This window comes from Ranitomeya variabilis, chromosome 2 (assembly GCF_051348905.1).
Source record: "Ranitomeya variabilis isolate aRanVar5 chromosome 2, aRanVar5.hap1, whole genome shotgun sequence".
NCBI lineage: Eukaryota > Metazoa > Chordata > Amphibia > Anura > Dendrobatidae > Ranitomeya > Ranitomeya variabilis.
This window is the reverse complement of record NC_135233.1, coordinates 491,764,356-491,836,444: the sequence shown is the minus strand read 5'-3', so window position 1 is coordinate 491,836,444 and position 72,089 is coordinate 491,764,356. Positions and strand designations below refer to the sequence as shown.

The 72,089-nt window shown below is 45.2% G+C and overlaps 1 protein-coding gene across 1 annotated transcript; it reads left to right on the top strand.

Moving 5' to 3' along the window:
• Positions 1-27,515: 27,515 nt before the first annotated feature.
• IFITM5 (interferon induced transmembrane protein 5) lies at positions 27,516-36,105 on the top strand. Its single transcript, XM_077287931.1, has 2 exons — positions 27,516-27,838; positions 35,768-36,105. The coding sequence occupies exons 1-2, from the start codon at positions 27,653-27,655 to the stop codon at positions 35,984-35,986; spliced, it is 405 nt and encodes a 134-aa protein (XP_077144046.1). The 5' UTR covers positions 27,516-27,652; the 3' UTR covers positions 35,987-36,105.
• The last annotated feature ends 35,984 nt before the right edge of the window (positions 36,106-72,089 follow it).

Below are 72,089 nucleotides of genomic sequence, written 5' to 3'. Positions count from 1 at the left end.
AAACAACACACCAACAAACTAGCCAATACAAACCATCACTCCAAGAACACTTTCCCACAATGAAACATGGTGGTGGCAGCATCATGCTGTGGGGATGTTTTTTGGCGACAGGGAAAATGGACTGGTTGAGAGGAATATGGATGATGCAAAATATAGGGATACGCTTGAGCAATACTTGTTTCAGTCTGTCAGTGATTTGAGAATGGGATGGAGGTTCACATTCCAGCAAGAAAATGACCCAAAGCATACTGCTAAAGCAACACTCGAGTGGCTTGAGAGGAAATGTGTAAATATTTTGGAGTGGCCTGATCAAAGCCCAGACCTTAATCCAATGGAGAATCTGGGGTCAGATTGGAAGATTGCTGTTCACCAGAGGAAACCATCTAACCTGAAGGAGCTGGAGCAGTTTCGCCTTCAGGAATGGACAAAAATCCCAGTGGCAAGATGTGGAAAGCTCATAGAGACTTATCCAAAGTGACTTGCAGCTGTAATTGATGCAAAAGGACGGTCTATAAAATACTGACTTTTGGGGGGTGAAGAGTTATGTACAATGAAGTTTTCAGTTATTTTGTCCTATTTGTTGTTTGCTTCACAAGAAAAAGAAAACCAAATGTTCTCAGTTGTAGGCATGTTTTTTTTACATGGAGTGATGCAAACCCTCAAAAAAACACTGAAATTCTAGGTTGTGAGGAAGCAAAACACGAAAAATGCCAAGGGGGTGAATACTTTTGCAAACCGTTGTATGTCCAGTGGTTCACATAGTTTACAGTGATAAGGAAAAAGTTTCTGTACATAGTAATCATTGTTTAGTATTCCTTATACCATGACCAATCACCTTTACATCTTCTATGGCATTTTTGGTGAAATCTCCATTTCTAATTGTCTTTCAATTTGATCTTGCCCTTTAATAAAGATAATTATTATTTTCATGTGCAGAATGTGGTCATTACTATAGGTTTATATATGGCATTTATGACTACAATTTAATAACTTGGCCTGCCTGTGTGGCCCAGCGGCTTGATGACTTTTTTGAAGGTTTATAAACAAACAAATGTGACCAACACTTCACAAGTCCTCATTCAGACGTCCGTTTTTCACGTACGTTCTATCCCTGGTTTTCACAGATCTTGGCCTTTTTTGTTATTTTATGAATATGATTATTAAAATTAGACAAATATTTATCAAATAGCATTGGCCACATTGATGAATCTGGCACAATGTAATACTGTCTAGTTAACTTTGCACTAAGAATTAAGCCCCCGTACACATGAGACTAATGTTGGCCGAACCCACCAATATCGATGAGCTAATTTGCACGAGAGCGCCAGCTGCCTGATTATCGGAGAAATTGTTGATGGGACAGGTATCTTTTGGTGTTTGTAGCCTCTGCCTGCATTCTTTCAATATTTTGTGATTGATTAACTTGTTGGATGGGATTTTAGTTACCGTTTGACCATTCCACGTAATTTAACAGTTTATACTATGGGTAAGCCTGGACTCCAAAATGTATAGGACAACTGCGTATTTCTCTTGTATGAGCTGTATGCACATGATGGAGTTCCTAAATGTTTGAGAAAAAGTTTTAAAGAAGAGAAATATATATTTTTTTCTGTTCCACACCTCTGTATCCGTACCTGGATTGCCACGCTTTAATGTGCAGTAGAGTTATGCTGCCCTCTGCTGGTGGTACCCAGTAAAGCTTCAGGACAAAATTGGGAAGTAAGAGGCATAACTGGGGCTGTGGCACTAAGAACTGTATTTTATTTTGAATTATAATATGAACATTCTGGATAAAAAAAAAACCTTTAATACATTTTTTTGCATAATGCAGTAAAGATAGAGCCATTTTCATAAATAATAAACAGTTTTCAGAACAAAACAAAGTTTTATTATTCATTTTTAAAATATGAATCTGTTTTTGTCATAGATGGCAAAACTTAATGAAGAATAATTATTTTTAAATAGCTTTCACCGCGCCTCAACATTACCTTTACATGTACTGTGACTTCCTTTGTAATTGTTACACTCCTTTCAGTAATTGTTCTGTGAAGAACGCCATGGGAAAACAAGCTATAGTAAATGTAGGGAACAAAGGAAATGATCTAACAGCCAGAAGACAATGTAAATAGCTGAAATTAACGGGGAAGTATAGTTTTTTCAACCTGTGTGTTTTTCAATGCTACAATTTATCTGAAAATGTATAAATAAATTAAGCAATGTGGCAACATTTTTCTTCTGGGCATTCATCTCCTCTGCTGACCTATGTATCACTAGACCAGGGGTCCCCAACGTGTGGTTCTGTTAAATATTAATTATTGATTATTGACTTATTCTCAATTCTGTACTGAGCACATTGCCTTTCGCTGACACTACATGTGTTATTTCTGACTCATAGTAAATGTCAACCCCATATATAGAGACCACATGGTCTGTGGGACGTATAGATAACAAGGCCACAGGCCTTCACTCTCTGCGGACTTCACACATTGCACACAGACTTCAGACGAGATGGACAGCTGGCATGTAAGTTAGCCATGTGCTTCTTGATGGCTTCTACCATGCTTATGACAGAGACAGAAGCCATTTACCATTCAGAATCTCAGGAAAGATGGGGAACAAACTTTGATATGGACAAATGGACAATCTCTTTGTAACTATTTCACCTATTTTATGTTTTGCTGCAATGATGCTTTTTGATGGAAAATCCAATAAACCACTACATTTTTAATGAGAAATATCATGACATTTTCTTTAGAGTATCGCATCTGGTAAAGAGTCCTGAATAATTAAATATATACGAAATAAGTATTTTTAGCAGGGTCACAGATCCATGATGTGTGGCTCGCAGCCGTGTGCTGGTTTGGTGTATTAGCACCAGGTCTAACACACAGTTCTGAATAGCAGGTAACTAGATGGTGACTTTTGTGAGTAGCCTCACACAGAAGAGCAGATCTGGATGCACATGTACAATGTACTTGCCATGGGAGTGAAGAGGCATGGTAAGGCTGGGGACACACTTAACGTATAAAAAAATGGTCCGTTTTTCACGGCCGAGAATCGCACAAATGTTTCAAAAACAGTGATCCGTGTGCAGTGTGAGGATGCGATTTCCTCGCATCAAATGATCCGTGTGACATCCGTGTGACATCCGTATGGCATCCGTATGCCGAGATTTTCTCGCAAGCTTGCAAAACCGACATCTAATGGATTTATGTGCTCAAATGTTCGGGAAAACATATATACAGTATATATATATATATATATGTCATTGAGACACATATATATACACTCACCGGCCATTTTATTAGGTACACCATGCTAGTAACGGGTTGGACCCCCTTTTGCCTTCAGAACTGCCTCAATTCTTCGTGGCATAGATTCAACAAGGTGCTGGAAGCATTCCTCAGAGATTTTGGTCCATATTGACATGATGGCATCACACAGTTGCCGCAGATTTGTCGGCTGCACATCCCAAAGATGCTCCATACAAGGCAGGATGGATCCATGCTTTCATGTTGTTTACGCCAAATTCTGACCCTACCATCCGAATGTCGCAGCAGAAATCGAGACTCATCAGACCAAGCAACGTTTTTCCAATCTTCTACTGTCCAATTTCGATGAGCTTGTACAAATTGTAGCCTCAGTTTCCTGTTCTTAGCTGAAAGGAGTGGTACCCGGTGTGGTCTTCTGCTGCTGTAGCCCATCTGCCTCAAAGTTCGACGCACTGTGCATTCAGAGATGCTCTTAGGCCTACCTTGGTTGTAACGGGTGGCGATTTGAGTCACTGTTGCCTTTCTATCAGCTCGAACCAGTCTGCCCATTCTCCTCTGACCTCTGGCATCAACAAGGCATTTCCGCCCACAGAACTGCCGCTCACTGGATTTTTTTTCTTTTTCGGACCATTCTCTTTAAACCCTAGAGATGGTTGTGCGTGAAAATCCCAGTAGATCAGCAGTTTCTGAAATACTCAGACCAGCCCTTCTGGCACCAACAACCATGCCACGTTCAAAGGCACTCAAATCACCTTTCTTCCCCATACTGATGCTCGGTTTGAACTGCAGGAGATTGTCTTGACCATGTCTACATGCCTAAATGCACTGAGTTGCCGCCATGTGATTGGCTGATTAGAAATTAAGTGTTAACAAGAAGTTGGACAGGTGTACCTAATAAAGTGGCCGGTGAGTGTATATTCTGTATTTAGATTTCATTCAGCGCGATATCTGTGAAAAGCCGGTAATTCAATTGCCGGCTTTGCATTTCTCCTTCACAAACCCGACAGGATATGAGACATGGTTTACATACAGTAAACCATCTCATATCCCCCTTTTTTTTGCATATTCCACACTACTAATGTTAGTAGTGTGTATGTGCAAAATTTGGCCATTGTAGCTGCTAAAATAAAGGGTTAAATGGCGGAAAAAATTGGCGTGGGCTCCCGCGCAATTTTCTCCGCCAGAATGGTAAAGCCAGTGACTGAGGGCAGATATTAATAGCCAGGAGAGGGTCCATGGTTATTAGCCCCCCCCCGTGGCTAAAAACATCTGCCCCCAGCCACCCCAGAAAAGGCACATCTGGAAGATGCGCCTATTCTGGCACTTGGCCTCTCTCTTCCCACTCCCTGTAGCGGTGGGCTATGGGGTAATGAAGGGTTAATGCCACCTTGCTATTGGAAGGTGACATTAAGCCAGATTAATAATGGAGAGGCGTCAATTATGACACCTATCCATTATTAATCCAATTTTTTGAAAGGGTTAAAAAACATACACACACACATGATTTAAAAGTATTTTAATGAAATAAACACAGCGGTTGTTTTAATAATTTATTGCTCTCTCAATCCATTTTCAGACCCTCGCTTGGCAAAACAATAAACGCACAATATACATACCTTCTGATGTCAGATCACTTCCCACGATGTAATCCATCTGAAGGGGTTAACTAATATTACAGGCACGAGCTGCGATAAACCACTCGCTCGTACCTGTAATCCCCGGGTGCTGAAAGGAAAGCAGTGATCTATACTTACATTCAGTCGCGGTGATGCGCCCCTGCTGGATGTTCTCATGAACTGCAGCCTGGGAACTTTTTCCCACGCTCCAGGTCATATGAGGACATCCACCAGGGGGCGCATCACCGCGACTGAAGGTAACTATAGGTCATTGACCTATAGTTACCTTCAGTCGCGGTGATGCGCCCCCTGGTGGATGTCCTCATATGACCTGGAGCGTGGGAAAAAGTTCCCAGGCTGCAGTTCATGAGAACATCCAGCAGGGGCGCATCACCGCGACTGAATGTAAGTATAGATCACTGCTTTCCTTTCAGCACCCGGGGATTACAGGTACGAGCGAGTGGTTTATCGCAGCTCGTGCCTGTAATATTAGTTAACCCCTTCAGATGGATTACATCGTGGGAAGTGATCTGACATCAGAAGGTATGTATATTGTGCGTTTATTGTTTTGCCAAGCGAGGGTCTGAAAATGGATTGAGAGAGCAATAAATTATTAAAACAACCGCTGTGTTTATTTCATTAAAATACTTTTAAATCATGTGTGTGTGTGTTTTTTAACCCTTTCAAAAAATTGGATTAATAATGGATAGGTGTCATAATTGACGCCTCTCCATTATTAATCTGGCTTAATGTCACCTTCCAATAGCAAGGTGGCATTAACCCTTCATTACCCCATAGCCCACCGCTACAGGGAGTGGGAAGAGAGTGGCCAAGTGCCAGAATAGGCGCATCTTCCAGATGTGCCTTTTCTGGGGTGGCTGGGGGCAGATGTTTTTAGCCACGGGGGGCCCAATAACCATGGACCCTCTCCTGGCTATTAATATCTGCCCTCAGTCACTGGCTTTACCACTCTGGCGGAGAAAATTGCGCGGGAGCCCACGCCAATTTTTTCCGCCATTTAACCCTTTATTTTAGCAGCTACAGCGGCCAAATTTTGCACATACACACTACTAACATTAGTAGTGTGGAATATGCAAAAAAAAAGGGGGATATGAGATGGTTTACTGTATGTAAACCATGTCTCATATCCTGTCGGGTTTGTGAAGGAGAAATGCAAAGCCGGCAATTGAATTACCGGCTTTTCTATAGAACACCGCTGCGTATTTCTCGCAATGCACACGCATGGTCCGTGTGTAATCCGATTTTTTCTCGCACCCATAGACTTGCATTGGCGAGTCTCGGCCGAGATACGCTGACAATCGCAGCCTGCTGCGAGTTCCCTCGGATCCGAAATACGGTGGAGAAAATATCGGATGATGGGAGCTGAACCATAGATTAACATTGGGCCGAGTGCTATGCGATTTTTTATCGCATAGCACTCGTCCGTATTACGGTCTAGTGTGACCCCGGCCTTAGCTGGAGAAAGGATGATATTACCAGGTAGAGGGTTGCTTGAAGCTGGATGCTGGATGCAATAGTGTGATAGGAGTGCCTGATGCAAGAATACAAAATGGGGGTCACGTGGGAGGGAACCCCTAGATGTAAGTATACTGCCTCAATGAGATTTCTATGGTGAAGCTTTGGCAGTCATTATACCAGTGTTAGTAAAATATAGACTTGGCACTCAACTTAATGAAGTGAAGAAGAACTTTTAATTCAGTCCAGAATTGTAGTACAGCAAAACGTTTCAGTCGTTCTGACCTTCATCAGTTACTAAATTAAATCAAAATATATACAAAAAATATATCAAAATAGCAAAATAAAACAAAACAACAAAAGTATATACAAACATATAGGAACTGGTCAATTGAACACTGGCAAAAAGGAATATTGAAACTCAAGTAAAGAGGTGCAGTCTAATGGTTCAATAGAAACACTGGAAGCAGTGGAGTACGTTTATGTAGATCAAGAGCAAGAATGTATGTACTAAAAGAATAGAGTGTTAAAAGGTGAGACGTGACATACCAGACTATGGTAAGAAGAATTTCATTCTTTGTGGACGTTTTTGGTAAGTAGCTTGGTAATGACAGCATCTGTGGGTAATAAATTATTAAATAACGCTATGTTGATAAATGGGATACTAAGCTTTATAAGGATCCAAGAAGTATCGTTTCTCCTAAGTCATGTGACAAGGCTCGTTAAAGGGTCGACATTGACTGTTAGGATTGCTATTTCCAATAGGTGGCACTAGGGTTCTAGTCCTCTTCCTCTCTGAAGAGACAATTTGCATAAGCTTTATAAGGCATATACCCGCTAAAATAATGGTATAATCCAGCCTATTGGCATGTATGGACCATCTACTGAAAAAACAAAACAATGTCAGTCCCGGCGTGCAGACCGCCTAAGGAGATGCAGATGGAACAATATTACATTAAGTTCGGGGATGGCGCGCGTGTGTGTCTACGTCGGACGCGGCATCCACCGCTTGTTGCAACAATTATACCGGTTATACCAGTGTTGGCAGCTCTGGGTGTGACTACTGTGGATGAGGCAGGAGCTGGATCTCACTGCTCTGGGGTCAGTAATTGTGGTTCGTGACCATCACTCAGAGCTGAATGTGTGTTACGCCAGTAACTCGCATGCCTTCTCAGCGCCGTTCTACTCACCACGTTCACTGCTCTGCTCCAGACCATCATGCTGAACTTGTCTCTTGCAGTATTCTCAACACTGATGCATCCTAATGTGGCTGGAGAATCTCCACCTACCTATATGCAAATTGCCTCTTCTGAGAAAAAGAGGACTTAACTCTATAGCGCCACCTGTTGGAAGTAGCGATCCTACAAGTCACAATCAACCCTCTAACGAGTCGTGCAATATGACTTAGGATAAAAGCCAAATCAGTATCTCAATTCGCAGACACGGTGTTTCGGGCTGTTGGCCCTCGTCAGTGCGAAGCATGAGAACTGATTTGGCTAGGTGAGAGGCTCTGGACTGGGGTCTAAGGGGTATCGTTTCTCCTTATGGAGAGTGACATACCATCTCTGGCTTGTCAAGGTAAGGAGGCTTATTCTCATGCTTCGCACTGACGAGGGCCAACAGCCCGAAACACCGTGTCTGCGAATTGAGATACTGATTTGGCTTTTATCCTAAGTCATATTGCACGACTCGTTAGAGGGTTGATTGTGACTTGTAGGATCGCTACTTCCAACAGGTGGCGCTATAGAGTTAAGTCCTCTTTTTCTCAGAAGAGGCAATTTGCATATTTAAATTCCCAGAGGAGCATTGTACGGCAAATAAGCCTCCTTACCTTGACAAGCCAGAGATAGTATGTCACTCTCCATAAGGAGAAACGATACCCCTTACACCTACCTATAGGATGACGTTTCCAGACTCTGCTGGACTTTAACCTACTTTGTCCAGAAGAGTTTTGTTGCCCTGGGCTAACCCCGGCCAGCAAGGGATATTCTGTATTAGGCAGCTCCTCCCTCCACCCCTTGCCTGAACTTAGGTTCTAGTTTGCAGTCAGTCTCTAGTTACTTGTCTTGGTGCATTATTGTTTAGACTTTCTTATTACCAACCTGTCTTGATTTCTTGTCTAGTCTAATTTCTCCTCTCCTCATCCCGGCTTTGTATTCTGAACCAGTGATGCCTGCCCCAACCTAGGACTGTCTGACCATGTCTCTGTCTTCACCCTCTGTGCTTCTCATTTGTGCCTCTGACCTGTTGGTCAGCTGCTGCGAATCCAGGCACTGCCCTGTAGTTGCAACTGGTGACTGCCCTGATGGCCCAAGCCCATCCTCACCATCAGAGGCACTAGTGAAGACCAGGTAGTCACTTAGTCGCGCCTCTCCAGATTAAGCCTGGCCAGTGGTGCAGAGGGTCCACGCTCACCTCCATCACAGTGAGTTCAGGCTATGGACTGCACTGACAATTCGGGACCCAGCAGAGACCCCAAGCCTAATGTACAAGTCCTGTATAAAGAGGTCCGTTCTCAACATGAGCGCCAAGACCACCTGATGCAGGAAATCAATGTGATGGCAACTCAGCCGCAGGATTTGTCTACCTCAGTTTCCCCCCTGTCCTGTGCCTCAGCTGTGACAGGCCATCCTTCCTCAGAATTGACATCCTCTCCAGGAGGACCACCTATAACTCCAGTTTATGGTGGAGCAGCTAAGCTCCAGGTTCCGCTCCCATTCCGCTACAATTGAGACCCCAAGGAGAGCTGCAGCTTTATAAACCAGTGTAAAATCCACTTCACTCTTTATGCTCATCTCTTCGGACCAAACCAAGATAGAGTTTATGTTTTCGTTCCTGTCCGGTCAAGTCTTGGCTTGAGCAAATCCTATTTGGGAGTATGGTGGTCCAGAGACCCGTGTTTTAGAAAGGTTTTTGAAGTTGTTTGAGCAGTGTTCGAGGTACCTGGATGCACCTCCTCAGCCACCTTTTCCCTTTTGACCATAAGACAAGGCGCTGACACTGTGGCTCAGTATGCATTATGCTTCCGTCCACTGGCTTGGAATGAAAAAGCCTTGGTGGAGACCATGTGGCAAGATCTGTCTGGTCATATTAAGGATGAATTGGCAGGCAAAAATGTACCATCTCTGGATACCCTTATACACCTGGCTACTAGGATTGATCTCAGCTTCCATGAACGGGCTCTGGAACAAACTCAAGTATCTTCTTGTGTCAGAAGAAGCCCCAGGCTGATCCCAACCTTCCAGTACCCCTTGCTGACACAAGCCACACCTAAATTTAGAAGAATTGGAGGGCACCACGAAATAAAAGGGATACACCTGAGGCATGTCAAAAACTATAAGTCAAACAGTCAAGAAAAAGAAACAAGCCATATAAACAGATATCACCTAAAATACACTAATATTTTATTTGGTACTGCAAAAAAACAAAACCACATAAAAACATTTAAAAGTCATAAAATGACACAAATATTGCACAACTAGCTCACAATAGAGCTATACAGCCCTCAAGCAAGTGACATACAATATAGGTGTATGAATTCAAATATAGACAGGCATATGGTCAGCACACCAAAGAATATAATCAGATATTAGATATAATGGTGATTAATGTAAAGTTTATTTGTGAGATACACTATTTATGAACAATAAAAACTAAAAGTTGTTTCAAAAAATAAGTGTCAAGCTAATGTGTGGACAGTACATTCCCCTCACGGTCTATATAAGGTATTGTGCAGCGCCCCAGAGCCCTGGTTGCTGCAGTAATGTCATTCTTCCACCAGGGGGAGTGATATTACGTCTGAAGGTAATAAAGGAGTTCATCTTTCCAGGTATCACAAACCAAACACCACACTTCACACTCCAATCCACCAGGGGGAGCTACGCTCCTATCTAGTAGGGCACTCCTCACAGAAGGGTAAAACTGGTGGTTTGGATAGAAAGTTAGTGAGACGCTGCCTGGGTTTGACCCAGAGAGTACCTGTCAGGCAGACAGGGGGAAAAGGAGGAACATCGGAGCTGCAGACAGAGGGTCCCTGTCAGGGGTGGGATCCTGACAGAGGCCTAGCAGGATAGAAGGCTACGGAGCTGCGCCTGCCCCATGTGCGGTAGAATCCTAAGAAAGGACACGAAGAGAACTGTGTTGTAGAGAGTGAGAAACGAAGTCACAGCACAAGGAGAAAACACAGGGAGGAGTTCTGCCCTGAAATAGGCTGCCTCCTTCTGAGGCGCGTAGCCGGTGGCCGGAACACCGAGGGAGTAATTGACTCTACGCATTACTTCAGAGACCGGCAGGACAGTCAATTCCAAGTTGGATGCCCGACCTTAATACCTAAGAAGACACGGTGGCAAATTGTGGGGGTCGGGGCGTCTCTAGGGTCCCTATAAACAAGCCTCAGGCCATCAGTCATACGGGTTTGTCCTATCCATACCATCTGGGGGACAGAGAGGAAGACATCTAGAACATCCACGAAAGTTGTGAGGACCTTACCGAGTTGCTCAGCAGGGAGGTACTACAACACACAGGCGCTAGTAGGAAGGCTACTGATTTCCACCTGGATAAGGGGACTCTGGATTTGCCTTCGGACCGGCTGGACTCTGCCTACCCTGTGGTCTGTACCCTGGACTGTGGATGCTGAAGCTTCCAGTAAAAGGTAAAGAGACTGCAACCTTGTGTCCTCGTTATTTCCTGTGCCTTGCAACTTCCACCATCATCATCTACACTTCTGGGAAGCCCTGGGGATACACTTCACCTGTGGGAAGGTATACCATCTGGCTGCCATAACATCACCCCAGCGGACCCCTAAGCAGCGTCGATCACCCTGACCGAATACCACAGGCGGCGTCACGAACTTTCCCCTTTAAAGACCTTTCCCAAAACCATGAAAACTACTTCCATTATTTGGACGCCCCTCAAAGGGCCAAGGACCGAGTCGTGCCACCGTGACATCCCCCGCAGAGCACTGAAGGACCCGTTGCCGAGTACCCCATTGCCCTTATACGTGGGGGCGATCCAATTGCAAGTGAGTGTAGCGCCCCCACTGCCGCAGGGCCGAGGGGTACCCGGTACCGGGCCTCTGCTCTGGGGTTGTCACGATGGCTAGGCCCCGGTCCGTGACCCTGACGTGGGGCGCACAGTAAACGATATGACGGATGAAGGTGGTGGTGAGGTTGTAGTGGTGCGATGCAGTAAATAACGAGGACACCAGGTTGCAGTCTCTTTACCTCTTTACTGAAGATTTCTGGGTCCTCAGTCCGGAATCCGGATAACCAGGCTACGCAAGTCCGGCCGGTCCAATGGCACCTCCAGAGTTCTCTTAGCAGGTGGAAATCTGTGCCTTCCTTCTAGCGCTATGTGTTGCGGTCCTTCCCTGCTGTGCTTACAGAAAGTCCCCACAACTGTTGTGTCTGTTTCTTAAGTTCTCTCACAACTCGATTAGATGATGTTCTGCTAATCCTCCGTCCCTCCCTGGTGTTCTGGTTGGGACGGCACCCGTTTGATGGGTAGGCTCGGAGCTCTTCCGGGACCCTAGAGTCGCCCCTCTCCACAAGTTGCCCCCCAAGACTGCATAGGTGATATAAGTTAGACAGCCCGCCTTAGACTGACTGCCCTGCCGCTGTTTAGAGTATTGCTTGAAGCTGGATGTTGAAATACCCTCTCGGCGTTCCGGCCACCGGTAGTGCGCCTCAGTAGGGTGTTGCTTCGGTCTTACAGCACGACCCCTACTGGTATTCTCCTATTGCTTGATCTCGTTTCTCACTCAGCACAATCTATCTCGCTTCTGATCCTTCCTTGGGCACCGCCGCTATGCTGAGCAGGCACGGTCCCGTTACGTTCGCTCAAGTTGCCAAGTCTCTGTCAGGATCCCACCCCTGACAGAGACCCTACTGTATCTTCCCCCACAACACCCTCTGCCACAAGGTGTTGCTTGGTTCCAACCCAGTCAGCTTTCTGATCTAACTTCCTGCCTGACCCCCAGTTTACCCACTATGGTGGGGAGTGGCCTAGTGAATAGAACCCTTAGCTCCCCCCGGAGGCCCGACTGTGAAATGTATTGGTGTCTGTGATACCTGATCAGATGAACTCTTTCAGGGCCATCAGACGCACCATAGCTCCCCTTAGTGGCGGAGCCACAGTACTGCAACGACCAGAACTCTGGGGCGCTGCACTCCCCCCTGGTTAAACACAGTACTCCGGGACTGAGAAGAAAACAACAAGTTAGCAAAAAGACATACAGTTTTGTTGAGTGCAATAACAATAAGTATACTTAAACAGAGCTTCCCTTTATGGGAGGTGAGGACACTTGAACGTTACAAACATGGTTAAATGTCATAGCAACATGCTACAAATAACTTTCCTTTTACCCAACCGGGTATTCTACTAAGTGCAAAATTGTTGAACAATAATTTAACATTGCCTTTAAGGACATACACTCTGAATCCACTAAAGACCTTCTTATAATCACATTATAAGGCAAGTTAACTTTTTCATTCTCCTTCTTTAAATCTGCAGGACCGCCTGTCCTAACGGCACCAGACCTACTGCCTCTCCTTTCTATGCAGGACCGCCCCGTTCAGCCCGGGCCTACTGCCTTTTCAACTACTATACACAGTATAGAGCATAACATTACTTTCAATTTAAGAGCACTGAGCCATCTCTGCATGACTCCTATGAGGACTCAGGGTTTACCTTCTATCCTCATTGTCTATCAACATTATCAACCATTTTCTTTACATAACATTAAACCTTCTTACTAACACGTATGCAGGACACTACGTCTACCCCTACGGGCCCACTGCATCCTTCTTCTAGCTTTCACTTTATTTCAGGGAACATCATCAGCATTTCTTTACAATTAACTAGTTGGATACATATAACTTTCTCATATAAACATTATCATCACTTTCTTTCATCAAACATTATTGCTATCTCTTAGCCTTTAAAGCAATATCACCATTTAAGTGCGACAAATGAACATCCCCTTTAAGAGGGGACCAAGTCTCTATGGGGTAGCATATCTTCTCAGGCTACCAGTCCGTACTCAGCAAAGGTTCCGGTGTGGTATCTTCACAAAGAGTCCTTTTTGAAGTAAAACCAGTAGGGAGCACCTTTAATAAGGTGCAAACTATGTACAAAAAGTTTGTATCATGCACTGTTCATGATTGCGGCAGTTCTGGAAACTTTGTGCAAAACTTTAGAAAAATCAAACAAAACAATAGGGATCCCGGGTCAACAAAAGGATCCCCTTAAGAGTTAACCCTGGACGGGTTTTAGCAGCAACATAAGAGAACAATAACTATTTACATATATAAGGCATTCATGCTCACTCATTTTTCGGGGAAGAAGGTGGTTTCCTTCCGGGCCTCACCAGACCAACGGGTCGTGCTGCCGATCCAGGAAGCGGTTCTGGTCCCAGCAATGACAGGATCCCTCGCCGCGATGCTCTTTTCACTGATGATCCGGCATGCCCCCAAGGTACATGGTGGATCCGGGTTCCCCGCTGCTCCGCAGGGACAGGTTCCATTGCCTTCTCAACAGGAGGTTCATCTTCGGATGTTTCAGCGGCGGCCTGGAGCGCGACGCACCGCTGGACGCCCCGCGCCATCCAGCCAGCTTCGCCTGTTGCCCTCCTCCACCTGGTGTAGGTTACAGCATCACCTGGCTCCAGGTCGCGAGCGAACCTTCCTCCGCAGGGCTCTACCTCCTCCCGGTCCACGTGGACTTGTAGCGGCTCCCCGATCTCCTGTATAACCCCTCTTCCATGTCGGGGGTTGAAGGAGACCACTACACCCCAGTGGGACGATGGGACCTCTGCGACGTTGGTCAGATCAACCTGGGTTGCCGGTTGTGGCCGGTCTCGCCATGCAGCCACCAAACGCCGCAGGTGTTCGGCCTCTGGCATGATCTTCAGGCCCTGCGTCTGCAGCGCACTTTCAGCCGCGGCCGGGTTGGGAGGAGCAGGGGACACCGGAGACAAACGGACCTCCGTGGGCTGGCCCAGCCGAGCGAGCACGCGGGCATCCGCCTCCCAGCGGCGTGCTATCCGGCGGGCCTCGGCTGCAGCTACACACTCCTCAGACGGTGGCAAGGGGGGTCGGTCCATCGGTGGCTCCGTGAGGGTCAGTCCCCGCAACGTTGGCGCATCTGGGGCTGTGTCGAGTGGCGCAGCCTCAGGCTGGATCGGGTCAGTCCCACGCGGTGTTCCCGGTGTCGCCATCTTTTCTCCTTCTCCAGTGTCCTCTTCCCGCGGTCTCTTTCGTGGGCGGCCCCGTCTCCATGGTCTCCACCCTCCAAACAGGATCAGGAGGCGGACCTCAGCCGTTGACGGACACGTCCTCAGGACACAGAAATATTTAGACTGGGCGGCCATTGTTGTTCGCGCTCTCCAGCTTGCCTACGCCCACTCCACGCCCCTCTTCTTCTCCTGCGCTCTCCTCAGCGCTACAATGGCGGCGGATTTTGGCGGTAAATGGCACAGCACAATCTTTGTAATAAAGTACAGTCCAAGCACAACAAATCACAGTCCCAAGGCACACATGACCTGATTCTTCAGGCTTAAGTAGATCCTGTTCGTGACGCCAAGTTGTAGCGCCCCCACTGCCGCAGGGCCGAGGGGTACCCGGTACCGGGCCTCTGAGTCTCTGCTCTGGGGTTGTCACGGTGGCTAGGCCCCGGTCCGTGACCCTGCCGTGGGGCGCACAGTAAACGATATGACGGATGAAGGTGGTGGTGAGGTTGTAGTGGTGCGATGCAGTAAATAACGAGGACACCAGGTTGCAGTCTCTTTACCTCTTTACTGAAGATTTCTGGGTCCTCAGTCCGGAATCCGGATAACCAGGCTACGCAAGTCCGGCCGGTCCAATGGCACCTCCAGAGTTCTCTTAGCAGGTGGAAATCTGTGCCTTCCTTCTAGCGCTATGTGTTGCGGTCCTTCCCTGCTGTGCTTACAGAAAGTCCCCACAACTGTTGTGTCTGTTTCTTAAGTTCTCTCACAACTCGATTAGATGATGTTCTGCTAATCCTCCGTCCCTCCCTGGTGTTCTGGTTGGGACGGCACCCGTTTGACGGGTAGGCTCGGAGCTCTTCCGGGACCCTAGAGTCGCCCCTCTCCACAAGTTGCCCCCCAAGACTGCATAGGTGATATAAGTTAGACAGCCCGCCTTAGACTGACTGCCCTGCCGCTGTTTAGAGTATTGCTTGAAGCTGGATGTTGAAATACCCTCTCGGCGTTCCGGCCACCGGTAGTGCGCCTCAGTAGGGTGTTGCTTCGGTCTTACAGCACGACCCCTACTGGTATTCTCCTATTGCTTGATCTCGTTTCTCACTCAGCACAATCTATCTCGCTTCTGATCCTTCCTTGGGCACCGCCGCTATGCTGAGCAGGCACGGTCCCGTTACGTTCGTTCAAGTTGCCAAGTCTCTGTCAGGATCCCACCCCTGACAGAGACCCTACTGTATCTTCCCCCACAACACCCTCTGCCACAAGGTGTTGCTTGGTTCCAACCCAGTCAGCTTTCTGATCTAACTTCCTGCCTGACCCCCAGTTTACCCACTATGGTGGGGAGTGGCCTAGTGAATAGAACCCTTAGCTCCCCCCGGAGGCCCGACTGTGAAATGTATTGGTGTCTGTGATACCTGATCAGATGAACTCTTTCAGGGCCATCAGACGCACCATAGCTCCCCTTAGTGGCGGAGCCACAGTACTGCAACGACCAGAACTCTGGGGCGCTGCACTCCCCCCTGGTTAAACACAGTACTCCGGGACTGAGAAGAAAACAACAAGTTAGCAAAAAGACATACAGTTTTGTTGAGTGCAATAACAATAAGTATACTTAAACAGAGCTTCCCTTTATGGGAGGTGAGGACACTTGAACGTTACAAACATGGTTAAATGTCATAGCACCATGCTACAAATAACTTTCCTTTTACCCAACCGGGTATTCTACTAAGTGCAAAATTGTTGAACAATAATTTAACATTGCCTTTAAGGACATACACTCTGAATCCACTAAAGACCTTCTTATAATCACATTATAAGGCAAGTTAACTTTTTCATTCTCCTTCTTTAAATCTGCAGGACCGCCTGTCCTAACGGCACCAGACCTACTGCCTCTCCTTTCTATGCAGGACTGCCCCGTTCAGCCCGGGCCTACTGCCTTTTCAACTACTATACACAGTATAGAGCATAACATTACTTTCAATTTAAGAGCACTGAGCCATCTCTGCATGACTCCTATGAGGACTCAGGGTTTACCTTCTATCCTCATTGTCTATCAACATTATCAACCATTTTCTTTACATAACATTAAACCTTCTTACTAACACGTATGCAGGACACTACGTCTACCCCTACGGGCCCACTGCATCCTTCTTCTAGCTTTCACTTTATTTCAGGGAACATCATCAGCATTTCTTTACAATTAACTAGTTGGATACATATAACTTTCTCATATAAACATTATCATCACTTTCTTTCATCAAACATTATTGCTATCTCTTAGCCTTTAAAGCAATATCACCATTTAAGTGCGACAAATGAACATCCCCTTTAAGAGGGGACCAAGTCTCTATGGGGTAGCATATCTTCTCAGGCTACCAGTCCGTACTCAGCAAAGGTTCCGGTGTGGTATCTTCACAAAGAGTCCTTTTTGAAGTAAAACCAGTAGGGAGCACCTTTAATAAGGTGCAAACTATGTACAAAAAGTTTGTATCATGCACTGTTCATGATTGCGGCAGTTCTGGAAACTTTGTGCAAAACTTTAGAAAAATCAAACAAAACAATAGGGATCCCGGGTCAACAAAAGGATCCCCTTAAGAGTTAACCCTGGACGGGTTTTAGCAGCAACATAAGAGAACAATAACTATTTACATATATAAGGCATTCATGCTCACTCATTTTTCGGGGAAGAAGGTGGTTTCCTTCCGGGCCTCACCAGACCAACGGGTCGTGCTGCCGATCCAGGAAGCGGTTCTGGTCCCAGCAATGACAGGATGCCTCGCCGCGATGCTCTTTTCACTGATGATCCGGCATGCCCCCAAGGTACATGGTGGATCCGGGTTCCCCGCTGCTCCGCAGGGACAGGTTCCATTGCCTTCTCAACAGGAGGTTCATCTTCGGATGTTTCAGCGGCGGCCTGGAGCGCGACGCACCGCTGGACGCCCCGCGCCATCCAGCCAGCTTCGCCTGTTGCCCTCCTCCACCTGGTGTAGGTTACAGCATCACCTGGCTCCAGGTCGCGAGCGAACCTTCCTCCGCAGGGCTCTACCTCCTCCCGGTCCACGTGGACTTGTAGCGGCTCCCCGATCTCCTGTATAACCCCTCTTCCATGTCGGGGGTTGAAGGAGACCACTACACCCCAGTGGGACGATGGGACCTCTGCGACGTTGGTCAGATCAACCTGGGTTGCCGGTTGTGGCCGGTCTCGCCATGCAGCCACCAAACGCCGCAGGTGTTCGGCCTCTGGCATGATCTTCAGGCCCTGCGTCTGCAGCGCACTTTCAGCCGCGGCCGGGTTGGGAGGAGCAGGGGACACCGGAGACAAACGGACCTCCGTGGGCTGGCCCAGCCGAGCGAGCACGCGGGCATCCGCCTCCCAGCGGCGTGCTATCCGGCGGGCCTCGGCTGCAGCTACACACTCCTCAGACGGTGGCAAGGGGGGTCGGTCCATCGGTGGCTCCGTGAGGGTCAGTCCCCGCAACGTTGGCGCATCTGGGGCTGTGTCGAGTGGCGCAGCCTCAGGCTGGATCGGGTCAGTCCCACGCGGTGTTCCCGGTGTCGCCATCTTTTCTCCTTCTCCAGTGTCCTCTTCCCGCGGTCTCTTTCGTGGGCGGCCCCGTCTCCATGGTCTCCACCCTCCAAACAGGATCAGGAGGCGGACCTCAGCCGTTGACGGACACGTCCTCAGGACACAGAAATATTTAGACTGGGCGGCCATTGTTGTTCGCGCTCTCCAGCTTGCCTACGCCCACTCCACGCCCCTTTCTTCTCCTGCGCTCTCCTCAGCGCTACAATGGCGGCGGATTTTGGCGGTAAATGGCACAGCACAATCTTTGTAATAAAGTACAGTCCAAGCACAACAAATCACAGTCCCAAGGCACACATGACCTGATTCTTCAGGCTTAAGTAGATCCTGTTCGTGACGCCAAGTTGTAGCGCCCCCACTGCCGCAGGGCCGAGGGGTACCCGGTACCGGGCCTCTGAGTCTCTGCTCTGGGGTTGTCACGGTGGCTAGGCCCCGGTCCGTGACCCTGCCGTGGGGCGCACAGTAAACGATATGACGGATGAAGGTGGTGGTGAGGTTGTAGTGGTGCGATGCAGTAAATAACGAGGACACCAGGTTGCAGTCTCTTTACCTCTTTACTGAAGATTTCTGGGTCCTCAGTCCGGAATCCGGATAACCAGGCTACGCAAGTCCGGCCGGTCCAATGGCACCTCCAGAGTTCTCTTAGCAGGTGGAAATCTGTGCCTTCCTTCTAGCGCTATGTGTTGCGGTCCTTCCCTGCTGTGCTTACAGAAAGTCCCCACAACTGTTGTGTCTGTTTCTTAAGTTCTCTCACAACTCGATTAGATGATGTTCTGCTAATCCTCCGTCCCTCCCTGGTGTTCTGGTTGGGACGGCACCCGTTTGACGGGTAGGCTCGGAGCTCTTCCGGGACCCTAGAGTCGCCCCTCTCCACAAGTTGCCCCCCAAGACTGCATAGGTGATATAAGTTAGACAGCCCGCCTTAGACTGACTGCCCTGCCGCTGTTTAGAGTATTGCTTGAAGCTGGATGTTGAAATACCCTCTCGGCGTTCCGGCCACCGGTAGTGCGCCTCAGTAGGGTGTTGCTTCGGTCTTACAGCACGACCCCTACTGGTATTCTCCTATTGCTTGATCTCGTTTCTCACTCAGCACAATCTATCTCGCTTCTGATCCTTCCTTGGGCACCGCCGCTATGCTGAGCAGGCACGGTCCCGTTACGTTCGTTCAAGTTGCCAAGTCTCTGTCAGGATCCCACCCCTGACAGAGACCCTACTGTATCTTCCCCCACAACACCCTCTGCCACAAGGTGTTGCTTGGTTCCAACCCAGTCAGCTTTCTGATCTAACTTCCTGCCTGACCCCCAGTTTACCCACTATGGTGGGGAGTGGCCTAGTGAATAGAACCCTTAGCTCCCCCCGGAGGCCCGACTGTGAAATGTATTGGTGTCTGTGATACCTGATCAGATGAACTCTTTCAGGGCCATCAGACGCACCATAGCTCCCCTTAGTGGCGGAGCCACAGTACTGCAACGACCAGGACTCTGGGGCGCTGCACGAGCACCTTTAAAGATGAAACAATCTACAAATCACATGCAATGCTGCACAATAATTGCAAACACCTAAATGCCATGTGAACACAAAAATGCACAAATATCAAAATGTGAAACAGTGAAGGCACCTGTTCAGTAGCATAGTGTAAGCAGAAAACAAAAGATGCGGGGGTAAAGAACAAGAAGCATTAAAGGTAAATACCCCAAAGCCTGGAAGCAACAAACAGGTGATTCGGGAGAGAGCATCCACGTTACCATGTAATTTCCCTGGCCTGTGCTCTATGTGGAAATTCTAATCTTGAAGGGCTAAGAACCACCTAGTCACCCGGGCATTCTTACCCTTCTTCTCTCTCAACCATCTCATAGGGGCATGGTCTAACACTAGCTTAAACCTACGGTCTAGCAGGTAATACTGCAGTGTATCCACTACCCACTTTATGGCTAAGCACTCCTCAACAATTGCGTAGTTTTTCTCGCAGGGAGAGAGTTTCCGGCTCAGATAGAGCATGGGATGCTCTTCTCCATTTATTTCTTGACACAGCACCGCTCCCAACCCGACTTCTGAAGCATCTATCTGGACCATGAATTCTTTGCTAAAGTCTGTGGCGACCTGGAACAGATTCTTGCACTGAGCCTGCTTCAGCTCCTGAAATGTCCCCTCTGTGTCAGTAGTCCATTTCACCACTATCAATTTGGTGCCCTTGAGGAGATCTGTCAATGGTGCCGCAATCATGGCGAAACTTGGGATAAACTGCCGGTAATACCCCACAATTCCAAGAAATAAATCTTGGAAAGCGGTTGTGGCCAACTCTGAATTGCCTTGATCTTATTTAGGCTAGGTTCACATTGCGTTAGTGCAGTCCGTTCAACGCATGCATTAAACGGACAGCATTAACGCAAGTGCCGAAAAAGATCACGTTATGCGATCGCGCTAGCGCAGATGCTTCATCTGTGCTAGCGGTGACGGACCCGAAAACGCTGCAGACCGCGTCTGAGGGTCCATAACAGAATGACGACACATCGCTAACGCATGCCGATTATGACATGCGTTAGCGATGCGCTACATAATGGCAGCTAATGGGTGCGCTAACGCATCCGTTACATAGCGTTAGTGCCGCTATGTAACGGATGCCGTCAGCGCATTGCCATTAACACAATGTGAACCCAGCCTTAACTGTGGCTTGATTTTGCCTCTCCCGACGATGTAGCTGAATTACTTGGCCTCTTCTTTCCCAATGGCACACTTTTTTAGATTTACAGTGAACCCAGCTTTTCTTAAGGCATCCAGTTTCACCTGTACCTTTGAGAAATGATTACTCCAGTCAGGACTGAAGACGACAATGTCATCAAGGTAGGCTGCGGCATATTTCTTATGTGGAGCCAGATCCAATCCATCTCCCTCTGGAAGGTAGCTGGGGCCTCCTGCAGACCGAAGGGCATTCTGGTGTACTGGAATCACCCATCAGGAGTCGAGAAGGCCATGTTCTCCTTTGCACTCTGGGACATGGGAATCTGCCAGTACACCTTTGTCAGGTCGAGGGTTGTGATGTACCTGGTGGGCCCAGGTCACTTAATGAGTTCGTCCACGCAGGGCATCGGATATGAATCAACACTGAACACCTCGTTCAGCCTGCGGTAGTTCTTACAAAATTGCCACTCGCCGTCAGGCTTCGGTATGAGGACGTTGGGACTCACCCATCCACTCTTTGACTCCTCTATAACCCCGAGATCTAGCATTCTCTTCACGGCCTCTGATATTATCTCTTGGCGTGTTTCTATAGGGTTTGGGGTTCACTCTTACATGCGGCTCTGTTAACACATCATGTTCCACCACCGGTGTACTCCCTGGCAACTTCGAGACTAGGTCACGGTTCCACTGCAGCAGTTCTTGACACTGTTGCTTCTGGGCCGGTGTTAGAGTCTCCGTAATTATGACCTCCTCCACTTTGGCTTCAGGACGGACCCCCAGGCAAGGGATTCCAGTGATTCCAGATCTCACCATGGTTTGAGCATGTTCACATGATACACCTAGTGCGGCTTCCTGCCACCGGGCTGATGTACCTTGCAATTCACATCACCCAATTTTTCCACCACCTCGTATGGGCCTTGCCACTTGTCTAGGAACTTGCTCTCCACCGTGGGAATAAGCACTAGGGCGTGGTCCCCGGGCTGAAACTGCGCCTGTGCTTTCTGTGCTTCCTGTTCCTGCAACTGGGCGACATGCTCAATGACACTACGGTGTGTCGTGACCTCAACTTCCCAGGTTTCCTTGGCAATGTCCAGGAGCTCTCTTCCATGTTGACCGTACAGGAGCTCGATCGGCAAGAAGCCAGTGGAGGCGTGTGAGACCTCTCTGATGGGAAAGAGCATAAATGGAAGCAGATAGTCCTAGTCTCGACCGTCCTTCTCAATGACCTTCTTGAGCATGGCTTTCAAGGTCTTATTGAAGCGCTCCACCAGGCCTGGTGTCCGACCCCGCCTCTTGAGCAACCCCATTACATATGGTAACATTACCAAATGCCCCTTCAATGTAAGATCTCTAACTGGTGGGGCAGTGTAGCACGGATTAGGGCTACTAGACTGGAAATAAATAACACGGCACTCTGGAATAATACTGCTAGTGGTGCTCAAGTCGGGTGTCCAACCCATACAATTATGCAAAAAAATTACTTGGCACTCAATATTTGAAAAAAATTGATTCCTTCTTCATTGTACATCCAGACCAAATGAATTAAAATAAACGTTTTCGGTCCGTCATAGGACCTTCATCAAAATATCCTTATTGGAGAAAACTGGATTGGAGCACCCCCAGTAGGGCTATGGGGTACTCGGTACCGGGCCCTTCGGTTCTCAGTGGGGATGTCACGGTGGCTGACTCGGTCCGTGGCCCTAGGGATGTCCGTTGTAAATGGGGGAAAGGTCTTTAAAGGGATATGTTCGCGACGCCACCTGTGGTATTCGGTCAGGGTGACCGACGCTGCTTAGGGGTCCGCTGGGGTGATGTTATGGCAGCTAGATGGTATACCTTCCCACAGGTGAAGTGTATCCCCAGGGCTTCCCAGAGTGTAGATGGGGAATGGTGTGAGGCGCAGTGAAGAACGAGGACACAAGGTTGCAGTCTCTTTACCTTTACTGAAGGCTTCAGCATCCACAGTCCAGGGTACAGACCACAGGGTAGGCAGAGTCCGGCCGGTCTGAAGGCAAATCCAGAGTCCCCTTATCCAGGTGGAAATCAGTAGCCTTCCTCTAGCGCCTGGGTGTTGTAGTACCTCCCTGCTGAGCATCTAGGTAAGGTCCTCACAACTGATATTGGTGTTCTAGATGTCATTTCTCTTTCTCTCTGTCCCTCTGATGGAATGGATAGGACAAACCCGTATGACTGGTGGCCTGAGGCTTTTTACAGGGACTCTAGCACGCCCCGGCCCCCACAAGTTGCCACCGTGTTTCCTGGGTATGGGTCGGGCAGCTAATATGGAATTAGCTGTGCTGCTGGTCTCTGGAGCAAGGCTTGGAGACGATTACTCCCTCGGTGTCCCGGCTACCGGATCCTGCGCCTCAGAAAGGAGGCAGCCTTTTGCAGGGCAGAACTCCTTCTGGTTTCCTCTCCTTTTGCTATGACTTCGTTTCTCACCCTCCGCAATACAATTCTCTTCTAATGTCCCTTTCTTAGGATGCTGCCGCACGTCGGGCAGGCGCAGCTGCGTGGCCTTCTGTCTAGGCCTCTGACAGGATCCCACCCCTGTCAGGGACCCACTCTGTCCGCAGCTATTAGGTGGTCTTCCTCCCTCTCTGTCTGCCTGACAGGTGCTGCATGGGTGAAGCCCAGTCAGCTTCTGCCTGACTTCCTATCCAGACCACCAGTTTTACCTAATTGTGAAGAGTGCCCTAATAAATAGGAGCATAGCTCCCCCTGGTGGACTGGAGTGTGAAGTGTGTTGTGTGGTTTGTGATACCTGGTAAAGAGATCTCCTTTATTGCCTTCAGACGTAACATCACTCCCCCTGGTGGAAGAATGACGTTACTGCAACGACCAGGACCCTGGGGCGCTACAGGATGTCATATGAAATTATGGGAATAAAGGCGGCTGTATGCGGTCTGGTGACGGTAATGCCAACCGGACCTGGTGGGGCTATTCACATAACAGGAGAGGAACAGCGCTACATGAATATGCAAAGAACTTGCGACAGGAATGGCGCTGAGTGCCTCGGTAAGTCATATGGCATGCCCGCCCTTCAGTAGGGACGCCCAGGAGGGGGAAAGCTAATGTGATCCTGTGGGGCTGTGACATGGTAAGAGATAAACAGCACTCCAGTACTTGGCAGGAAACTTGCAAGGGGGATGATGCTTATTGCCCAGGTCCGTCATGTGGCGATACCACCGGTGAGTGAGAAGGCTCTGGAGGAAGACTGCTTGCAAACTAGGCATTAAATTAGGAACCCTACTACCCCAGGGACCCCCTTTCCCAGTAGTATGCTGCTAATAGCAGCAGACCACGAGGCCGCTATGGGGCCCGTGAGTCAGGGGGGGCCATGAGTCAGGGGTGCCCAATGCCAGGGCTTTGGCCCTTCCTCCCCTGCGCCCAGCATCGCACATTCAACTGTATCAGCATCCTAGCACTTCATTGCCCCACGCTGTGGCTGGTAGTGGAGCTGGTAAGGATGCGTTGCAGAAACCAGAGTAGCGGGGGTACAGGGAGAGGTAAGTATTGTATTTTTATTTATTTTTTTATATGGTGGCTGCATTATTCTATTTGGGTGCTTCAATATATTATATGTACTATATGAGGGCTGCATTCTACTCTATCAATAACTATGTACTCTGCATTCTAATATATGCACTATATGAGCACTGCATTATACTCTGTCAAGGACTATGTGCTGTGCATTATACTATATGAGAGCTGCATTATATAGTACATGGGGGCTGAATTGTGCTCTATCAAGAACTATGTATTGTGCATTCTAACATATGTACTATATGACTGCTGCATTATACTCTGTCAAGGACTAATGTATATGCGGTGCATTATACTAAATGGGGGCTGCATCATACTCTATCGAGGACTATGAACAGTGCATTATAATATATATTCTATATGAGCACTGCATTATACTCTGTCAAGGACTATGTGCTGTACATGATACTATATGGGGGCTGCATCATACTCTGTCAAGGACTGTGCTTTGCATTATAATATATGGAGGCTGCATTACGCTACATGATGGCTGCATGAGACTCTAACAAAGACTATGGGCTGTGCATTATATATGCACTATATAGGAGCTGCATTAAACACTAAGAAGGACTACGGGGAGTGCATTATACTATATGTGGGCTGCGTTATACTCTATCAAGGACTATATGTTGTGTATTATTCTATATGTACTATACAGGGGCTGTATGGGGGCTGCATTCTTTATCTTTATTTTTTTATATAGTGCTAACATATTATGCAGTGCTTTACAGACATTATCATCACTGTCCCCAATGGGGCTCACAATCTAAATTTCCTATCAGAATGTCTTTGGAATGTGGGAGGAAACCGGAGTGCCCGGAGGAAACCCATGCAAACACGGAGAGAACATGCAAACTCTTTGCAGATGTTGTCCTTGGTGGGATTTGAACCCAGGACCCCAGTGCTGCAAGGCTGCCCCTGCATTATACTTTATCAAGGATGATGGGCTGTGCGTTATGGAATATGTACTATATGCAAGCTGCATTATACTCAATCAAGGACTACTGGGAGTGCATTATACAATATATGGGCTGCATTATACTCTATCATCCTTGATAAAGTATAATGCAGGGGCAGCACGGTGGCTTAGTGGTTAGTAGGGTTGAGCGACTTTTGCTTTTTTAGGATCGAGTTGGGTTTTGTGAAACCCGACCTTCTCGAAAGTCAGATCGCGTGAAATCGGCCGATTCTACTGTAAAGTCGGGTTCCGGACCGGAACACGAAACCCAATGCAAGTCAATGTGGATTATTTTTAACATTTACTTAATATCTCTCTCTCTCTCTCTCTTCCCTCCGTGCAAAGCATATGTTGTGTTTGACTGCGGAAATCACTGCAGCCCAAACGGTAATATGGCTCTATGACGCCGCAGAAACCAGGCTGGAACCTATGTCATCACGCTGCCCACACTCCTTAATTGGCTGAAAAAATGGCAGGGAAGGCGTCATACAAAACGCGACTTTGGCGCCAAGATCGCCGACCACGTGGCCGATCCCACGCTGGAGTCGGGTCGGGTTTCATGAAACCCGACTTTGCCAAAAGTCGGCGACTTTTGAAAATGAACGATCCGTTTCGCTCAACCCTAGTGGTTAGCACTGCAGCCTTGCAGCGCTAGAGTCCTGTATGCTTAATCTTTTGTTGCCTGACCTTGGACTTCATTCTGACCATCCGTCTGTGTAACCCCTTCATCTCTGATCCATTATCCTCCCGGTACTCTGACCTCGGAACGTTACCTGACTATGCTTTTGTCTCTTCCTTCTGTTTTTGAGAGTTAAACATTTTTAATTTTGTTTATGAGAGTTAAACATTTTTAATTTTCTGTTTACAGGGCTATATTGAGGATTTTTTACCTTTTTGTGATTCACTTGTATTGCAACTGCAAGGCAGTTTCATGCAACCTCCACCAGGGGGCGCAGGTAAGGGGAAAAAGGTAGCACTCACCGTGTAGCACCACAGTGCAAAGCGAGGAGCTCCACGAGGAGGCAACAGAGTAGTCAGACAGGCAGGTCAGCAACAAACAGGAAGATGAAGTACCAGAGGTCACAGCAATGCACAAGCCAGAAATCGGAACCAGATGGGAGCGCGGGATCCAAAACGTGAGACAAAAGACGTACTCAGGGTACGAGCCAGAAAGTCAAAGCCGGATGGGAAAGGTAGTAACAGAGACAGAAAGTAGGAGGAAGGGTTCAGAATACAAGCCGAGTCAAACACTATAAGAAACCACCAAACACACACACTAAGTCAGGCATAGGGAACGGGTCAGGCACAAATACGGGTAGTCAGAGGCAGAAGGATCACTAGGGTATACGGGTCAGCTGCTCAAGCCAGGGACTGGCACCAATAAATAGCCACCCACGAACCAAAGAGAGGCAGAAAAGGTTAACCCCATTGTAACCAGGACGGGGAAGGAAAAGAAAGAAGCAAACCCTGTCCCGGATCATGACATCACGTATAATATTGATCATTTTTATACACATATACTGTATGTGCAGTTGTTTTTATATCTGCCATTTTTTTTTCTTAGGGTTTTTTTTGTATTTAAAAATGGATACTTGAAAATGCAAGCCTTTCATCCCTTACTCATCGGGCATAGTGACTATTCCTGTTGTGAAGGCTAAGGTCGAACAACCATATGTTCTCTCAGCCCAGAAAATCGTCTTGAGTTTGATCCAATTTTCTGCCGTCGGAATGTGAGCTAGTTGTATACTAGGCAAATTTTAGCAGCTGCTCCTCCTAGTGTTTAAATATGGAAATACCAAACCTTGTAAAATATTTTTTCATATAAAAAATACATGATATTAAAACAAAATCAAACTTTAATACTTTACTTTTTTTTTTAATTGTTGAAAATTGTATTTTTTATGGTGAAAATTGTATTTTTTATGGCACCATCCCTTTAAAATAAGTTGCATCAGAATGAGAAAAACAAATCTAAGCTTGGGCGGGCTCAGCAAACAGAAAAGGCAAAAAACAGCTACAGGGTGACCAAAATGAGTATGTAGTGAAAGGGACCCTATAATAGAGGCAGGGAGGGGACAGGCATTGCCTGTGTAGTGATGTTTATAAAGGGGACATGTCTGACATTCATTCTCTTCCCAGACGGCAGCTCTTCCTACATCATCTTCTGTCTCTGCACCATTTCTACTTCTGCCTTACCTACATCTCTCAGGCATCTAATACCTGCACAGTCCTGTCTCTTCCTTCTAATCCATCCTTTCACACAATCTTTTTCTTGGCCCCTAATAACTCATCTCTTTGCCAGATATGGACACCTCCTATCCCCGTGAAGATATTTTTATGACCCACCCCAACAAGCCAGATAATGCCCATACTGTTGTGGATGTTGGAGCCCCTCCAACTACGAGAGATCATCTGCTCTGGTCTTTGTGTAATACGGTCTACCTGAACCTCTTCTGTCTGGGATTCATGGCATTGGTCTACTCTGTCAAGGTGAGAGAAAATGGAGCAAAGGGGTTATTAGAGGGGTTACTGTTATAACCCAGAAATGGTAACTCGGCCTGGTATAAATGTGGTTTACTATGGTTACTCATTCTGTAACCCTACATTTTTAATGGAGTTATACTAAGCAAAGGTGGCAGTCTTGTGTCCAAGTAAGTGGACTCGTTTGGCATTTTTAAACCTACCTTGACAATTATAAAAGTCATATATAGTTATGACCATTTGTGCCTAATTTTTAGCCAAACTTTCTAGCACACATATGCACCACTGATAAGAAGATATAAAAACCACATTTATCAAGAAATATACATATGTGTATATATATATATATATATATATATATATATATATATATATATATACACACATATATATATATATGTATCACCGATATAGATATATATATATATACAGTGGGGCAAAAAAGTATTTAGTCAGTCAGCAATAGTGCAAGTTCCTCCACTTAAAAAGATGAGAGGCGTCTGTAATTTACATCATAGGTAGACCTCAACTATGGGAGACAAACTGAGAAAAAACAATCCAGAAAATCACATTGTCTGTTTTTTTATCATTTTATTTGCATTATTGTGGTGGAAAATAAGTATTTGGTCAGAAACAAAATTTCATCTCAATACTTTGTAATATATCCTTTGTTGGCAATGACAGAGGTCAAACGTTTTCTGTAAGTCTTCACAAGGTTGCCACACACTGTTGTTGGTATGTTGGCCCATTCCTCCATGCAGATCTCCTCTAGAGCAGTGATGTTTTTGGCTTTTCGCTTGGCAACACGGACTTTCAACTCCCTCCAAAGGTTTTCTATAGGGTTGAGATCTGGAGACTGGCTAGGCCACTCCAGGACCTTGAAATGCTTCTTACGAAGCCACTCCTTCGTTGCCCTGGCGGTGTGCTTTGGATCATTGTCATGTTGAAAGACCCAGCCGTTTCATCTTCAATGCCCTTGCTGATGGAAGGAGGTTTGCACTCAAAATCTCACGATACATGGCCCCATTCATTCTTTCATGTACCCGGATCAGTCGTCCTGGCCCCTTTGCAGAGAAACAGCCCCAAAGCATGATGTTTCCACCACCATGCTTTACAGTAGGTATGGTGTTTGATGGATGCAACTCAGTATTCTTTTTCCTCCAAACACGACAAGTTGTGTTTCTACCAAACAGTTCCAGTTTGGTTTCATCAGACCATAGGACATTCTCCCAAAACTCCTCTGGATCATCCAAATGCTCTCTAGCAAACTTCAGACGGGCCCGGACATGTACTGGCTTAAGCAGTGGGACACGTCTGGCACTGCAGGATCTGAGTCCATGGTGGCGTAGTGTGTTACTTATGGTAGGCCTTGTTACATTGGTCCCAGCTCTCTGCAGTTCATTCACTAGGTCCCCCCGCGTGGTTCTGGGATTTTTGCTCACCGTTCTTGTGATCATTCTGACCCCACGGGGTGGGATTTTGCGTGGGGCCCCAGATCGAGGGAGATTATCAGTGGTCTTGAATGTCTTCCATTTTCTAATTATTGCTCCCACTGTTGATTTCTTCACTCCAAGCTGGTTGGCTATTGCAGATTCAGTCTTCCCAGCCTGGTGCAGGGCTACAATTTTGTTTCTGGTGTCCTTTGACAGCTCTTTGGTCTTCACCATAGTGGAGTTTGGAGTCAGACTGTTTGAGGGTGTGCACAGGTGTCTTTTTATACTGATAACAAGTTTAAACAGGTGCCATTACTACAGGTAATGAGTGGAGGAAAGAGGAGACTCTTAAAGAAGAAGTTAGGCTACGTTCACATTTGCGTTGTGCGCCGCAGCGTCGGCGCCGCAACGCACAACGCAAACAAAAACGCAGTTGCGTTTTGAACAAAAAACGCTGCGTTTTGCGCCGCATGCGCCCCCCCAAAATCTATACAATGTTTTGCATATTTATTGGAAAACGCATGCGTCGTACAACGCACCACGACGCAAGTACTTGCGTCGTCTGCGTTGTCAATACAAATCAATGGGAAAAAAGGCGCATCGACGACGCAAAAGCGACGCAAACATGACGCATGCGTTTTTTAAAAAGTCAGCGCCGCAAAAAAAATGCAACATGTTGCGTTTGCCGCGCCCTGACAGGTGCGCCCTAACGCCGCATGCGGCGTACGACGCACCAAAACGCATGACAACGCATGTACATGCGGCGCCATGCGGCCCCAATGTTAAAGATAGGGCCGCACGACGCATGCGTTTTGTTGCGGCGACGACGCTGCGGCGCACAACGCAAATGTGAACGTAGCCTTACAGGTCTGTGAGAGCCAGAAATCTTGATTGTTTGTTTCTGACCAAATACTTATTTTCCACCATAATATGCAAATAAAATGATAAAAAAACAGACAATGTGATTTTCTGGATTTTTTTTTCTCAGTTTGTCTCCCATAGTTGAGGTCTACCTATGATGTAAATTACAGACGCCTCTCATCTTTTTAAGTGGTGGAACCTGCACTATTGCTGACTGACTAAATACTTTTTTGCCCCACTGTATATACATATATATATATATATATATATATATATATATATATATAAATCATGATAAATGTGGGGTTTTTTTTGTCTTCTTATCAATGGTGCATATATGTGCTAAAAAGTTTGGCCAAAAAAATTTACTCAATGGTCTTAAATATGACTTTATAATTGTCAATGTAAATTTAAAAAATGACTAAAATGTCTAATAAGTGAAATTATTTGGGCACCATCAAATAAGCAAATGGACAGTTTTGCCGAATTTTACCCAAAGTGTCTGGAGGACAGCCTTTTTGGACATGGCTGTTGGAAAACAAAACACTATTGAGGCCCCAGTGTCATCTGTCAGGGGTTAAATGCTTATGAACCCAAGGACGAGCTGCAGATACAATATTATAATCTGATAGGGAAATTACTACAGTTGGGAGATTATTACTTATGTTCATAATTTCGATTTTGCTTCTCATCATCTAACAGATTAGGGAGCAGATTGCTTCTAAGGAAAAAAATTGTGCTGTACTCAATATCATCCAACATGACCCGAAACTCTACAAATTATTGGTGTAGGATGGGGATTTTGTGTAATTAGTAATCAGCATTGAGGAGGCCAGTTCTATAGACAGGATAATTTTTTTTCTATAGTCTGCTTATGATTTGTTGGTCATGTATGGGCACCTATGGTAAAGTTGGGCGGTAATACTGGGGGCAGGAAAGGGGACAGGGTCGTTATTTAGGAGCTTTTTCATATGTTGTACATGTAATTGTATATCTGTGTTTTTTAAACTTTTTGCTTACAGAGACATGTTAGTGGGTTTCGGGGCTGAGACCTCCATCAATCGGTAAAACAACGGTGCAGAAGTGATCGGCTGAGTGCTGTGCCCCTTTGTTTTGGATTGTCACTGATTAGTATCCAAAGCTTTATAAACTACCAGTTACACTTTTATTTTTCTTATGGTAGCGCTGCAGGGATTGCAGGGGGTAGGCCAATGTCTTACCCAGTCGTATAAGTGATTTGGCCCCAATTTTTGTCTGATATGAATAGCCAACAGGACTGCGGGGGAAAAAATGACATACGCAGAGTGCTCTTTGTGTAGCACTTAAATCTATTAATGGTAAAATTGACAAAGATCAGGAGCTGAGATGTATAGAAATATACTGTATTATCTTTATTATATAAATAAATAATAATAAAAATAATAATAATCTTTTGTAAATATACATAATTCATATACACAGAAGTTCATAGATGAAAGATGAGTGTAAAGCTAGGGTCACTCGACAGTATAAAAAATAGTTCAGAGTTGCATCCAGAAAAGTGGGTTGATATTTTTTCTCACTTGTCATCCGTATACAATCTATTTTTTACTCCGCAGTATTAATCGTGTGCTGTTTCCTGTGTTACAGAATTGCAATTTATCCGTAAATATCAGATGTTATACTATGTCTATGTTTGGCATCCGTTTTTTTTCTCCCATTCATAGACTTGTATGAATGGGTGAGTCTCATCCGATTTTCGTAGGAAAATCATGCATGCTTTGTTTTTTCACGAGCAGATTAAATCAGTGATAAAATGCTTCATTGAATAACATTGGTCCCAGTGCTGTCCATTTTTTTTAACAGTATGACTAGAAAAAGTGTCTGAGAAATAGAGAGGCAAATAGACCCCTACAATGCTCCAATCCAAGTATTAGCAAAAAAAAATTGGCATTTTTTTTGCAGCAAAGAGCACTGCGTACAGATGTTGTCTGTAAATCAACTGAGAAATAGGACACGTAGTACAAAAAATGCACTTTTTGTGTTTTGTTTTGAACACTTTTGGTGCGTTGTTGGATCCCTGGCAATGTTTTCCAAATTTTATGAAAAACGTGTGTGTTTTTAATAAATCACCCAAATTATACCCCATAACACATCATTCCAAAATTCCAAAATCTGTGTTGCATGCATGTGTTCTATGCATATTTATCACAGATTTTTCACCCTTACACATTATAGGTTATGGAACTGTTCACATGTATGCGTTTTTTTTGCAAACCAAGTTTCTGATCTAAGTTTTAGATCAAACTACCAATGCAAGTCTATGGGTCCTTGAAAAACTCAGATAGCCCCGAATGGCATCTGTGTGCTGGCCGCTTTTCACTGTCTGGCTGCTGGGAAAACATGCAAAATCTCTACCAGTTTTTTTTCTTTTGCATACGGGAAAAACTGATGAAATTCTGATGATAAAAATTGACACACTGACCAAACATGGATATATTTTTTTTCACTTACAACAAAAAAAAGACCCCTAATTTTTGCCTAAAAAATGGGACAGCACACACATGGCATCAGAGAACAATCCTTGTGCTGTCGTTGATTAATATTACAAAGGATCAGAGGAGAAGCATTGTCATTTATTTATCCATATGAGAAAATCAATGATGAAACACTGATGGTCCAAACTGACAATGATCAAATACTCATGAAAATTGGACCCAAAACACTCATGAAATCTGTTCCATTTTTGTGTATCTGAAAAATGACTGATATTCGAACAAGGTCTAAAGAAAAGAGAAAATCTAATTGCTAAACCTCCACCTGGACACAATGGCGCAGGAGCACTTGATGCAGTTCTTGCACCTAAATCCAGAAGTGGGGTCAAAGGAAGGAAAATGATTAATAACATTTTTTTTCTAAGTGCAGTATACAGACAGATCACTTTTCATCAAAATAAGCTAGAGTGAACCCCATTTTATGACCGACATTTACCAAATAGGTACACTTTATTTTTTGGACATCATTTCTACACTGTGATGGGCTTATACGATATGACGTGTTTTCTCCTTCATTACTCCGGCATCTCGAGTTGTCCATGGTCTTTACTCCACACCAGAGGAGGAATTTCCTTTACTCACCATTTCCTTCATCCACATTTTCTGCTCATTTACTTAAGTTATACTATTCAAAAAAACATTTTTAGAACTTGAGACAGGTATTCTAGCCTCATTTCCAATTGCTGTTGTCATTTCATTTCTTGCCTACAAACCATAGAAAACACTTCTGCTCGTTAATTTCGTCACTATTTCTGAGATTTCAGTTTTGCCTTTCTCATGTTCACTTATCATTTGTGCATTTTTCTATATTATTATTATTATTACTTGTAAATTGATGTAAAAAGAAACCCAAGGAACAATAAAAAAGATCATATTTAGCAACTTCAGTGGCATGTGAATAACATGCATGGCCCAATGGATCAGAACAACTTTTCTTACATCAGTGGGTTGTCCTCTGGTTTTGCTTCTCTTTCATTTTGTGGCTACATACTTTATCAACCTAGCAATCTTCTAGAATTCTGGGGGAGAACGCTCTGTATTTTTCAGTGTGACCCACGTAGAAGGCACAAGGTGCATCCCGTCTCTTGTAATTGCCATGGAGGGCAGAAGACTCACATCGCTGGTTCACCAGAAACCAATGGTGCCAATAAGAAAACCTATTTCGAGCATGAGTTGCAAATTTTAGGACACATAACTGCAGACACAAAAGAACCTAGTAATCATTGACTTCAAATCAAGCTTCAAATAAAACCACTGAGGCCCCTAATTTGTCAGGATCCAGATGTGCTCGAGGATCCACTGGCACTAATAAAAAACAGCTTTCACCTAGCTTGCCCACGTAGGTGGCCATTCATTTGTCTGGTCGGCATGTAACACTATACTACAATCACTGCTACCTGAGAGAAGTTTGCCTGGCCACAATGTTCCCAATGATATCAGTCGTTTGTCGAGGGGTTCCAGAAACCAAACTTGCAAAAAAACAGCTAATCATTGGGCCAAATAAATATATAAAAGGGCTCATGTTAATGGGACAACCTTTCTAACGACATCCAATGTACATGAACAGGGCATGCAGAGCTCTTTTTTTTCTCTTGGAAGAAAAACACAAAGTGTCTGCAGTGGAAAGGGATTGGCGTGACTCCTTTGATGTATTTTAGTGATATTCTGCAATATTAGCTTTTGAGTAAATCATAAAAAACTTAAAAGGTTATTATCAGAGTGGCAAGTTATCCCCTATCCATAGTATAGGGGTAACTTATAGATTCCTGGGGTTCCAACTGCTAGAATCCCTAGTGATTCGGAGAGTAGGGTTCCTGAACCATGCTTTCCAGAGCCCAGTGTTGAATGAAGCAGATGTACTGAATTCTTCTTTAAACATTCACTGGAGCGGAGGTCGAGCATGCGCACTTCCACTCAATTCAAGATGGCTTTACCAAGCGCCCTTATGGCTGTGGAGCCCCATGTTGTCCAATGACAGGGGATAATATGGATAACTTAGAATCCTGTGAATAACATTTTAAGCAAGGCAAATATATATTTTTTTTATATTTCCCTACAATGGAAAACTATCCATAATCTGAGCATTTATTATTTTTGTTGTGTCTTACATATTTTCCACCATATTTTACCCACCATTTACTGCATATCACTGGATATTGCACTAAACACTAGTAGTAATTCTCACTGTACAATGAGCTAGTCATCATGTGCTGATGTTTTCAGTGTGGAACCTTTGAATTATTGTTGGCACCTTGAACTGAGTGTTCATTCTTGGTTGGCTTACTCGCAGAAGAAACTAGTGATTTTTGGAGTAAAAATAGACTACACAAGATGTTCAAAATACAATTTAATACCAGGTTAATTCATGGCTATCGGAATTTTAGTGATCTTTATAAGTACTGGCAATTATTAATAAAATATACCTTATGAAGGGATTATTCAGGACTGTCTTATTTTTTTTACTATGGGCCTAAGAACTAACAGTCAGGTAGTTGCTAGTTACCTGCACGTCCTGCCTGTCTCTGGTATCTGCCAGCTCAGAGCAGTCACAGACCGCTGCTGACGGTGATTCTGCGGCTTTCATTGATGTCACATCGACAGAGCAGCTGCTTGTCTCTCGCTCTGCTCTATTGATGAAGTGTGAATGCCAATGTCATCCTGATTGACAGTCGGCTCCCCGCTACCTAACTGCAGGAAACCATCTGTCAATCAGTAATCAGTACAACGTTGGCAGCCACGTCTTGTCGACAGAGCAGCCCAACATAAGTAAAAGTTATGATTTATTAGTAATGGTCCGTACATACCTGTAGCATTCAGAGCTTTGTACTGTGAAGTTTTTGATAATTTTCTTTGAAAGTATGTGTGGGTATTCATGTTCAATTTAGTCTATTACCTTTTCCAATAGTTTGGATAAAAATATACTACCGTGTTATGTATGCACCTCCTATGCAGGCCTTTGTGTGTCTCCTTTCCATTAGTTTCTTCTTTCCAAACTTAAGTCAGCAGAAGAAAGCACACATGGAAGTGATGACTACAAGGTCTGCAGTGAGGTACAGAGTGATCCTTGCATCTTATTGTTTCATGATGATGATCTATGTCCTCTTTTCTAGGCACGAGACCAGAGGGTGCAAGGGAATGAACTGGCCGCTCGGCGCTATGGTCGGAAGGCACGTTGTTACAATATCCTGGCTACTGTCTGGAACATTGCTCTGCCCGCTTTTATACTGGCTCTGGTGATTACAGGCATTGTGCACTTGTCACAGGTGGTAAATGCATCCCTTGACTTCTTCAGCCTTCGAAGTTACTTGGGCAATACAGATGATGACTGAAAAAGGTGAAAAGCGACAATTACACGCTGATCAAATAACATATTGGAAGGTCAAGCGATTATTGATATTCATGGCATTGACTGTTGGAACAACCCTAAAAAAACCTCACTTGTTCTTTGCAAGAACAATTAAACATAATAAGACTGCACTTTGATTTGGTAGTTCCTTCATAAATGAAGTCCAAGGCTGAACTCCTTATTTTATATTGGGTTTTTCTTCCTCTTCTTGCCTTTTCAGTACAGGATAAGGCTCCTACTAACTGTGGTCAGATTAAAAGGTAATGTCTCAGCCAAGTTCACAAGATAATAAGATATTTAGTATATGACAATGGACAATGAGAAGAACATGGACAGAAGGTAATGTCTCAGCCAACATGGTCAAGGGAATCCCTAAATAGTACTGATTAAGTCAAGTTCACAAGATATTAACATATTTAGTATATGACAAAGCAAGACAATGGGCAATGAGAAGAACATGAACTATTTTTTTCAACTAAGAAGATGGTTATTACATAAGAAGATATGATGTCACATTACCGATAAGTTCAACAAATCATCGATGGTGTTATCAAGACTATTGCTTTCATATATCATACTTATCTTCTATTAAAATGTATAATTTGGAGCTTTTGGAGTTATTGCTGTTAGTTATAATCTAGTTGTAACATGGGGTCCTCTTTGGACTGTACCTTTTTTGTTTGAAGGATCTCCACCAATAAACTTATGATAGGATGTCCTACTGTTAGAACCTCAAGAAATGAGCTGCAATTTGTGGGTAGTGTTAGAATATCTCTACAGTTCCACAACATAAAAAATATAGATCGTGGGCTGTCCTTGTAATATAAATGTATTGGGTTCTCCAGGGCAAGAGATATCCTTTTTACTTACTCTTCACTCTTTTAAACAGATGAAAGCCCTAAACATGGAACTCCCATCTAATATGTTAGAATTCCACATTTTTCTAAACCAAATGACCCCTTTGACATTTTCAACAGTGTTGCATAAATATTTTGGAACCATGTTTTTAGAGGTCAGTATATCACAAACAGACATTACAATATGCTAAAGTTTAGCTTACACTTTAAGTAAACTTTTAAAGACAAATAGACCTTTCAGGCCAAAATTCTCAGTGAAAAATTAGTAATCTACTACAGAATGAGTAAAAATATCAATGTCCCAGTGTAGAAACCAGCAGTACAAATAACGGAGCTTAATCTGGCCACCAGGCTGACCCATAGGGAAGGCGCAATAGTTAGTATTTCATATTTCTAGTACTTGTAGAATAAGAACGCCTGAACATCTGATGAGCTCCATTTTGCAGTTATTAAAGGAGTTTGTGGTTTCTGAAAATCCCTCTTCTTTGGCTGCAGAATTCTTTGCTGCTGCTCCCTGTGTCTGTTATAGTATGCAGTGATGACATCAGGTCAACAAAGCTACAGCAAGGTCCAGCACTGAGTCTCCACCGCTGGTCCTGGTGTCTGTTATTGTCAGCAGTGATGACATCAGATCAACAAAGCTACAGCCAGGTCCAGCACTGAGTCTCCACCGCTGGTCCTGGTGTCTGTTATTGTCTGCAGTGATGACATCAGATCAACAAAGCTACAGCCAGGTCCAGCACCGAGTTTCTACCGCTGGTCCTGGTGTCTGTTATTGTCTGCAGTGATGACATCAGATCAACAAAGCTACAGCCAAGTCCAGCACTGAGTCTCCACCGCTGGTCCTGGTGTCTGTTATTGTCAGCAGTGATGACATCAGATCAACAAAGCTACAGCCAAGTCCAGCACTGAGTCTCCACCGCTGGTCCTGGTGTCTGTTATTGTCAGCAGTGATGACATCAGGTCAACAAAGCTACAGCCAGGTCCAGCACCGAGTCTCTACCGCTGGTCCTGGTGTCTGTTATTGTCAGCAGTGATGACATCAGATCAACAAAGCTACAGCCAGGTCCAGCACCGAGTCTCCACCGCTGGTCCTGGTGTCTGTTATTGTCAGCAGTTATGACATCAGGTCAACAAAGCTACAGCCAGGTCCAGCACCGAGTTTCTACCGCTGGTCCTGGTGTCTGTTATTGTCAGCAGTGATGACATCAGATCAACAAAGCTACAGCCAGGTCCAGCACCGAGTCTCTACCGCTGGTCATGGTGTCTGTTATTGTCAGCAGTGATGACATCAGATCAACAAAGCTACAGCCAGGTCCAGCACCGAGTCTCCACCGCTGGTCCTGGTGTCTGTTATTGTCAGCAGTGATGACATCAGGTCAACAAAGCTACAGCCAGGTCCAGCACCGAGTTTCTACCGCTGGTCCTGGTGTCTGTTATTGTCAGCAGTGATGACATCAGATCAACAAAGCTACAGCCAGGTCCAGTACCGAGTCTCCACTGCTGGTCCTGGTGTCTGTTATTGTCAGCAGTGATGACATCAGATCAACAAAGCTACAGCCAGGTCCAGTACCGAGTCTCCACTGCTGGTCCTGGTGTCTGTTATTGTCAGCAGTGATGACATCAGATCAACAAAGCTACAGCCAGGTCCAGCACTGAGTCTCCACCGCTGGTCCTGGTGTCTGTTTTTGTCTGAAGGCGCTGCTGGCAATAACTGAGTTCAGCAAATATGCATGAGTTGACTGCACGAGCTGCTCAAGGCTGCTGAGCTCTCTGTTTGACTGCAGCGCTGTCAACGTGATGCCAGTGCCTTCAGACAATAACAGACACAAGGAGCAGTGGTGGAGACTCAGTGCTGGCCCAGAGGAGGATGAGTAAGGTCAGTCTTCTTTTTTTAAAACAAACTACAGCCGGGAAACTTTTTTATTTTTCGAAACCAGAAAACCCCTCTAAAATTATAATAAACATGTATTATACAATTGAAAAGAAAAAAAAAAAATATATATATATATATATATATATATATATATATATACCGGTACATATATTTTTTGTAACAAAACTCTGCCTACATCACAAGGGGGTCAGCTTATAATTAACATTTGGTTTTGAGCTTTGTTTTTTTTATAGATGTATTTCAGGATTTTCTAAATCATGTCTCATATGCCAAACCTTTCTATGGCACCAACACACTTATAATAATAATAATAATTTTATTTATATAGCGCCAACATATTTCGCAGCGCTTTACAAATTATAGAGGGGACTTGTACAGACAATAGACATTACAGCATAATAATAATCACAGATCAGAACAGATACCAGGAGGAATGAGGGCCCTGCTTGCAAGCTTACAAACTATGAGGAAAAGGAGAGACACGAGAGGTGGATGGTAACAATTGCTTTAGTTATTTGGACCAGCCATAGTAAGTATGTAGCAGTACAGACACAGAGGCTATTAACTGCATAAGGTGTATGAGAATATGAACACACTTCGAGTTATTGATTGTAAATCCTGCTTGTTTTCATGAGATGCTGCCTATATGAAACATACGGGGGAAGGTCAGGGATAATTAATCAACTATGCTAGCCATTGCTTTAGCAGATCATAGACTTGAAATTACTGTTATTACTTTGTTGTGACATATATTTCTGCCAATGAGGTTGTCTTGATTCTAGATTATATTTATGTTTACCTTCTATGCCTTCTTTTCTCTCTATACCCAACAATGATTTAGATTTTCACCCTTTTTGTTAACAGTATAATAAATATATGTATCAAACTAATATGGATGTTTTGTTACACTGCAGTAGGGATGCAGAACCTTTCCTGGCCCATGGGCCGCACTTTGACATTAAATCAGTCTCAATGCCACAATTAAGTGTAAAGGTGTATTGATAACTGAGACATTTGCTTCGTATTGAAAGTATTGGTCATAAGTGTATGAAAAGTTCCAGTTCCATTTCTAGGACTCTAGAACGGAGCAGACCACGAGCTGCTGAAATGACTAATTTATTAACTACTACCATACTCAAGCATGCCCACCACTCCAATGTGTGAGGCAGGCGTCAGAAGACCCCCATTATGTGTGGATATATAGAGTCTCAGAGATGTTTGCAGAAGGCGCCATTAGTATTTAACTAGAGATGGTCTATCAGCCATGTTAGTAATCTGTGGATGCTGGACCGGAGCCCTGAGGACCACCTCCTACTTTCTGGCATCTCTGGCTCTTCTGGTGCGACATCATCATTGTGGTATGATGCACAATCCAGCTTGACAGAAGAAGAGCCACAGATGGTAGGACCCCCTTTCCGGCGGCCACAGATTACGGACGTGTTCTTTTGACCGGGTCCTACGAATCAATTAGCACCATTTCTATATTTAACGACATCCGTGCCCTCTCACCTACGCTCCTTTCTCTGACATGGAAAATACATAATCAGCTACCAAACACAAAAAATCAGAGAAGCATGTCTATAACCAAATGGTTGGATGCCATTTTGAGCCACATGTAACCGCTGGGCCAAAGGTTGTGTCCTCGTGACTAACCACACACAGATTGTCTGACCAATATTCAGTCCAGTTGTTTCTTCCATTGACTCCTTGCTTGCCGTCCACGTTTTTTGTCGTCATCTACAGACTCAATCATCAGTAAACCATTTTTATTTTGTTTAGATGTTGTAGATCTTAATAGTAGATATTATATTATTGAATAAAGTTCCCACAGATCTGTCCAACAAAATAAAAGAAATAATAATGATTTGAAAAACGTTGGAAATATAATCATTCCGAGCACAATCTTGGTGTACTGAGAAGCGTCATCCTGTTTGTGGATACAACTTACCGTAATTTTTTTCACTGTGTCTGAATCACAAAAAAAACATATATTTTTAAAGCGGGATTGTGACTATTTCCCAGTTTATATGAATAAACACAGAAGAGAAAAGACTAAACCAATAACGGTATGCACTCCCATACAATTTACAAAAAAATTAAAAAAACATTTATTGCACCTCAAAAAGACAAACACATAATAAAACCATTTAGAAACGGCCTGAATGCAGAGCCAATAACCATCACCCCTATATATCTGATACATAGAACAACTTAACCAACATATAAAATACTGTTAAATAACGATAATATACTTGGTTATATAAATGCAAATATACAATGTCTCCTGTCTATGGTATCTCAAATAACAAAAATGAGGAGAAAAACTTAATATTACAAATACAGGTACATGACAGAGAACCCAATAATGGCGTGCAACAACCTGTGATTATATATTAACGTTGTTATAACCCCATATGCTTACTATAGTAATTAGCAGTGTTATATGAGCATGCTCAATACCCAAACAATAACGGTACCGATATCCCTCTCACAATATAGGTTTAGGCTGTATGCCTAAGACCCCAACCAGATATAAATCAGGCCAAAAAAAGGGGGGGGGGATAATATGCTGCAGCTGGAAAGCGATAAACTCACAAGTTTGAGCAAGATGGAACAAAAAAATGTGCCAAAGATGAAGGATGCAGCACCGGTGCTAGAAAATAGTATACCATGGGTAGAAATGCCCAGACAAGACAGGAGACAGGCTAAGGGGTGAGGCGAGGGGTTTATATGAAGCCAGGTTGGCACACGGTGAAGCAAATTAAAAGCTGTTAGGTCCTTCTCTGAGGTACACCTTTTCATGGCTGGATGGAGTATATGATTTTTGATCCAAAAATGTTAACTAAGAAGTGCCTTTAGTCTTTTATACATGTATACCAATAGTGGAAACCATGTGACCAGTGATCGTAACGGGCCAACGCATAGCGTATGTGTTTAGGGAGACTCAATACATCTGAACCGGTCCTTGCTTGATCAATAGAAAAATAAGCCGTGAAAATCCAACCACACATCCCAGTCAATACAAATTCACACACAAAAACTAAGATGTATACATAAAAGAAAGGGATCACCTATTATTATTATCATTTATTTATATAGCACCATTGATTCCATGGTGCTGTACATGAGAAGGGGTTACATCAAAATACAAATATCACTTACAGTAAACAAAACTAACAATGACAGACTGATACAGAGGGAAGAGGACCCTGCCCTTGTGGTCTTACATTCTATAGGATTATGGGGAAGGAGACAGTAGGTCAAGGGTTGCGGTAGCTCCAATGGTGTTGAGGAGGCCGTGTGGTCTTTACAGGCTGTAAGCTTCTTTGAAGAGGTGGGTTTTCAGGTTTCTTTTGAAGGATCCAAATGTGGTGAATAACCGGATGTGTTGGGGCACAGAATTCCAGAGGATGGGGGATATTCGGGAGAAGTCTTGGAAGCGATTGGGTGAGGAGCGAATAAGCGTGGAGGAGAGAAGGAAGTCTTGGGAGGACCGGAGATTACGTGAGGAAAGATATTGAGAGATTAGTTTTGAAATATACGGAGGAGAAAGGTTATGGATGGCTTTGTAGGTCAGTGTTAGTAGTTTAAACTGGATACGCTGGGAAATTTGGAGCCAGTGAAGGGATTTGCTTCCCCAGGAGTGTAGCGAGGAGAGTGATTAATTAGTCGTGCAGCAGAGTTAAGGACGGACTGGAGGGGTGCGAGAGTGTTAGAAGGTAAGCCACAGAGGAGGATGTTGCAGTAGTCAAGGCAGGGGATGATTAAGGCATGCACAAGCATTTTGGTAGAGTGAGGGTTGAGGAACGGACGGATTCTGGAAATATTTTTGAGCTGGTGGCGACAGGAGGTGGCGAGAACTTGGATGTGCGGTTTGAAGGACAGGGCAGAGTCCAGGGTTACTCCGAGGCAGCGGATTTTGGGGACAGGGAAAAGTGTGATTTCATTTATTTTGATAGATAGATCAGGTAGGGAAGATATGCGAGATGGAGGAAAGATAATTAGTTCAGATTTGTCCACATTGAGCTTGAGGAAGTGAGAGGAGAAGGAGGATATGGCTGATAGACACTCTGGGATTCTGGAGAGCAGAGAGGTGATATCTGGGCCAGAGAGGTAGATCTGAGTGTCATCAGCATATAGATGGTACTGGAAGCCATAGGACCTTATGATCTGTCCCAGGCCAAGTGTATAGATTGAGAAGAGTAAGGGCCCAAGGACAGAGCCTTGAGGGACACCAACATAGAGGGAGCGAGATGAAGAGCTAGCATGGGAGTAGGAAATGCTAAATGTGCGATTGGTAAGGTATGAGGAGATCCAAGATAGGGCGAAGTCTTTGACCCCAAAGGAAGAGAGGATCTGTAGTAGGAGGCAGTGGTCAACTGTGTCGAAGGCAGAGGACAGGTCTAGGAGGAGGAGTATAGAGAATAGTCTATTAGCTTTGACTGTAAGTAAGTCGTTAGTAATTTTGGTCAGGACAGTCTCAGTGGAATGGTGGGGATGGAAGCCAGCTTGTAGGTTGTTGAAGAGAGAGTTAGATGCAAAGTGAGAGGAAAGTTCAGCATGGACGTGCTGCTCAAGGAGTTTGGATGCAAATGGGAGCAAAGATATGAGGCGATAGCTGGACATAGCGCTTGGGTCAAGGGATGGCTTTTGAGGATAGGTGCGATTGTGGCATGTTTGAAAACAGAGGGGAAGGTACCAGAAGTTAGTGATAGGTTCAAGAGATGGGTTAGTGATGGGATTAGTGTGGTGGTGAGGTTGGGGAGGAGGTGGGATGGGATTACATTAAATACATAAGTAAGTCACAAACATTTACAAACAATTAAAAAGACCAAAGGCCAACAAATGTACTGGCCCCCCATCTCACAATAAAGGCCCCGTCACACATAGCGATTTACCAACGATCACGACCAGCGATACGACCTGGCCGTGATCGTTGGTAAGTCGCTGTGTGGTCGCTGGGGAGCTGTCACACAGACAACTCTCTCCAGCGACCAACGATCAGGGGAACGACTTCGGCATCGTTGAAACTGTCTTCAACGATGCCGAAGTCCCCCTGCAGCACCCGGGTAACCAGGGTAAACATCGGGTTACTAAGCGCAGGGCCGCGCTTAGTAACCCGATGTTTACCCTGGTTACCAAAAAAAAAAAACAGTACATACTCACCATCTGATGTCTGTCAGGTCCCTTGCCGTCTGCTTCCTGCTCTCACTGAGTGCCGCCGTACAGTGAGAGCAGAGCGCAGCGGTGACGTCACTGCTGTGCTGTGCTCTCACTGTACGGCGGCACTCAGTCAGAGCAGGAAGCAGACGGCAAGGGACCTGACGGACATCAGATGGTGAGTATGTACTGTTTGTTTTTTTTACATTTACGCTGGTAACCAGGGTAAACATCGGGTTACTAAGCGCAGCCCTGCGCATAGTAACCCGATGTTTACCCTGGTTACCAGTGAAGACATCGCTGGATCGGTGTCACACACACCGATTCAGCGATGTCAGCGGGACCTCAACGACCAAAAAAAGGTCCAGGCCATTCCGACACGACCAGCGATCTCGCAGCAGGGGCCGGGTCGCTGGTACGTGTCACACATAGCGAGATCGCTACTGAGGTCGCTGTTGCGTCACAAAACTTGTGACTCAGCAGCGATCTCGCTAGCGATCTCGCTATGTGTGACGGGGCCTTAAGAACATATTCAACCCTACCAACCCAATACAGGAAAACCACAATCAAAATAACATGTGTACTATAATATATACTTAATTATGAGCATCACTAAAATTGTAAACTTTATTTTCAATGGGGCAAAAATAGGTGATTTGAAATTTTGTGGGGTTGTTTTTCCCAATCTTTCAAAACTTTTTTTTCACACTTCTTACTGACTTCAAAGACTCGGAGCTGCAATCGTTCTATCGCCTGTTTTACACATAGCGTGCGGGGCAGGGACACGACCTTGGATGTAAATATGCGTCAAAGGGCATAAAGACACTAATATTTACACAGGTTTAGGTAATAAAAAATTAATGGAAGTCCTTCTTTAATGGTTTAAAGGGGCCTAAAATATTGTAAATTCTTTGTAAATTTTATCCTAGGTAATATTTCACTTCAAGCTTTGCGATCTATTGTAAACAATATGAAAACTGACTTTGTGTCCGCCTTTATCCAGCCTTTATGTGCTTACGATAGTTGATGGCAAAACACTGATATCCCACCATTCCACTTTATCCACAATAACATATTATACTAATATGCGTAATAAGTGTTGTATCATTTAAACAAATCCTTTTTTTGCTCTAAATAGTTGCAAGTTCACCAACTCATCTTTGAAAGGGTCTTAAAATGAAATTCCGTTTAAACAAACTACGTTAACAAGTTGTTCTTCCATTTGTACATACCCCAGATCTACATGTAGCATATATCGTTAACTTTTCATACACCATTGTTTAGGCTCTTCTCATTCTCATAAGAAGATTCCTTGGGGACGTTTTGGGCTTTCCTGGTGCCTTATTGTTGTTCTTTGTTCTCTGCTTACTGATGGCTACCCTGTGCCTCCCTGCAGTCTTACCTTCCGCTGTGAAAAAAAGTGATCATGGATCGGCCTTTTTCAGCAAGTAAAGCCTTAAAGGGCTTCTTGGATTGTGCCATGCATTATTCTGACTGCCCCTTTTCACAATTTACAAGACATGTGAAAAGTTAGAAAATATTCTGTCATTGCACAATGGACATTAGAACATCAAGGGAAAATTAAAAGTTTCACTCACAGTCTCACAATCTGTAGTAATTGTCATGATCCAGGTCAGGGTTTGCTTCTTGCTTCTCTTTCCCTGGCCTGGTCATGGAGGGGTTAACCTTTCCTGCCTCTCTTTGGTTCTTGGGTGGCTATTTACTGGTGCTATTTCTGGTTGTCTGTGTCAGTGATAGTTCATGCTTCCACGCTAGAGCAGCTGACCCGTACACCCTGGTGATCCTTCTGCCTCTGACTTCCCGTATTTGTGTGGGCCCGTTCCCTATCCCTGACTTAGTGTTCATCTGGTGGTTTTCCTTACAGTGTATGACTCGGCCTGATCTCTGAACCTCGCTTCTTGCTTTCCGTCTCTGATACCTCATTCCCCGACCGGCTTTGACTTCTGGCTTGTATCTTGACTCCGTCTTACATCTCTTATTTTGGATACCGCACTCCTCTTTGGCTCTGACTTCTGGCTTGTCTCTGACTTCGTTCATTTCTGTTACCTCTGGTACTTCTGCTCCTGACCATTTCTTACTCTGCTCATGTAGTGACCAGGAAAGCCATTACTAATGTATGTTATATATCATATGGTAAGTGTGTTCTCTATTCCTTACATGATTACACTTATGACACCAGCTCCTTGTCTTGCCTTGGGAGGAGGTAAACTATTTAATTCTATGCTGCCCTCTCCTGCCTTGTTTTGGTATTACAACTTGTAGTACTATACTGCCCTCTTCTGCCTTAGTTTGGCATTGCAACGTGTTTTTCTGATTTGAAGATAAGTCATACCTACCAACCGTCCCGGATCCCGCGGGACTGTCCTGATTTTGACAGTCAGCCCCGGGATCCCGGGAGGGACATTAGTTGTCCCGCACTACGTGCCTAGGGCGGGGACAATACAGGGGGCGGCACCTGAGTAACTTAGGTTTGTGGCTGTTTTTTTTTTTATAAAAGCTGGGTCACCTCCCGGCCGACCCCGCCCCCCCGCCCCCTGTGCGGCGCTGCGCTGCCTGCCACGCTGAGGGAGAGAGGCTGAGAGCCAGCAGCGATCAAGATGAGAAGTCAGCGACTCACTTCCTCCTGTGTGTGCACGGAGCTCCGGCTTCTCCTGCTCTTATCTGCTATCCCGGCAGAGAAGGAGAGACGGTGGAGGTGCCGGGACAGTGCAGAGCTGTGAGCAGCCGGAGAAACTGAAGAGCTGCAGTGCACATGGACAGATCAGCCGCCCCTGCAACACAGAGGAGTGTGTGTGTAATGTGTGTGTGTGTGTGTGTGTGATGTGTGTGATGCTGCGTGTGTGTGTCTGATGCTGTGTGTGTGTGTGTCTTTTGCTGCATGTGTGTGTGTGTGTGTGTGTGTGAGATGCTGCATGTGTGTGTGTGTGTGTCATGTGTGTATGAGGTATCTGGTGTGTATGTGATGGGTGGGTGTGTGTGATGGGTGCGTGTGTGTGATGGGTGTGTGTGTGTGATGGGTGCGTGTGTGATGGGTGCGTGTGTGTGTGTGATGGCTGCGTGTGTGTGTGTGTGATGGCTGCGTGTGTGTGTGATGGCTGCGTGTGTGTGTGATGGCTGCGTGTGTGTGTGATGGCTGCGTGTGTGTGATGGCTGCGTGTGTGTGTGATGGCTGCGTGTGTGTGTGTGCTGGCTGCGTGTGTGATGCATTTGTGTCAAAGCTGCATGTGTTTGTGAGCTGCGTTTGTATGTGTGATTCTGCGTGTGTGTGTGTGATGCTGCGTGTGTGTATGATGCTGCATGTGTGTGAGGTGTGTGTTAGCCGTGTGTGTGAGCTGTGTGCGTGTGTGTGAGCGTGTGTGTGAGCTGCTTGCCTGTATGTCATTATACAGTATGGAGAACTGTGGCCATTATACAGCATGGAGCATCATGTGCAGTCTGTTGTGAATTCCGTTCTCGGGCTCCCTCCTTTGGTCATGAGTGGTACTGTGTGAGTTTGTTCTTGGGCTCCCTCTGGTGGCCTTTAGTGATATGGCTGGGCTCAGCTGTTTCATCTCCTGCTAGGCTGGGCCTATTTAACTCACCTGGACCTTTACTTGTCGCCTGCTGTCGGTGTATTCAGTCCTGATCCTGTGCTCTCCTGAATATTCCTTGTGACCAGTCTCCTGCTATGAGAAGCTAAGTTTGCTTGTTCAGTTTCTCATTTTTTCCTTGAAAACGTTTCTCATTATATGATGAGTTCAGCCCAGCTTGCTTTCATGTGATTTTTTGCTTGCTGGTTAGTTCTGGGGTGCAGAGTGCGCCCCTCACATCGTGAGTCGGTGTGGGGGTTCTTGTATTCTCTGCGTGGTTTACTTTTGATAGTTTTTGTACTGACCGCACAGACACCTATCTTTATCTGCCTATCTAGTATTAGCGGGCCTCATTTGCTAAACCTGTTTCATCTCTACGTTTGTGTTTTCCCCTTAACTCACCGTTATTATTTGTGGGGGGCTGTCTAAAACTTTGGGGATATTTCTCTGAGGCAAGTGAGGTCTTTGCTTTCTCTCTAGGGGTAGTCAGTTTCTCAGGCTGTGACGAGGCGTCTAGGTTTTCAGGTAACGCTCCACAGCTGCCTTTAGTGTGTTTGGATAGGATCAGGATTGCGGTCAGTATAGCTTCCACATCCCCAGAACTTGTCCTATATATTCAGGGTATATGTGTCAGGTCAGTTTGAGATCCTACCACCAGGATCATAACAGTACAGCAGGCCACAAAGTGTTAATGCAGCAGAAGAGGGAGAAGAGAAATCCTGAAGTAATTTTTTTTTTCCTCTGCACTGTGTTTGGCTTCTCTCCTCCCCTTAATCTCTGGGTGGTTCTGAATTCAGTTGCAGATATGGACATTCAGAGTCTGTCTTCTAGTGTGGATCATCTCACTGCAAGGGTACAGGGCATTCAGGATTATGTAGTCCGCAGTCCTATGTCAGAGCCTAAAATACCAATTCCTGAGCTGTTTTCCGGAGATAGATCTAGGTTTTTGAACTTTAAGAATAATTGTAAGTTATTCCTTTCTCTGAGACCTCGCTCCTCTGGTGATTCTGTTCAGCAAGTTAAAATTGTTATTTCTTTGTTGCGTGGTGACCCTGTTATGACCCCAATGGCAGAGGGTCTCAAAAGTACATACCAAGTCTGCAAACACAAAAAACCAGCTCATAGGGCAGTGGTAACTGGGCTGACCATATATCTAATCCTAGCACCACAAATAGCAGCAGCCGGGGAACGTGCCTACGTTGGTTCTAGATGTCTCGCGCCAGCCGGAGAACTAACTAACCCTAGAAGGGAAAAGATAGACCTTTCTTGCCTCCAGAGAAAAGACCCCAAAAGTTGGATACAAGCCCCCAACAAATAATAACGGTGAGGTAAGGAGAAAAGACAAACGTAAGAATGAACTAGATATTTAGCAAAGAGAGGCCCACTGACTAATAGCAGAATATAGTAAGATGACTTATATGGTCAGCAAAAACCCTATCAAAATTTCCACGCTGGATATTCAAGAACCCCCGAACCGTCTAACGGCCCGGGGGGAGAACACCAGCCCCCTAGAGCTTCCAGCAAAATCAGGAATCACATTTAGTACAAGCTGGACAAAAAATAGAGCAAGCAAATAACCAAAAAACAAGGAAGCAGGACTTAGCTTAATTTTGCAAGATCCAAGACCAGCAGACAGGAGCAAACAGAAAGGAACTGATTACAATGATGCCAGGCACTGGACTGAGAAACCAGGAAGTTTATATAGCAACACCCCTGGACTAACGACCCAGGTGGGTGCCAAACTGAGGAAAGACAATCCCAGAGTCATATCACTAGTGACCACAAGAGGGAGCCAAAAAAGTCTAATTCACAACAGTACCCCCCCTTTAAGGAGGGGTCACCGAACCCTCACCAAGACCACCAGGGCGATCAGGATGAGCAGCGTGAAAGGCACGAACTAAATCGGCCGCATGCACATCAGAGGCAACCACCCAGGAATTATCATCCTGACCATAGCCCTTCCACTTGACCAGATACTGAAGCCTCCGCCTGGAGAGACGAGAATCCAAGATCTTCTCCACCACGTACTCCAACTCGCCCTCAACCAACACCGGAGCAGGAGGCTCAACAGAAGGAACCACAGGTACAACGTACCGCCGCAACAACGACCAATGGAACACGTTGTGAATGGCAAACGACACCGGAAGATCCAAGCGAAAGGACACAGGATTAAGGATTTCCAATATCTTGTAAGGACCGATGAAGCGAGGCTTAAATTTAGGAGAGGAGACCTTCATAGGAACAAATCGAGAAGACAGCCATACCAAATCCCCAACACGAAGTCGGGGACCCACACCGCGGCGGCGGTTGGCAAAACGCTGAGCCTTCTCCTGTGACAACTTCAAGTTGTCCACCACATGATTCCAGATCCGCTGCAACCTATCCACCACGGAATCAACCCCAGGACAGTCAGAAGGCTCCACATGTCCCGAGGAAAAACGAGGATGGAAACCAGAGTTGCAAAATAATGGCGAAACCAAAGTAGCGGAACTAGCCCGATTATTAAGGGCAAACTCAGCCAACGGCAAGAAGGTCACCCAATCATCCTGATCTGCCGAAACAAAACACCTCAAATAGGCCTCCAGAGTCTGATTAGTTCGCTCCGTTTGTCCATTAGTCTGAGGATGAAAGGCAGACGAAAACGACAAATCAATGCCCATCTTAGCACAAAAGGATCGCCAGAACCTGGAAACAAACTGGGATCCTCTGTCAGACACAATATTCTCAGGAATGCCGTGTAAACGAACCACATTCTGAAAGAACAAAGGAACCAGATCGGAAGAGGAAGGCAACTTAGGCAAAGATACCAAATGGACCATCTTGGAAAAGCGATCACATACCACCCAGATGACAGACATGCCCTGAGACACCGGAAGATCTGAAATGAAATCCATGGAAATGTGTGTCCAAGGCCTCTTCGGGACAGGCAAGGGCAAGAGCAACCCGCTGGCACGAGAACAGCAAGGCTTAGCTCGAGCACAAGTCCCACAGGACTGCACAAATGACCGCACATCCCGTGACAAGGAAGGCCACCAAAAGGACCTAGCCACCAGATCTCTGGTGCCAAAAATTCCCGGATGCCCTGCCAACACCGAGGAATGAACCTCGGAAATGACTCTGCTGGTCCACTTATCAGGAACAAACAGTCTGTCAGGTGGACAAGAGTCAGGTCTACCAGCCTGAAATCTCTGCAACACACGTCGCAAATCCGGAGAAATGGCTGACAGGATAACTCCCTCTTTGAGAATACCAACTGGTTCTGCGACTCCAGGAGAGTCAGGCACAAAGCTCCTTGAAAGAGCATCAGCCTTCACATTCTTTGAACCTGGTAAATACTAGACCACAAAGTCAAAACGGGAGAAAAACAATGACCAGCGGGCCTGTCTAGGATTCAGGCGTTTAGCAGACTCGAGATACATCAGATTTTTGTGATCAATCATGACCACCACACGATGCTTAGCACCCTCGAGCCAATGACGCCACTCCTCAAATGCCCACTTCATGGCTAACAACTCCCGATTGCCAACATCATAATTCCGCTCAACAGGCGAAAACTTCCTAGAGAAAAAAGCACATGGTCTCATTACAGAGCAACCAGGGCCTCTCTGCGACAAAACGGCCCCTGCCCCAATCTCAGAAGCATCCACTTCAACCTGAAAGGGAAGTGAGACATCAGGCTGGCACAAAACAGGCGCCGAAGTAAACCGGCGCTTCAACTCTTGAAAGGCTTCCACGGCTGCAGGAGCCCAGTTAGCAACATCAGAACCTTTCTTGGTCATATCCGTCAAAGGTTTAACAACGCTAGAAAAATTAGCGATAAAACGACGGTAGAAGTTAGCAAAACCCAAGAACTTCTGAAGACTCTTAACTGACGTGGGTTGAGTCCAATCATGAATAGCTCGGACCTTGACTGGATCCATCTCCACCGCAGAAGGGGAAAAAATAAAACCCAAAAAGGGAACCTTCTGTACTCCAAAGAGACACTTTGAGCCCTTAACAAACAAAGCATTCTCACGCAAAACCTGAAACACCATCCTGACCTGCTCTACATGCGAGTCCCAATCATCAGAAAAAAACAGAATATCATCCAGATAAACAATCATAAATTTATCCAGATACTTCCGGAAAATATCATGCATAAAGGACTGAAACACTGAAGGAGCATTAGAGAGCCCGAAAGGCATCACCAAGTACTCAAAATGACCTTCGGGCGTATTCAATGCAGTTTTCCATTCATCTCCTTGCTTAATGCGCACAAGGTTGTACGCACCACAAAGATCTATCTTGGTGAACCACTTGGCACCTTTAATCCGGGCAAACAAGTCCGACAACAGAGGCAAAGGATACTGAAATTTAACAGTGATTTTATTCAGAAGCCGATAGTCAATACAAGGTCTCAAAGATCCGTCCTTCTTGGCCACAAAAAAGAATCCCGCACCAAGAGGGGAAGAGGATGGACAGATATGCCCCTTCTCCAGAGATTCCTTGATATACGAACGCATTGCGGTATGCTCAGGTACAGACAGATTAAATAATCTTCCCTTAGGAAATTTACTATCTGGAATCAAATCTATAGCGCAGTCACAGTCCCTATGAGGAGGAAGAGCACTGGACCTGGACTCGCTGAATACATCCTGGTAATCAGACAAATACTCAGGAACCTCCGAAGGAGTAGAGGAAGCAATAGACACCGGCGGGGAATCACCATGAATACCCTGACAGCCCCAACTTGACACAGACATTGCCTTCCAATCCAAGACTGGATTATGGGTCTGTAACCATGGCAGACCCAAAACGACCAAATCATGCATTTTATGCAGAACAAGAAAACGAATCACCTCCCGATGTTCAGGAGTCATGCACATGGTTACCTGTGTCCAAAACTGCGGTTTATTTTCCGACAATGGCGTAGCATCAATACCTCTAAGAGGGATAGGATTTACCAACCAACGGCTCAAGAACAAAACCACAGCGCTTGGCAAACGACAGATCCATAAGACTCAGGGCAGCACCTGAATCCACAAACGCCATAACAGGGTAGGAAGACAATGAGCAAATTAAAGTCACAGACAAAATAAATTTAGGTTGCAAATTACCAATGGCGACAGGACTAACAACCCTAGTTAGGCGTTTAGAGCATGCTGATATAACATGTGTAGAATCACCACAGTAAAAACACAACCCATTCTGTTGTCTGTGATTTTTCCGTTCATTTCTAGTCTGAATTCTACCACATTGCATTAAATCAGGTGTTTGTTCAGACAACACCACCAGAGGATTCGCGGCTTTGCGCTCCCACAAACGCCGGTCAATTTGAATAGCCAGCGCCATGGAATCATTCAGACCTGTAGGAATGGAGAAACCCACCATCACATTCTTAATGGCTTCAGAAAGGCCATTTCTGAAATTTGCGGCCAGAGCACACTCATTCCACTGAGTAAGCACGGACCATTTCCGAAATTTTTGGCAATACACTTCAGCTTCATCCTGACCCTGAGAAATAGCCAGCAAGGCTTTTTCTGCCTGAATTTCAAGATTGGGTTCCTCGTAAAGCAATCCGAGCGCCAGAAAAAGCGCATCAATATTTGCCAATGCCGGATCTCCTGGCGATAGCGAGAAGGCCCAATCCTGAGGGTCGCCCCGTAAGAAAGAGATAACAATTTTTACTTGCTGAGCTGAGTCTCCAGATGAACGGGGTCTCAGAGATAGAAACAATTTACAATTATTCCTGAAATTCCTAAACTTAAATCGGTCACCAGAGAACATTTCAGGAATAGGTATTTTAGGTTCAGACATTGGACTACTGGTAACAAAATCTTGTATGCCCTGCACACGAGTAGCAAGCTGATCCACACTTGTAATCAAAGTCTGGACATTCATGTCTGCAGCAAGCACAAGCCACTCAGGGGTAAAGGGGAGGAAAAAAGAGAGGAAAGAAAAAAAAAAAAAAAAAACTCAGACTTTCATTTCTTGTAATCCCACTTCTGCAATGCATTAAACATTCAACCTTGGCCTGGCATACTGTTATGACCCCAATGGCAGAGGGTCTCAAAAGTACATACCAAGTCTGCAAACACAAAAAACCAGCTCATAGGGCAGTGGTAACTGGGATGACCATATATCTAATCCTAGCACCACAAATAGCAGCAGCCGGGGAACGTGCCTACGTTGGTTCTAGACGTCTCGCGCCAGCCGGAGAACTAACTAACCCTAGAAGGGAAAAGATAGACCTTTCTTGCCTCCAGAGAAAAGACCCCAAAAGTTGGATACAAGCCCCCAACAAATAATAACGGTGAGGTAAGGAGAAAAGACAAACGTAAGAATGAACTAGATATTTAGCAAAGAGAGGCCCACTGACTAATAGCAGAATATAGTAAGATGACTTATATGGTCAGCAAAAACCCTATTAAAATTTCCACGCTGGATATTCAAGAACCCCCGAACTGTCTAACGGCCCGGGGGGAGAACACCAGCCCCCTAGAGCTTCCAGCAAAATCAGGAATCACATTTAGTACAAGCTGGACAAAAAATAGAGCAAGCAAATAACCAAAAAACAAGGAAGCAGGACTTAGCTTAATTTTGCAAGATCCAAGACCAGCAGACAGGAGCAAACAGAAAGGAACTGATTACAACGATGCCAGGCACTGGACTGAGAAACCAGGAAGTTTATATAGCAACACCCCTGGACTAACGACCCAGGTGGGTGCCAAACTGAGGAAAGACAATCCCAGAGTCATATCACTAGTGACCACAAGAGGGAGCCAAAAAAGTCTAATTCACAACATGACCCCCAAGATTGGGCATTCTCTCTGGCGCCAAGAGATCCTGCATTGCTAAATGTGGATGCGTTTTTTCTGGCGCTTGGAGTGCTTTATGAGGAACCTAATCTGGTAGACCAAGCAGAGAAGGTTTTGCTGGCTCTCTCTCAGGGTCAAGATGAAGCAGAGGTTTACTGTCAGAAGTTTAGGAAGTGGTCTGTGCTCACTCAATGGAATGAGTGCGCCCTGGCGGCGATTTTCAGAAAGGGTCTTTCGGAAGCCCTTAAAGATGTTATGGTGGAGTTCCCCACGCCTGCGGGTCTGAATGAGTCAATGTCTTTGGCCATTCAGATTGATCGGCGTTTGCGGGAGCGCAAACCTGTGCACCATCTGGCAGTAATTTCTGAGCAGAAACCTGAGCCTATGCAATGCGACAGGATTCTGACCAGAGTTGAACGGCAAGACTACAGACGTCAGAATGGGTTGTGCTTTTACTGTGGTGATTCTGCTCATGTTATCTCAGCATGCTCTAAGCACACAAAAAGGTTTACCAAATCTGTCACCATTGGTACTGTACAACCTAAATTCATTCTGTCTGTTACTTTGATTTGCTCTCTGTCATCCTACTCAGTTATGGCTTTTGTGGATTCAGGTGCCGCCCTGAATCTGATGGATTTGTCATTTGCCAGGCGCTGTGGTTTTATCTTGGAGCCTTTACAATTCCCCATTCCACTAAAGGGAATTGATGTTACGCCATTGGCCAAGAATAAACCTCAGTACTGGACTCAAGTGACCATGTCTATGACTCCTGCACATCAGGAGGTGATTCGCTTTCTTGTGCTACATAATTTGCATGATGTTGTCGTGTTGGGTCTGCCATGGTTGCAGGCTCATAATCCAGTCCTGGATTGGAAAGCAATGTCTGTGTCAAGTTGGGGTTGCCAGGGAATTCATGGCGATGCCCCTTTGGTGTCAATTGCTTCTTCTACTCCTTCTGAAGTCCCTGAATTTTTGTCAGACTACCAGGATGTATTTGATGAGCTCAAATCCAGTGCCCTACCTCCTCATAGGGATTGTGATTGTGCTATAAATTTGATTCCTGGTAGTAAGTTCCCTAAGGGACGACTTTTTAATTTATCTGTACCAGAACATGCCGCTATGCGGAGTTATATAAAGGAGTCCTTGGAGAAGGGGCATATTCGCCCGTCCTCGTCCCCTTTGGGTGCGGGGTTCTTTTTTGTGGCCAAGAAGGATGGTTCTCTGAGACCCTGTATAGATTATCGCCTTCTAAATAACATCACGGTCAAATTTCAGTACCCCTTGCCACTGTTGTCTGATCTGTTTGCTCGGATTAGGGGGGCCAGTTGGTTCACCAAGATAGATCTTCGAGGAGCGTATAATCTTGTGCGCATAAAACAGGGCGATGAATGGAAAACAGCATTTAATATGCCCGAAGGCCATTTTGAGTACTTGGTGATGCCTTTTGGGCTTTCTAATGCTCCCTCTGTGTTTCAGTCCTTCATGCACGACATCTTCCGAGAGTATCTGGATAGATTTATGATTGTGTACCTGGATGATATTTTGGTCTTTTCTGATGACTGGGAGTCTCATGTAAAGCAGGTCAGGATGGTATTTCAGGTCCTGCGTGCCAATGCCTTGTTTGTGAAGGGCTCTAAATGTCTCTTCGGAGTCCAGAAGATTTCTTTTTTGGGCTTTATTTTTTCTCCGTCTACTATTGAGATGGATCCAGTCAAGGTCCAGGCTATTCATGACTGGACTCAACCTACATCTGTGAAGAGTCTTCAGAAGTTCTTGGGTTTTGCTAATTTTTACCGTCGCTTCATCACTAATTTTTCTAGCGTGGTTAAGCCTTTGACGGATTTGACCAAGAAGGGTTCTGATGTGACGAATTGGTCTCCTGCGGCCGTGGAGGCCTTTCAGGAGCTTAAGCATCGGTTTTCTTCGGCTCCTGTCTTGCGCCAGCCCGATGTCTCTCTTCCCTTTCAGGTTGAGGTTGATGCTTCTGAGATTGGAGCAGGGGCTGTCTTGTCGCAGAGAAGCTCTGATGGCTCTGTGATGAGACCATGTGCTTTCTTTTCAAGAAAGTTTTCGCCTGCCGAGCGGAATTATGATGTTGGTAATCGTGAGCTGTTGGCAATGAAGTGGGCATTTGAGGAGTGGCGACATTGGCTTGAGGGAGCCAAGCATCGTGTGGTGGTCTTGACGGATCACAAGAATTTGACTTATCTCGAGTCTGCCAAACGGTTGAATCCGAGACAGGCTCGATGGTTGTTGTTTTTCTCTCGTTTCAATTTCGTGGTTTCATATCTTCCGGGTTCGAAAAACGTGAAGGCTGATGCCCTTTCTAGGAGTTTTGTACCTGACTCCCCGGAAGTTTCTGAACCGACTGGTGTTCTCAAAGAGGGGGTGATTTTGTCTGCCATCTCTCCTGATCTGCGACGGGTGTTGCAAGAGTTTCAGGCCAATAGACCTGACCGTTGTCCACCGGAGAGACTGTTTGTCCCAGACAGATGGACCAGTAGAGTTATTTCCGAGGTTCACTCTTCGGTGTTGGCAGGTCATCCTGGGATTTTTGGTACCAGGGATTTGGTGGCGAGATCCTTTTGGTGGCCTTCCTTGTCGCGGGATGTGCGTTCCTTTGTGCAGTCCTGTGGGATTTGTGCTCGGGCCAAGCCTTCGTGTTCTCGTGCCAGTGGATTGCTTTTGCCTTTGCCTGTCCCGAAGAGGCCTTGGACGCATATTTCAATGGATTTTATTTCGGATCTTCCTGTCTCTCAGAAGATGTCTGTCATCTGGGTGGTTTGTGATCGTTTTTCCAAAATGGTCCATTTGGTACCCTTGCCTAAGTTGCCTTCCTCCTCCGATTTGGTGCCACTGTTTTTTCAGAATGTGGTTCGTTTATATGGTATTCCGGAGAACATTGTGTCCGACAGAGGATCCCAGTTTGTGTCCAGATTTTGGCGATCCTTTTGTGCTAAGATGGGCATTGAATTTTCTTTTTCGTCAGCCTTCCATCCTCAGACGAATGGTCAAACCGAACGAACTAATCAGACCTTGGAAACTTATTTAAGATGTTTTGTTTCTGCTGACCAGGATGATTGGGTGACCTTTTTGCCATTGGCTGAGTTCGCCCTCAATAATCGGGCTAGTTCTGCTACTTTGGTTTCACCTTTCTTTTGCAATTCTGGTTTTCATCCTCGTTTCTCCTCGGGTCAGGTTGAGTCTTCTGACTGTCCTGGGGTGGATTCTGTGGTGGATAGGTTGCAGCAGATTTGGAACCATGTGGTGGACAATTTGACTGTCCCAAGAGAAGGCTCAGCGCTTTGCTAACCGCCGTCGCTGTGTGGGTCCCCGACTTCGTGTGGGGGATTTGGTATGGTTGTCTTCTCGTTATGTCCCGATGAAGGTTTCCTCTCCTAAGTTCAAGCCTCGTTTCATCGGTCCTTATAAGATTTTGGAAATCCTCAACCCTGTGTCTTTTCGTTTGGACCTCCCAACATCGTTTGCCATTCATAATGTGTTCCATAGGTCATTGTTGCGGAGATATGTGGTGCCTGTGGTCCCTTCTGTTGATCCTCCTGCTCCGGTCTTGGTCGAGGGGGAGTTGGAATATGTGGTGGAGAAGATCTTGGATTCTCGTATTTCGAGACGGAGACTTCAGTACTTAGTGAAATGGAAGGGTTATGGTCAGGAGGATAATTCCTGGGTTGTCGCCTCCGATGTCCATGCGGCCGATTTGGTTCGTGCCTTTCATTTGGCTCATCCTGATCGGCCTGGGAGCTCTGGTGAGGGTTCGGTGACCCCTCCTCAAGGGGGGGTACTGTTGTGAATTCCGTTCTCGGGCTCCCTCCTGTGGTCATGAGTGGTACTGTGTGAGTTTGTTCTTGGGCTCCCTCTGGTGGCCTTTAGTGATATGGCTTTGCTCAGCTGTTTCATCTCCTGCTAGGCTGGGCCTATTTAACTCACCTGGACCTTTACTTGTCGCCTGCTGTCGGTGTATTCAGTCCTGATCCTGTGCTCTCCTGAATATTCCTTGTGACCAGTCTCCTGCTATGAGAAGCTAAGTTTGCTTGTTCAGTTTCTCATTTTTTCCTTGAAAACGTTTCTCATTATATGATGAGTTCAGCCCAGCTTGCTTTCATGTGATTTTTTGCTTGCTGGTTAGTTCTGGGGTGCAGAGTGCGCCCCTCACATCGTGAGTCGGTGTGGGGGTTCTTGTATTCTCTGCGTGGTTTACTTTTGATAGTTTTTGTACTGACCGCACAGACACCTATCTTTATCTGCCTATCTAGTATTAGCGGGCCTCATTTGCTAAACCTGTTTCATCTCTACGTTTGTGTTTTCCCCTTAACTCACCGTTATTATTTGTGGGGGGCTGTCTAAAACTTTGGGGATATTTCTCTGAGGCAAGTGAGGTCTTTGCTTTCTCTCTAGGGGTAGTCAGTTTCTCAGGCTGTGACGAGGCGTCTAGGTTTTCAGGTAACGCTCCACAGCTGCCTTTAGTGTGTTTGGATAGGATCAGGATTGCGGTCAGTATAGCTTCCACATCCCCAGAACTTGTCCTATATATTCAGGGTATATGTGTCAGGTCAGTTTGAGATCCTACCACCAGGATCATAACAGCAGTCATTATACAGTATGGTGTTATGGTTCTCAATGGCAAGAGAACATAGCCCAGCAAACATGAGTACTAGCTCTTGGAAGGATGGAAACTAAACTGACCATGAACTAAACCTGCCGCACAACTAATAGTAGCCGGGTAGCGTTGCCTACGTTTTTATCCCTAGACGCCCAGCGCCGGCCGGAGGACTAACTAATCCTGGCAGAGGAAAATATAGTCCTGGCTCACCTCTAGAGAAATTTCCCCGATAGGCAGACAGAGGCCCCCACATATATTGGCGGTGATTTTAGATGAAATGACAAACGTAGTATGAAAATAGGTTTAGCAAAATTGAGGTCCGCTTACTAGATAGCAGGAAGACAGAAAGGGCACTTTCATGGTCAGCTGAAAACCCTATCAAAATACCATCCTGAAATTACTTTAAGACTCTAGTATTAACTCATAACATCAGAGTGGCAATTTCAGATCACAAGAGCTTTCCAGACACAGAAACGAAACTACAGCTGTGAACTGGAACAAAATGCAAAAACAAACGAGGACTAAAGTCCAACTTAGCTGGGAGTTGTCTAGCAGCAGGAACATGCACAGAAAGGCTTCTGATTACAATGATGACCGGCATGGAAGTGACAGAGGAGCAAGGTTAAATAGCGACTCCCACATCCTGATGGAAACAGGTGAACAGAGGGGATGATGCACACCAGTTCAATTCCACCAGTGGCCACCGGGGGAGCCCAAAATCCAATTTCACAACAGTACCCCCCCCTCAAGGAGGGGGCACCGAACCCTCACCAGAACCACCAGGGCGATCAGGATGAGCCCTATGAAAGGCACGGACCAGATCGGAGGCATGAACATCAGAGGCAGTCACCCAAGAATTATCCTCCTGACCGTATCCCTTCCATTTGACCAGATACTGGAGTTTCCGTCTGGAAACACGGGAGTCCAAGATTTTTTCCACAACGTACTCCAACTCGCCCTCAACCAACACCGGAGCAGGAGGCTCAACGGAAGGCACAACCGGTACCTCATACCTGCGCAACAATGACCGATGAAAAACATTATGAATAGAAAAAGATGCAGGGAGGTCCAAACGGAAGGACACAGGGTTAAGAATCTCCAATATCTTGTACGGGCCGATGAACCGAGGCTTAAACTTAGGAGAAGAAACCCTCATAGGGACAAAACGAGAAGACAACCACACCAAGTCCCCAACACAAAGCCGAGGACCAACCCGACGCCGGCGGTTGGCAAAAAGCTGAGTCTTCTCCTGGGACAACTTCAAATTGTCCACTACCTGCCCCCAAATCTGATGCAACCTCTCCACCACAGCATCCACTCCAGGACAATCCGAAGATTCCACCTGACCAGAAGAAAATCGAGGATGAAACCCCGAATTACAGAAAAAAGGAGACACCAAGGTGGCAGAGCTGGCCCGATTATTGAGGGCAAACTCCGCTAAAGGCAAAAAAGCAACCCAATCATCCTGATCTGCAGACACAAAACACCTCAAATATGTCTCCAAGGTCTGATTCGTCCGCTCGGTCTGGCCATTTGTCTGAGGATGGAAAGCAGACGAGAAAGACAAATCTATGCCCAGAATGCTCGCCAAAATCTAGACACGAATTGGGTTCCTCTGCCAGAAACGATATTCTCCGGAATACCATGCAAACGGCCCACATTTTGAAAAAACAGAGGAACCAACTCGGAAGAAGAAGGCAACTTAGGCAGGGGAACCAAATGGACCATCTTAGAGAAACGGTCACACACCACCCAGATGACAGACATCTTCTGAGAAACAGGAAGATCCGAAATAAAATCCATCGAGATGTGCGTCCAGGGCCTCTTCGGGATAGGCAAGGGCAACAACAATCCACTAGCCCGAGAACAACAAGGCTTGGCCCGAGCACAAACGTCACAAGACTGCACAAAGCCTCGCACATCTCGAGACAGGGAAGGCCACCAGAAGGACCTTGCCACCAAATCCCTGGTACCAAAGATTCCAGGATGACCTGCCAACGCAGAAGAATGAACCTCAGAAATGACTTTACTGGTCCAATCATCAGGAACAAACAGTCTACCAGGTGGGCAACGATCAGGTCTATCCGCCTGAAACTCCTGCAAGGCCCGCCGCAGGTCTGGAGAAACGGCAGACAATATCACTCCATCCTTAAGGATACCTGTAGGTTCAGAGTTACCAGGGGAGTCAGGCTCAAAACTCCTAGAAAGGGCATTCGCCTTAACATTCTTAGAACCCGGCAGGTAGGACACCACAAAATTAAACCGAGAGAAAAACAACGACCAGCGCGCCTGTCTAGGATTCAGGCGTCTGGCGGACTCAAGATAAATTAGATTTTTGTGGTCAGTCAATACCACCACCTGATGTCTAGCCCCCTCAAGCCAATGACGCCACTCCTCAAAAGCCCACTTCATGGCCAAAAGCTCCCGATTCCCAACATCATAATTCCGCTCGGCGGGCGAAAATTTACGCGAGAAAAAGGCACAAGGTCTCATCACGGAACAATCGGAACTTCTCTGCGACAAAACTGCCCCAGCTCCGATTTCAGAAGCGTCGACCTCAACCTGAAAAGGAAGAGCAACATCAGGCTGACGCAACACAGGGGCGGAAGAAAAGCGGCGCTTAAGCTCCCGAAAGGCCTCCACAGCAGCAGGGGACCAATCAGCAACATCAGCACCCTTCTTAGTCAAATCAGTCAATGGTTTAACAACATCAGAAAAACCAGCAATAAATCGACGATAAAAGTTAGCAAAGCCCAAAAATTTCTGAAGACTCTTAAGAGAAGAGGGTTGCGTCCAATCACAAATAGCCTGAACATTGACAGGATCCATCTCGATGGAAGAGGGGGAAAAAATATATCCCAAAAAGGAAATCTTTTGAACCCCAAAAACGCACTTAGAACCCTTCACACACAAGGAATTAGACCGCAAAACCTGAAAAACCCTCCTGACCTGCTGGACATGAGAGTCCCAGTCATCCGAAAAAATCAAAATATCATCCAGATACACAATCATAAATTTATCCAAATAATCACGGAAAATGTCATGCATAAAGGACTGAAAGACTGAAGGGGCATTTGAAAGACCAAAAGGCATCACCAAATACTCAAAGTGGCCCTCGGGCGTATTAAATGCGGTCTTCCACTCATCCCCCTGCTTAATTCGCACCAAATTATACGCCCCACGGAGATCTATCTTAGAGAACCACTTGGCCCCCTTTATGCGAGCAAACAAATCAGTCAGCAGTGGCAACGGATATTGATATTTAACCGTGATTTTATTCAAAAGCCGATAATCAATACACGGTCTCAAAGAGCCATCTTTCTTAGCCACAAAGAAAAAAACGGCTCCTAAGGGAGATGACGAAGGACGAATATGTCCCTTTTCCAGGGACTCCTTTATATATTCTCGCATAGCAGCATGTTCAGGCACAGACAGATTAAATAAACGACCCTTAGGGTATTTACTACCCGGAATCAAATCTATGGCACAATCGCACTCCCGGTGCGGAGGTAATGAACCAAGCTTAGGTTCTTCAAAAACGTCACGATATTCAGTCAAGAATTCAGGAATCTCAGAGGGAATAGATGATGAAATGGAAACCACAGGTACGTCCCCATGCGTCCCCTTACATCCCCAGCTTAACACAGACATAGCTTTCCAGTCAAGGACTGGGTTATGAGATTGCAGCCATGGCAATCCAAGCACCAACACATCATGTAGGTTATACAGCACAAGAAAGCGAATAATCTCCTGATGATCCGGATTAATCCGCATAGTTACTTGTGTCCAGTATTGTGGTTTATTACTAGCCAATGGGGTGGAGTCAATCCCCTTCAGGGGTATAGGAGGTTCAAGAGGCTCCAAATCATACCCACAGCGTTTGGCAAAGGACCAATCCATAAGACTCAAAGCGGCGCCAGAGTCGACATAGGCATCCGCGGTAATAGATGATAAAGAACAAATCAGGGTCACAGATAGAATAAACTTAGACTGTAAAGTGCCAATTGAAACAGACTTATCAAGCTTCTTAGTACGCTTAGAGCATGCTGATATAACATGAGTTGAATCACCGCAATAGAAGCACAACCCATTTTTTCGTCTTAAATTCTGCCGTTCACTTCTGGACAGAATTCTATCACATTGCATATTCTCTGGCGTCTTCTCAGTAGACACCGCCAAATGGTGCACAGGTTTGCGCTCCCGCAGACGCCTATCGATCTGGATAGCCATTGTCATGGACTCATTCAGACCCGCAGGCACAGGGAACCCCACCATAACATCCTTAATGGCATCAGAGAGACCCTCTCTGAAATTCGCCGCCAGGGCGCACTCATTCCACTGAGTAAGCACAGCCCATTTACGGAATTTCTGGCAGTATATTTCAGCTTCGTCTTGCCCCTGAGATAGGGACATCAAGGCCTTTTCCGCCTGAAGCTCTAACTGAGGTTCCTCATAAAGCAACCCCAAGGCCAGAAAAAACGCATCCACATTGAGCAACGCAGGATCCCCTGGAGCCAATGCAAAAGCCCAATCCTGAGGGTCGCCCCGGAGCAAGGAAATCACAATCCTGACCTGCTGAGCAGGATCTCCAGCAGAGCGAGATTTCAGGGACAAAAACAACTTGCAATTATTTTTGAAATTTTGAAAGCAAGATCTATTCCCCGAGAAAAATTCAGGCAAAGGAATTCTAGGTTCAGATATAGGAACATGAACAACAAAATCTTGTAAATTTTGAACTTTCGTGGTGAGATTATTCAAACCTGCAGCTAAACTCTGAATATCCATTTTAAACAGGTGAACACAGAGCCATTCCAGGATTAGAAGGAGAGAGAGAGAGAGAAAGGCTGCAATATAGGCAGACTTGCAAGAGATTCAATTACAAGCACACTCAGAACTGAAGGGAAGGGAAAAAAAAAAAATCTTCAGCAGACTTCTCTTTTCTCTCCTTTCTCTGTCAATTAATTTAACCCTTTGTGGCCGGTCAAACTGTTATGGTTCTCAATGGCAAGAGAACATAACCCAGCAAACATGAGTACTAGCTCTTGGAAGGATGGAAACTAAACTGACCATGAACTAAACCTGCCGCACAACTAACAGTAGCCGGGTAGCGTTGCCTACGTTTTTATCCCTAGACGCCCAGCGCCGGCCGGAGGACTAACTAATCCTGGCAGAGGAAAATATAGTCCTGGCTCACCTCTAGAGAAATTTCCCCGATAGGCAGACAGAGGCCCCCACATATATTGGCGGTGATTTTAGATGAAATGACAAACGTAGTATGAAAATAGGTTTAGCAAAATTGAGGTCCGCTTACTAGATAGCAGGAAGACAGAAAGGGCACTTTCATGGTCAGCTGAAAACCCTATCAAAATACCATCCTGAAATTACTTTAAGACTCTAGTATTAACTCATAACATCAGAGTGGCAATTTCAGATCACAAGAGCTTTCCAGACACAGAAACGAAACTACAGCTGTGAACTGGAACAAAATGCAAAAACAAACGAGGACTAAAGTCCAACTTAGCTGGGAGTTGTCTAGCAGCAGGAACATGCACAGAAAGGCTTCTGATTACAATGATGACCGGCATGGAAGTGACAGAGGAGCAAGGTTAAATAGCGACTCCCACATCCTGATGGAAACAGGTGAACAGAGGGGATGATGCACACCAGTTCAATTCCACCAGTGGCCACCGGGGGAGCCCAAAATCCAATTTCACAACAGTATGGAGCATCATGTGCAGTCATTATACAGTATGGAGCATCATGTGCAGCCAGTATACAGTATGCAGCATCATGTGCGGCCATTATACAGTATGGAGCATCATGTGCAGTCATTATACAGTATGGAGCATCATGTGCAGCCAGTATACAGTATACAGCATCATGTGCGGTCATTATACAGTATGCAGCATCATGTGCGGTCATTATACAGTATGGAGCATCATGTGCAGCCAGTATATAGTATGCAGCATCATGTGCTGTCATTATACAGTATGCAGCATCATGTGCGGTCATTATACAGTATGGAGCATCATGTGCGGCCAGTATACAGTATGGAGCATCATGTGCGGTCATTATACAGTATGGAGCATCATGTGCGGCCAGTATACAGTATGGAGCATCATGTGCGGTCATTATACAGTATGGAGCATCATGTGCGGTCATTAGACAGTATGGAAAATCATGTGGGGCCATTATACAGTATGGAGCATCATGTGCGGTCATTATACAGTATTGAGCATCATGTGCGGTCATTAGACAGTATGGAGAATCATGTGTGGTCATTATACAGTATGGAGAATCATGTGGGGCCATTATACAGTATGGAGCATCATATGCGGTCTTTATACAGTATGCAGCCTCATGTGCGGTCATTATACAGTATGGAGCATCATGTGCGGTCATTATACAGTATGGAGCATCATGTGCGGCCATTATACAGTATGCATGCGGTCATTATACAGTATGGAGCGTCATGTGTGGCCATTATACAGTATGGGGCATCATGTGTGGTCATTATACAGTATGGAGCACTGTGTGGCCAAATTTTTTTGTTTATAATTATTGTATATGAAACAGTGTGATCGGCAGTGCTAAATGGGTGTGGTTGGGATGTGGATATGGGTGTGACTAATTATGAATGGGTGTGGTCAGAGGCGTGGCCTAAAATTTGCCGCGGCGCACTTCGCGCGCCGCAAACTTTGTCCCTCTTTCCCATCTTCAAAAGTTGGGAGGTATGGATAAGTGGCAGTTGGAGGTGGTGCGTGCGGGACAAACAGCACTTTATGGACTGTTTTGGATGGGAGTGGATGTAGAAAATTGGGGCTCCTAGATTGGCACAAGCGGGGTGTACAAATAGCACCCTATTCGGAGTGCCCAACGTCTTACATCAACAGAGTGCTGAGACAAGAGAAGGAAATGCAGAACTGCATTCCCTGGATACTCCGATCTGATTAAGGTCAGTTTGATTCTCCCCCTTCATGCAGCACAGTTAGGCAAATGAAAAAATGAAAAGTTACCACCATCCTCTCAAGGCTGGGACCGAGAAAAGGTGCTTTGACCGTCGCAATTGTTAGAAAAATTTTATCGGCTACCCATGACTGTTATATTGAAAAATATAAGGATTGTTACAAGTCTTCAATAAAGTTCATCTTTCAAGTTTGCACGAGACCCCGGTGTATGCTTCTTTCATCCGCAGCCTCATCCCTTGCGGACATCTACATAACTCACAGTCTCATATATCCATCGTCTTCCCCTTTATAATTGCCACCAAACCTAGGGATTGTTAGAGCCATCGGAGTCACCGTGACTGAACTATGCTCCGAGACATTAGGCCCTGCATCTCACAAGGCGGTGCGTCGCTCGTCTGACCACTCTTTCATTACCTGTGACACCTGTGCAGCTGTTCAGTGTTGCTACGCTGTGAGTGTGCAACCTCTTTTCCCTCACCAGTACCCCCTGGTGGAGGTTGCGCCAGACTTCACTGCAGCCGCATCGCAGTAATCAGATCCCCTGTTTATGCTATTGCCATTAAAACGTTGCTCTTGCTCTACAGCAGCTGATGGTGCCTTATTTCCTAAGATCTCCTACATTCGGCTTCAAATACTCGGCTGCTTTTTCTGCAACCTATTTTGCAACAGTTTCGTAATCAACGGTTTCTCTGTTGACTACTCTCAATCATGGACATCATTATGTATTGCTTTCTATAGCAATGTCTATGGGTTCATTTACGTTATGCGATCAGATGTGTTAAATGACCGACATTCGTTACACATTTGCCAATCAGCGGTCATTTGACTGCCTGTTTAAACAGGCAGACCAAATCATGTCACTTGACGAATGAGCACTTCACAACTTTATTGGGTGGTCAGCAGACTGCTCCTTACAGGGGTTTTCCCACAAAGTACATTTTAATCAATGGATCTTTGAATAATATGAATTCCACAATTGGATGTGTTAAATAAAATGCTCCTGGAAAGCATGCCAAGACACATGAAAGCTGTGATTAAAAATCATGGTTATTACACAAAATATTGATTTCTGAACTCTTCCTGAGTTAAAACATTAGTATTGTTGTTTCTAAACGTCTATGAACGTGTTTTCTTTGTATTATTTGAGGTCTGAAAGCACTGGGTGGTTTTTAAAAGTTTTGACCATTTTTCTTTTTTTAGAAAAAAATACAAAATGTATTGCTTGGAAATTCGGAGACATGTTGTCAGAAGTTTACAGAATAAAAGAACAATTTACATTTTACTCAAAAATATACCTATAAAGAGAAAAATCAGACAAACTGAACATTTTGCAGTGGTCTCATAATTTTTGCCTGTGCTGTATAGTTCACACTGTTGCACCCTGAAGCATAAGGGACAGCTTGAATTTCTTTGGAACTTGATTGGGGCTGCTTATCCACCATTTGGACTTCCTGGCATCCTTAGGGCTCGATCCCACCACCGTATTTTGTAATAACATTGGCTTAAGTGAAATCTACTTTTTTTCACGGAAAGCACTCTAACCAATGTTATTCAATGGGGCAGTGTAGATTATGGATTCTTTTTACTGATTGAATCTATTTGTAAAAAAAAAAAAAAAGAAAAAAAATCACTGTTTGCACTAGTTTCCGCCATACTCACCCATTAAAGTCTATGGATGCGCAAAAAACAAAACAGATGCCATATGGAGCCACAGTACAACATCTAATTTGTATGGATAGATTGAAATTCTGTAACATAGGAAACTATAAATGGCCCTGTAAATGATTAATAGCTACTGTAAAAAAACCTGATTGCACTCAGATGAGAAGTGAAAAAAAAATCATCACACTTTTCGGGATGAAACAATTTTTTTATCACTCATGTGACCCTACCCTTATGTTTTGTGCACACCTTAAATATTTGCTCCGTTTTTGTCACATTTTTTCCGTGCCGTTTTTCATAAAAACGGACGCATTTCCTAGTACCAGCAAAGTGAATGAAGTTTCATGCAACACGTTGCTTATTTTTTTCCCTTGCAGATTTGAAGCAGCTTCATATCTACAGCATGTCAATTCTTTCAGCATTTTTCACCAGCTCTAATGGCGAGAAAAAAAGATAATAAAAAAAACATTAAAAATGCATGTTTTTAGTGCAGCATGTTTCGTGCCAAGAGAAACATTTTAGATGCAGAAATGTCTCCGACAAACACTTAACGTGTGCACATATACATAGGGCTCATGCAAACGTCCGTGGGTCGTGGACTGCAATGCATGGACTGGCCACGGCTCTCCCGAATCAAGCATGACAGCAGGAGACCCGCAATCTATTTGTTCATTAGCGGTCCACGTGTCTTTTTTGCACTCGTCTGCATTAGCCCTTAGAATTTAACTCCATCCATTTGAATTTTCTTTTTTTTTCATATACAATTATCATAAAAAGCCATAATTTGCTATAAATATGACAGTAGTTGTATGGCTGCACATTTACATCTACTTTTCTATTTATACCCAGGATTACAGTAAGTGTGAAGTCTCTGCATACAGATGATTGAAGTTCTTAAAGTAACTGACCAAAGTTGAAAGAATCAGCGCACTATGATTAGATGTGAGAGCTTGTAAACATTTATTCTTTTCTGTTCCCGTATGTTTAAAACTTTTTCTGTACCCAGTATTTTAGGAGGGGTCTCGTGCTGGTGGTTAGGGTGCACACCATGCCTCTCCTGGATGCCTGTTCTGTAATTAAGGAGCTGTCCTAGCTATATATTCCCTCTCTAACTGCTCCCACATGTGGTCGACTTGCCTCCGTGTATATATATTTTTTAACATGAGATTGATTTTATGTTTCTTGGATTTTTACTCTAGAAAGATTAACATAGTACATGTGTTCACTGGGAATCTACCCTTGTTCACTTACAGTCATGGCTGAAAGTGTTGACACCCTTGAAGTTGTCCCAGGAAATGTACTATTTCTCCCGGAAAATTATTGCAACGGCACACGTTTATTTCCTTTGTTTGTTTTTAAACACACAAAAAAAAAAATTGAGGAAAAAAGGCAAATTGGACATAATTTCACACAAAACATTCTCTCTGTCCATCGACGTGCCTGTGACATGTTCACGGGTCACAGTTGGGCTGTTATGACAGCCGGGGGATCAGCTGATGACCTCCATGCCTTTTATTACGGTGCTCCTTTAAAACACTGCCTGCGGCTGAGCTTTAAAAGAGACCGTGATTTCTGATACATTGCCTTGCAAAACTATTCACCAACCACCTTGGCTTCTTACCTATTTTGTTACACTACAACCTGTTCAAATATTTTTGTAATCCGATTTGTGTGTGATGCATCAGTGCTAAATAGTCTAGGTTGGTGAAGTGAGAAAAATATAGGCATAAATTTAATTTTTGGGATCAAATAACTATAAATTGGCATATGCAGATATATTCACCCCTTTTGCTATGAAGCCCCTAAAAACTTCTGGTGCAAGCAAATACCTTCTTAAGTCACATGCTTAGTGACAGGACGTCAACCTGTGTGCAATCTAAGTGTCACATGTCGGTCAGTATATTCACTTTTCCATTTTCTGTAAGGCCATAGAGGCTGCAACACCATTAAAAAGAGGCACCACTAACCAAACACCATCAAGACCAAGGAGATCTCCAAACACGTCAGGGACAAAGTTGTTGAGAAGTACAAGCCAGGGTTGAGTTATAAAAAATATCCCAATCTCTGATGATCTCCTGGAGAACCAGCAAATCCATTATCATCAAATGGAAAGAACATGGTACCACAACAAACCTGCCAAGAGAGGGCCGTCCACCAAAACTGTCAGCCCGGGCAAGGAGGGCATTAATCAGAGAGGTAGCACACAGAACAAAGTAAAACTAAAGGGATGTTTTTTTCGGCAGCAGTGACAGCGAAAATGGAAAGAGTCGAGGGGAAGATGGATGGGACAAAATACAAGGATATTCTTGAGCAAAATCTGTTTCAGTCTGTCAGTGATTTGAGACTGGGATGGATGTTCACCTTCCAACAAGATAATGACCCAAAGCATACCCCTAAAGCAACACTCGAGTGGTTTAATGGGAAATGTGTAAATGTTTTGGAGTGGCCTAGTCAAAGCCCAGACCTTAATCCAATTGATAATATGTGGGCAGAATTGAAGATTACAGTTCACCAGAGGAAACAATCTAACTTGAAGGAGCTGGAGCAGTTTTGCCTTGAGGAATGGGCAAAAATCCCAGAGGCAAGATATGGAAAGCTCATGGAGACGTATCCAAAGTGGCTTGCAGCAGCAATTGCTGCAAAAAGAGCTTTTACAAAGTACTGACTTTAGGAGGGGGGTGTCAATAGTTATGCACACTGAAGTTTTCAGTTATTTTTTCCTATTTGTTCTTTGCTTCACAATAAAAAGAAGAAACAAAACAAAATGTTCACAGTTGTAGCCATGTTCTTTACATGAACTGATGCAAACCCTAAAAAAAGCCCTGAAACTCCAGGTTGTGAGGTGACAAAGCATGAAAAATGCTAAGGGAGTGAATATTTTCACAAGCCACTGTATATGCAGCAATGCTATTGGATCGCTGTATATAGGATAAACGATTGGACGATCGCATCTTCAAGTCCCCTAAGGGGGCTAACAATTAGTGATGAGCGAGCCTGCTCGCCACTGCTCGATCAAGCATCTGGGTGCTCAGGTAAGCTCGTTACTTGATTAAGTATCGAGGTTGCTCAAGCGCCATGCTCAAGTCCCTGCCCCGCATGTTTCGTGGCTGTTAGATAGCCAATAAACATGTGAGGATTGCCCACCATACACGGTAATGCAGTAGCCATGTTGGCTACTGGCATTACTGTGATTGGCTCGCTGCTTCACATCATTAGATCTTATATAAGACCTGGTGACATGATGCTTGGCGCACTCTCCTCTGGAAGCAGTTCAGGGAGAGTTGATCTAGGAGAGAGAGCCAGTACCAGAGTAAGCATATAGGTGACGTTTATTTGCTCTTGCAGTACTTACATACAGCAGAAAAGTCCTTTTTCAGGGCTACATACTGCCCTTTCTCTAGTGAAACCACTGTTACCTGCATTTAGTGAAGGAATAGCTGGTGGAGGAGGGATCGTTTTGAATTAGGGGCATATGGGCAGGGTTTATTGCCTTATAGTCCTTCTATAGGAATACTGCTGCAACCTAAAAACAAAATCCTTTTCAGGGCTACATACCGTATATACTCGAGTATAAGCTGAGATTTTCAGCCCCAAACAATGGGCTGAAAGTGCCCCTCTCGGCTTATACTCGAGTCATGGTCGGCGGGTGAGGGGGAGCAACGACTGTCATATACTCACCTGCTCCTGAGGCTCCTGACGCGGTCCCTGCATGTCCCACGGTCTCCGGGTGCGGCAGCTTCTTCCCCTGTTCAGCGGTCACTGGTACCGTCATTAAAGTAGTGAATATGGACTCCACTCCCATAGGGGTGGAGCCGCATATTCATTACTGTAATGAGTGGTACCATGTGACCGCTCACTACAGGAAGAAGCTGCCGCACCCGGAGACCGTGGGACATGCGGGGACCGCGTCAGGAGTGCCGGGAGCAGGTGAGTATTTTATATTCACCTTCCCTCGTTCCACCGACGCTCCATCTTCCGCGTCCTCAGCACTGACTGTTCAGGTCAGAGGGCGCGATGACGTATTAGTGTGCTCGCTGCCCTCTGCCTGAACAGTTACTGTGGAGAGACGGGACGGTGAGGAGCAGTGGGCAGCGGCGAGAGGTGAGTATGTCATTTTTTTAAATTTATTTTTTAAGTGCAGCAGCATTACATGTGGCACAATGTTATAGGGAGCATCTATGGGGCCATAATGAACTGCATGGAGCGTAATATAGGGCATCTATGGGGCCATAAAGAACTGCATAGAGCATTATGTGGGGCATCTATGGGGCCATAAAGAACTGCATGGAGCATTATATGGGGCATCTATGGGGCCATAAAGAACTGCATGGAGCATTATATGGGGTGTCAGGGTTCCCAATGGCAAGGGAACGTAAGAAACATATAAATAACGAACGAGCTCTCGGGTGATGGAAACTCGAGTTGACCGTGAGCTAAATCTACCACACAACTAATAGTAGCCAGGGAGCATACCTACGGCTTCCTAGATGCCACGCGCCAGCCGGAGGACTAACTACGCCTGGTAGAGGAAGAA

Coding starts and splice junctions, on each gene's coding strand:
- IFITM5 (XM_077287931.1), top strand. CDS start 27,653: ATGGACACCTCCTATCCCCGTGAAGATATTTTTATGACCCACCCCAAC. Junction 27,839..35,767: donor CATTGGTCTACTCTGTCAAG/GTGAGAGAAAAT, acceptor CCTCTTTTCTAG/GCACGAGACCAGAGGGTGCA.